We start from the raw sequence: 71,524 nt of genomic DNA, 5'->3' as shown, positions 1-71,524 counted from the left end.
TTTTTGGGTGGGTGAGTGAGAGAGGAGATAGAGAGAGAAGAGGGTAAAAAATCAAAAAATATAAGTAAGGGTATTATGGTATATTCATGTGAGAATTTGGACGATTTTAAGTATTTTTATGGACGATGTTTAACAATGCTCTAAGGTTCTCTACTTTCCACTGAATAAAATTATAAGTAAATTTTCGTTGTGATTGCAGTCAAATTTTGAGCGACTAAAATCATTAGTGCGTGATCTACCAAATATTGCAAGGAATTTGCTTGCTCAAGAATATAGTACTATCCAAATATTATTATTAAATTAGTTTTTAATTGATTTTTTTTATATAAAGGAAAGAAAAATTTAGGAATGACCTCTAATCTGGAGGCCAACCTAAAATATCTTTGCGCATGAGGAGAGAAAAATCAATATCGTAAGGAGGGAAGCAATAAAGAAGGGAGGATACAGAATGACCCCTATAGACCATGAAATCCGCCGCACGATTGGCTTCCCTGAAATAATGCGGCAGCGAAACAAACTTGAACTTCAGCAGCTCCTCACCTACATCACAAATTATCAATTTTCCGAGGGATTTGCCAAATCTTACTAACAACATTGACAACCGCTAAATTGTCTCCCTCAATGACCACATTAGGAAAATTCAAGAACTTAGCCCCCTAATAGCTTCCAAAAGCCCCAAGCTTCCGCTTGAAGGTAGCTAGTATTACAGCCTAAAGAATAGTACCTACAAAAAGGACTTCACCTGACTGGTTTCGAATAACAAAACGAAATAATCTACTACCATTACTAATCTTAGAACCATCAAAGTTGATCTAAACTACATTGTTAGGCAGAGGGCCCAAATAACACTTTGGCCACACCTATTTCTCATAAGACGGCAAGCAATAATATTCTCATCCTCCAAATCCTTAGGGCTACTCCAATTCTTATTAAAGGGGGAAATGGCAAAGCCGACTTTTCTAGAAGAAACTTGCTCATCATTAAAAATAAGCTTATTACGAAAGAACCAAATAGACCATCAACCAGTGGCAAACAACACTATATCCTCCATAGAAGCAATACTCTTAAGGAGAAAAAGAATATCCTTAAGTGAACTGAACGAAGATAAATTAGGAATTCTAGGGAAACAAGGCCAACCAAAACTTGCTAGAAGATGTTGGAAAACATCTAACTTGAAAGGGCATAAGAAGACCAGATGAGAAGTAGTCTCACAATGATTATTACAAAAGACACATTGTTCGAGAAGGAACACATGGCTTTTTTGTAGTCTCTCTTTAGTGGGAATACTGTAATTACATGCTTTCCGCAAAAAGTTTTTGATCTTGGGGGCAGTGTTCAACTTCCAAATCCAACTAAAATTGACTACTTTTGGCGGGGAGGGGACCAAACCTTGGGCCCAAAGCGTACCCAATCTAACGGAGTAAACTCCACCAGCTAATCCCCAAACCAGTTTATCCTCCTGCTCATTAGCCAGGATAAAAAGAGAGCAAATGATATGTGCTATATCTAAAGGGACTAATTCATGTACAAGCAAGAAGTTCCATTGACGATTAGGCATAAAACAATCACTAACTTTAAAGTTTGTTGGATAGTCATGTATGCCTTAGAATTACATCTTTGAGGGGATATTGAAAAACCAAATCATCATGCCAGAAGCTAATTAAAGCACCATCTCCAATTTGCCATCTCGGACATTTTTAAAAAGTATCTCGAAAATCCATTAGATTCTTCCATTGCCAAGAAACCACAAAAGACGACTTATGATCGAACAACAATTTTAGTTATACTTTCAAACAACCAATGGCCAATTTTACATTATTAGCTTACACATGTTGCATTTCCCTCATCTTAAGTTATATGAATTTATCATAACTCAATTAAACTTATTTAAACTTGGTTAACAAGGCGAATTTCTTAAAACTGATAAGAATTATAGAACTTATCGAAATTTATTATATGGTTAAACCTAAAATTTATTTTTTCAGGTGAGAATAATAATCTCTTAGGATGTGTTTTATTCAACCAAATCTTACTTTTGCTTTTGACACATAAAATAAAGCTTATTTGTTCAACCAACGTTTAGTAATAAGAACTTATTGAAACTCATGGGAGCTTATTAAAGCAACAAGAACTTATCAAAACTTTTATGATTGTTGAAACTATCAAAACTTGTTTGAGTTGATTGGAACCTATATATTTCCTCCGTAACAAAATAAATGTTACTTTCTATATATGGTTGTAACAAAATAGATATTACACTCCTTTTTTAGGCTACAATCTCTCTCTATCTCTCTCCTATCACATGGGGTCTTCTTTTTTCTTTTCTCTATCTCGCTCTCTCCTCTTCAAAAAGTTGCCTACAAAAGTGTGTTTTGAAAAGTGTAACATATATTTTGTTATGGAAGAAGTATTAAACATTATTGAAAGTTTTTCGAACATATTTAAATAATTACGCGAATAATAATTAATTAGATGATGAAATAATAATAATTAATAAGGAATTGGCTAAAAATAATACTTAATACATTCCTTATTAATATTCCTACTTGGAATCTTGACAATAATCTTGTAGATATTTTCAAATTATAAGAAAAATCATAATATGTGGGGTTTTATTTGATTTGTATCGATGAATACTTCAATAGTATCAAATTTTTATAATTTTTTGATACGTATTTACATATATTTAATTAACAAGCCAAACCGGGAATATCAATAAAGAACGAATGTAGTATGAACTTTCGCTGATATGTGCAAAATAATAGAAATTGAACTATTGCTAAGAATAATAATATGTAATTTGCTCTTAATGGTGTAAAATGATATAAGTCCTCATCGATAACATTATATTCCGATTATATTACGCCGAAAAACTTTAAATCATCAAAAGTAACAAATAATATAATTTACGCTGGCTATTATAAGAAATAATTCAATATTTATAATAGCATTATTTAAAAGTTATACAACATTAATAGATTACCTATCCACTATCCAAGGTAAGATTGTAATTTTGCATTGGAAAAAAGTTAGACCATGTCATCTATCTTGGAAAAAGTCAGTAGCCCTGTTTGGCAAATAAAATTTAGAGTTTAGCTGTTAGTTGTTAGAATTTAAAATTTGTTGTTAGAGTTTAAATTTTTTGTTCAGTAAATTAGACTACTAATTTGACAACTTTTTTTTATAAATGTGTTTGGTAACAACTAACTGATCGTTAAAAGCTTATTGTCATTTGTTTGAGTGAAATGACATTTATAGACATTTTAATACAATGTTTAGTTGTATTATTAGAGACAAAAAAGTCATTGAACATATTTTTACCTAACCCTCTAAAGAAAAAGCTCCTATTAGGAGCTTTTTCATTTTGAAAGTTTTCGTTTCAAAACTCTCTCTAAAACTCTATTTTACCAGACACCCTTTTTAGAATTTTTGACTAGTCAAAACTCTAAAAGTGGTCCAAAACTCTCTTTTTTCTCCAAAACTCTGATTGCCAAACACTCTCAATAGCATGTTATTCTCTTATCTCTTCTCTCTCATCTCTGAGAGTGAAACAAATATAGATTTATAAATAACCATTGACCGGTGTATTAAAAGCAAATAAGGGTTCTTAATTATAAATTTATAGTTGCACTTTTTTGGGAAAAAAAAGTTGAAGAAACACCATAATCGATGCAACTTTTACTTTTATCAGAGATCACTATTTTACTTTTTGAAAAATAAATAAGATTTTACACACACAAATGGAAATTAATTTATAAATAACAAGTGATTCAAACACGTACGATGGGGTTGATTTATATATAACAAACGTCTTCAATACACAAACAAGAGTTTATAATTTACAAGATTATTCATTTTCCACTTTTCACTTTTTCTATGAGGTTTTCTCTCACATCCATCTGCAGCACAAAAGGATAGACAATCTAGTAATGGTTAGTGATTTATCACTTCTTATACTTCTTCAGTTTCGATTTAAATGCAACAACGGGGTATTATTTATGAAATATAAAATATTCTTTTGTTACATTTAAAGCGAAATGGAGAAATTAGGGCATGTTTTCTTCAGCATAAAACAGTTGAACTGAACTGATTGGAGTTAAACTAAACTAAACTGAATTGAATTAAATTGAATTAAATTAAATTGAATGCAATAAATATATAAATAATATTTAAACAATAATAATATGAATATTAAACAATAATTATAATGATAAGTAATAATAATGAATAATTAATAATAAATAATAATAATATTTTGGATATTTTTAAATGATAGTTATAAATAAATAATATAAATAATCATAAACTAATAATAATAATAATTAATGATAATAATGATAATTAATAATAATTATTTTATATTATTTGTATTAATATATTAATACTTGATGATGATTATATAATAACAATAATATCTAAGAAGTAAATTAATATTACTATTTTGATAATTAGATTTAATAATATAATACTCTCTCCGTCCCAAAGTATAGTTCCCATTTTCTTTTTTTCACAGTAATTTATGCAAATAGAATCTAAGAGGGGTAGTAAAGATTTTTTGTTTATTTAAATAAATGTTATATGAAAAAAGATGATTTTAGGAGAGAGAATGGAGAATAGTTGGTGAAAGAGCATTAACTGTAACATTTTTGTTGAATAAACAAAGGAAAAATAAAATTCAAGAAGCAAATAAATGATGGGACACGATTTTTCTAGACAAATTACGAAAATAATGTGAAACTAAATATGAAAATGGAAACTATATTTTGGGACACCCAAAATGAAAATGAGAACTATATTCTAGGATGGAGGGAGTACTATTTAGTAATAAAAATAATGATTGGGTCGGACCGTGCAAAATTGCATCATAAACCATTTGACGCGATTTGATTGGTTTATGGGGTAAAAAACGTGGGTTTATTTGTGCTTTTGACCTAAGCCATGTTCATCTTAATAATAATACTTCATCCGTTTCATATTACTCACTACACTTCTTAATTCATAAACTCCTAGGCAATTTTTGGAGAAGAGAGAGATAAAGAGTAAAAAGAAAAGAGACCCATGTGAGAGGAGATAGATAGAGATAGTTTATTGCCCAAAAAGAAAGTGTAGCAAGTAATGTAAATTTTCCACAATGGAAAGCGTAGTGGAGTATTATGAAACGGATGAAGTATAATAATGAGTAAAGCTATAATGAACAGAATAATATATAAAAATAATAATAATACTTAATAATAATGATATAAAAATAAATAAATAATAATAATAAGAGTAATTAGTAAAATAAATTAGACCAACATAATAAAAATATTTAACAAAATAGTTATAAAAGAATGGAACTGAGCTAAACTGATTGGAACTGATTGGAGCTGAGTCAAACTAAACTGAAAATAAACTAGGAAGAACAAGCCCGTAATTTATACTCTCCAGTCTCCACAATCACATCCTCTCTCCTAGTTGCATTTCTGAGCGAATTCAGAGCTTGCCTCCTCCAAATGTGGACTCCCCAGAGGACCTCCTGATCCCTGATTTCTGTGATAGTCATGGGTTTTCGTTGGCTAAAGCTTATGATGCACAGTTTAATGCCCCGGTCATTAACTTGAGTTGGATTTGGAAATCGACCATGGAACCTAAACTCAAATTATTCTTCTGGCTCCTCTGGAGGGATAGACTTCCCCACAAAGCCCTCCTGGCTATTCGCAAAATAATCTCGGACGCTTCTTGCCCCCGGTGCGGGCGTTCCCCTGAGACCTCATCTCACATCTTAAAAGACTGTAGTGTTTCTAACCGGGTTTGGGGTGAGTGTCATCCTCATGGGACGGGCTCTAGCGACTTTAGGGAATGGCTAAAAGACAACCTGTTAAGGGAGGAGAAGTTCCGAGGCCTTGTATGGGCGGATCTCTTCCCCTATATATGTCACGAAATTTGGAAGGATCGAAACGAATGTAGCTTTAAAGGTATTGACCCTGTCCCTAGCCATCGGATTATCCTAAAGGCCCAAAGGCTGACACTTGAAAGACTTAGAGCTCTGCAAGAACTAGGATCCTCGACCGAGATAAGTGTGAGCAATCATGTGCAGAGACCAAAACCAAATACAAATACTTTCATTCATGTTGATGCTTCCTTTGTAAGTACTAATGCCCATACGGGAGTGGGGGGAGTGGTGAGAGATACCCGGGGGGAGTGGATCATGGGATTTGGGAAAAACCTTTTCACTTTCGATAGTCTGTTCTCCGAGTTATGGGCCATACATGAGGGTCTTCTCATTGCGTCCATGTATAACTTTGACCAAGCCATCATACTTTCAGATTGCATTAACGCAGTAGATATTATATGTAACTGTGCATCTAACTCTGACAAATATATGAGTGTAATATCTGAATGCAGAAAGCTGTGGAAGACCATTCCGAGAGTGAAGATTGAGCATTGCAACAGGAGGGAGAATCGGGTGGCAGACTCTATAGCTAAACATGGTCGAGGTGGTCTTGGTAGAAGAAATGTAACTAGGATTTTCCCCCAACCCCCTAGTTATTGTATGGATATTCTCATATCGGATTGTAAAACTCTCTTTAATTTCGTAATTTAAGTTGGCTTCGGTTTTCTACCAAAAAAAAAGTAAAAGGAAGATCCTTAACAGGGAGTATAAAATGTAAAGTCAAAATGTTGCCATTAAAAATTCACTAAGGAAGTACTCCTATACTAGCATTTTCTATATTATTTTCCCAACCCTTTAATTATTTTCTTATATTTCAGTTCTTTAAACTTACATTAGGAGGAAAAATTGTCCATATAAATTAATCCCGCTTCTCCATCATGCCCAGCTCTTTAAAGCAGGGAAATTCTCTCCCATAAAATGTAAGTTCAAAGAATTTCTAAATTCACTAGCAAAAAACCATTATTTAAGTAGTTCTCTAGACGGCTAGACCTGGATTTATATGACTGGAATACTAATAGAAACAGGGACCTCCATGTTGGTTGTCAAAACTGGAGGTTGAACAAAGATGTCCTCGTCTTTGGGAGGATGGATGGTAACCAAATCTAGCAATGGAGTAGGAGGACCCTGCTTGGCGCTTTCCCTTCGGATCCCATTCGAGCATGATTTTAACTTTAAGTCCAAGGACACCGTATTTTGCATTTAACCATGAAAACATGTCAGTATATACACACTAATAGTGCTTGAAACTGCTGAGAATAATAAAGATGAAAAAAAAAAAAACTAACCTGTCTAAGGAGAACATGCCTCACAGCTGAGTCGATGTACTCATTGACAGGCTGCCCGGAAGAGATCATGTAACCATCCTCGAACTTCATGGCACGCTGAGCTCGTAGCTTAACACTAACAATAACCTGCAAGATGAGGGAAATTGAGATAATCCACAGAGCGAGTGACAAGGGAGATTATGTTCACTTCAACTGGCAGCCAGGTTTAGACACATACCTCACATCCCTTAGCTCCATTCTCCATAACAAACCTCGCAACACCATAGCATGCCCTGTTTAGATGACAAGAAGACATGGTTTACAAAAGACTGACAGATAAACCATCAACAGTAGACATCCATTATCCCACAAGGCTATGTTACTCAGACTCTTGTACTCTTATCCTACTCGTATAGTAAGTGTACTTCATAAAATAATCCATTATCCACAATTTTGGCCCAAAATGTAGTGCCGAAGTGCCATATCCATGCGAGAGTCTTAAGGATCCAACACAAGTACTTGAATTTAAATAAAGAGTCCAAGTAATTTAGCCACTAGGTATCACATTTTTTTCTCTTGTCCAATTGTGTCACCTGACTGTTTAAATTCAGTAACGTTATCGAGGTGGCAAAATCATAGTTGGATGGGGAAAAAATGTGGACACTATAAGTGTCAATGCTTATAATCAAGATTTCACATCCAAGCTTTTCATTCCAGAAAACACTAAAAAGTCCTCCGGCTCTGATAAGTGGATGGTTTAATCAGCTATAGTCACCCTCAGACACGAGAAAGATACTCAAGTGAGACCAACTCGCTGTAAAGATGACATCACAACAGGAGCAAGCAATTCACAATTCACAATATGAACCATATTATGCACCAAAAACACCATTATATTAGACATGAATACACATTCATCAGATGTACTGAAGGATTGTAATTCAATAGATGCACAAAAAAGCTTAGGAAAAAAATAAAACAGCTTTCCAGGCAGTATAAACAATAACCATATCCAACCCCCAAAAGAAAGAACAAAGACCATTTGATCAGGATGAACTATGAAATTTTAGCACATAGACAACCTAAAAGCACAAGGTAGTTCTTGTACACTCCTCACAGCCAATCCTACAAGTAGCTTGTATCGCAATGATTCGGCCTGAGCAATGGCACAAAGCCCTCTGTTGTTAACTTTTTCAACATAGAGCTCAACACTGTTCTCTGGAAACTTGAACCTCTTCTTCACAAGAGAGGTGAGTTCCCTAATCCTACGACCTTTTTCACCTGAATGATAAACAAAACAAAATACCAGCACAGGCTGCAAGAAAAAGAAACACATACTAGTAAGCTTATTGCTTCAGTCAAGGCACTAGGAAGATCATTTACCACTTGATGGCACACTCCAGATTGACTTTACCCCAATGGAAAAAGAAAATGGTAATATAAAAGAAATAAACTTTCAAAACACAGAAGTGCTGGTTGCTAAAGCTAACACTCATTTCTGGTATTTGTCATCAACTACATTCATGGTTATTTCAATGAGTGGATCTTTCCCTTCACTATAAATCTAAAAACAACATCTCGTCTCACCTTTTCATAAAGGATACTGCTATCTATTTTATATATGCTTCATAATCAGCTTGATGGGATCCTCATTATATTAGCAAATTGTCGTCGATCTGACCGTCCTTTCCATTGTTATTAACTCTATTCATCATTATATTTACTGACTTTGGATCTTCCTGCCCACAAAAACTGTCAGGCATCAGCAATAAGCTAACTTCTAATCTAAAGTATAATGCTACTTCACACACTGTTGAGAAAAAAATCTTTCTACAGATCAGAAAATGCAGACTCTTTTAAATGAAAGGATTTCGTTCCTAAAACACTAATGTGTTCGATTCAACTAATTTCAACTCATGTGAACGTAACTATACATACCCTCAAAAAATTCATCTAGCTTATTGAAGTGGTGAATTGAAGTGCAAACTTATTGGAACTTAAGTGCACTTATTTAAGCTCTTTTAAACACCTAAAACATCTTGTCTACCCCCAACTACATCACCCTCACAAGAGAAGAGAAAGGAACCATTTAATAAATTGTTCAGGTTTAAGTTCGAAGAGAACAAAAGGATGCCACGAACTAACATTGGACTGCAAACAAAAATACCGCAAAGAAGATAATTCCACAACTTATTCCAGCTATAGATTATCTCTCTAAATAGTCTAGCAACATAAAATATAATTGATTCTAATAAAACAACCTTTCATCGATTAATTTTTAATAAGTCAACCTTTCAATTATTCTTGAATAATGCAACCTTTTGGGATATTTGCTTTTAATGGTCTTGACGTGTTGATAATCAGTTTGTTTGATAAGCCACATTTCCCAGCACGTCCCTTTTTCCATTCCCTTGCCTTCACGCCCCTACTTCTATTGTAAAGAGTTAATATTTTAGAAGTTTTTAAGTCATTTTGACTCACTAGAAGTAAATAGGTATAAAGATTGCATTATTCATGAATAATTGAAAGGTTGGTTTATTAAAAATTAATCAGTGAAATGTTGTATTTTTAGAATCAATTATTCCTAAAACGAATTACCACATCACACATTTTACGAATAGCCAACCAAAGGTACAAACGAGCAAACACTAGGCACAAACACAAATTTATCTACTACCTCTGTAAGCAATCATTTCCCACAGCACATATTCAGAATACATAATTAAACCCAGCAACATTAATCAAACCAAAGCTAGAAAAACAGCCAAGAACACCAATTCAAATTAATCCTCCTATAACACTATACCATAAAAACGTATACTTGTTTCGAAATTAGCCTTGCGAAATGCGAACCGAAATGTTCAATTCTTTATCAACAAATGAAGAGTATATCATATTCCACAATCCACTTACACGGTAACACCCGAAAGCAAAGTAAACAAAAATCCTAGGATAAAGCTGAAAGAAAAATGAAGTATACCAAGAACATTCTGAGTGCGAGTAGCACGAATGACGATCTCAGTACGCGTTGGAGTGACACGAACTTCAACGCCAGAGTATCCAATTTTCCGTTGTCAAAACTTCATTCAATTCTGCCGATAACATTCCATCAGGCATCAGCTATTAACTGCACCAAATTGGCAAATTATATCAACCCCACATACAAAAAAAAGATCATAATCAACACAATTTAACTCCAGAAGAGAACATTATTCACATTTCACTCGAAAGTGTATATCATGATGATACTCCCAAAAAAAAAAAAGCATGCATGCAAATTTTAAGAGGCACACAATCAGGAAAACAGATGAACAATATTGAATACGTTTCGTTTCTTGCTCATCTGGATAGCCATGATTGGACACTCTGGTCTGGTGGGTGCGGGAGTAAGGGTTGTGTTCTACATAAAACCCTACTACCCTAGGCGTAAGCGTACCGATTAACGAAAGGAAGAGAATGATGAAGCAAAACTGCAAGAGTGGTTTTCTATAGGAAATTTGGACAGAAATAATCTCACCCAGGGGTGCTTATCGAGCGAGCCGAGCCCGAATAGCACTGGGCTCGGCTCGAGCTCGTTTATAATTTGACAAGCTCGGCTCGGCTCGTGAGCTCGCCGAGCTTGGGAGAGCCGAGCTCGAGCTCGGCTCGTGATGGAAATTTGGGGCTCGAGCTCGGCTCGCGAGCTCGTTTAGGCTCGACTAATGAGCTCGGCTTGGCTCGAAGTAGGTGAGCTTGTTCACTCACCCATCATATGCTTTTATAACTTGATTTCCCTCTTAGCATTGCTAAGATTTCAATGTGGGACTTCATGGTTTGTTAAAGAAAAACAAACTCACTATCCCCATTTCAATGTGGAACTTTATGTTTTGTTTAAGATAAACAAACTCATTCTACATATGCTTATATAACTTGGAATCCCTCTTAGCATTGCTAAAATTTCAATGTGGGACTCCATGTTTTGTTAAGAAAACAACTCATTATACCCTTGTTTTGTTTACATATGCTTTTATAACTTGGAATCCCTCCTAGCATTGTTAAAATTTCAATGTGGGACTCCATGTTTTGCTAAAGAAAAAATTATCAAATATTTTAAGGATTAAATAATCAACTATTTAAAATTATACTTCATTCCCTCTATGAAGAAAATAAAGTATAGTTTTTGTTTCCAACCAAGGAGATACAAAATTAAACTTTAAGTTGAAGTAAGGAATAGTAGCTATTTATAAAGAAAATAAGGTTGATCCTTGTTTTCTTAACCAATGTGGGACTTTAGTGCCTAGTGGAGTAGAGGTGAAGTTGGATCACAAATTAAAATATATAATTTGTAATCTAAATTAAAATATAAATTAGTATTAAATTTTTTTAATATAAAATATTTTTTTAATAAGAATATTTTTTTAATATAAAATAATAAACGAGCTGCTCACGAGCTTTACGAGCCGAGCTTTGCCTAGCTCGGCTCGGCTCGTTTAAGTCTCGAGCCGAGCCCGAGCTCGAGCCGAGCTTCAACGAGCCGAGCTTTGACCGAGCTTTGACCGAGCCGAGCCCGAGCTGCTCGCGAGCTTGTCAGGCTCATTATCACCCCTACTCACCCTTATCCGATCTGTCAAAAATAATTCTATTTTTAGATTATTCTGGAATAATTCTATTTTTAGATTATTCTGGAATAATTCTACTTTTGCTTACTAAATCGATTTTTTGATCGTAGAAACTTGTAATTTGGTAAACCGATAAACCAAGTTAATTTTTAATTCAACCACTCCAATTTATTTGGACTCCGCCCCGGTTATCGGACCCCGCACCAGCCACCAGGCCCCTCCCCAGCCACCAGGCCCCCACCCCCTTTCTCTCCCCGTCGTTGTGTATATGTTGTGGTCGTTGTACGATCTCTCTCTTCAAGTGATGGTTGTGTGTGGTGGTGGTGGTCGTCAACAATGGTGTTGTCGGGAAAGCTCGCAGAGAGGAAAGGAGAGGGGGTAAAAAAATACTAAGGGAAAGGAGAAGGGGAGGAGTGACAGGGTCATGGGGCGAAGGGGAGAAGGGGGGAGGAGTGTCGGTGTTGGCTACACGCGAAAGGTCGAGGGTTTGCAGGGGAGCCGGGTGGGAGGGTGGGGTGGGTTTTGAGTTGGGGCAATAGGGAACTGGGGTAGTGGTGGGGATTAGGTTTTGCAGTGGGCTGGGGTGGGGGTGGGGCGGGGCCAGGTGTGGGGGTGTGGCAGTAGGCAGCAGCAAACTAGGATAGTGGAAGGGGTTAGGTTTTGCAGCGGACTAGGATGGGGGTGGGGGCTGGGTGTGGCAGGATGGCAGCAAGCAACCATGCAGGAGAGATCTACAGGGAAGGGGGTGGCCTGGTAAAAACGAGGTAAATGCAATACCTAACTTGTTGTTACCGATCATTATGTTCCTAGGACCAAATTAAAAAATCAATTTTGTAGGCAAATGTAGAATTATTCGAGAATAATCCAAAGGTGGGATTATTTTTGGCAGATCGGGCAAAGGTGGAATTAAACATGTCCAATTTTCCTTTTCTATACCACTTTGTTTGGTTTTTTTTTTTTAATAAAAGAAGGAAAAAGAAAGGAATGAAAAGGAAAAGAAGAGAAAAGCTAAGAAGGTAGTTGTAGTTTCTAATGTTTGGTATAATTAGTGGATTTGAGAGGATTCACATGTTTGGTTGTCATTAGTAAAGAAAAGGAAGGAAATAAAGAATCGACGCAGATCATCTCTCTGTAATTTGCGTTGAGGCTTGTGGCGTCGGACCCATGTCCGACGCAAATGGGGGCCTCGCATCCGACGCAAGTCGATTCTTTAATGGATCTTGATAGCCCTATGAATAGCAAAAATCTCGGCATGATTGATTTCCATAAATGGAACTTGGCTAGAGAAGAGAGACATGAATTTTCCATTATTATCTCGAAGCACCCCACCAATAGCTGACTTAAGATCACTTATTTTTAGAGATGCATCAACATTCCATTTTATTGTCAAAGGTGGAGGAGGCAACCAGTGGAGCGTGGGCTTAGGAATAAAGCAAGAAGATACGACTGCTTTGTAGGGAACCTACTTGAGACAAGTTTGATTGCGCATGATCTCGTTGGGGCTATAAGAAAATTGGTCTCCCCAGGCCCAGCCCTTGATCCACCAACAAATGCGCAAGATAATGAGATCTCAAAGTTGTGAGATTGAGCAGGAAATCTCCTCGAAGCATCTACTATTTCTTTCCTTCCATATAGTCCACATAATTATGAAGAAGCAAGATGACCAAACTTTCTTGAATAAGGGAGAGCATTTTGAGAAGTGTCATTGAACATAAGCCTCTAGATGGAAAGGACCAATGAGTCCCCATGTGTTCAACCACTAATTCCATAAGCTCTATGAAACTGAGCAGTGAAGAAATGCATGGTTAGAAGATCCCGGAGCCGCTTTGCAAAGCACACACATTGCATTTGAGATCTCCACTAATCCGATACGGATTAATTTGTCTTTGGTGTTGAGTTTTTAGTTGAGAGCCAATTGAAAATTTCAGTTCTATGCAGGACTAAGCCCTTCAAAATACCATGTAATACATCTCGCGGACGCTGAATGTCAGCTTTGGCTAGTTCAAAACTAAATGATTTCACCGATAAATAACCCTTCTTATCGGGGGTCCAAATAAAGGAATTCTTATTTTCCGAGGAGAGTGAATAACATTAGAGAGAAGGTGTTACAACTTGTGAAATTCAACGGTATCTTACGGATGAAGCGTTCTATTCCAAGAGATAGTCCATTGCCATTGCAAACCATCCCAAAACACAATTTGCAGCCACTATTGCATTTTTAGTGGTGCATATTAAGAATAATCTTAGACAAATATATAGATTTAAAGGGGGGAGTCACCCAACCAAAGATCGTGCCAAAAAAGAGTGTTGAGGTCGTTTTCAATTTTCTTAATGATACAGGACATGAGAAAAGCTTTTAATTGAGGATGCGACAAGAGAGAAGAGCATAAGTTTTCCAAGGCCCACCATGAGTAGGAATACACAGATCCCCAATTGAGAATTAAACCCCATATTTTTACTTCTCCATGATAATATGACGCCACAGAGGATGAGATTCGCATAGATAGCGCCATAGCCATTTAGCTAGCTAGGAGAGCTAAATTTTTTAGATGCGGATCGCCAAAGTTCAACCCACTAAGATTTTTCGGGATTGAAGAGTGTGCCAAGCTGCTGAAGCAAGCCTTTTCTTCCCAATCACCCCCCTCCAAAAAATTATCTTTGATACTGATTAATTTTTTCAATCACCCTAATAGGAGTGGGAAAATGGAGATATAGTATAGTGGAAGGCTTGAGAGAGACACCCTTATCTAAGTTTCTCGACCACGAAGAGAAAGAAGAGAGCCTTTCCAAGTTGCAAGTTTATTTCTCAAGCGAACCAAGATTAGTTCCCATAGTTGTATCTGGGACATGTTACCACCAACTGGTAGGCCGACATACGTGAATGGAAAAGACCCAATCTTGCACATCAATGAACTTGCCGCTTGATATAGCCACGATTCCTCAACATTTATTCCCATAATGAAACTTTTATGAAAGTTCACTTAGAGGCTCGAAGATAGTTGCAATGCAATGAGAGCTTTTTTATATTCATCAAAGATTGGGGCTCCGGTGGGCAAAAAACTTTATCGTGTTGTTTGCGTATTGCAAATGTGAGACTTTTAGGCCATTTATACATACTTCAATGCCATCTCGTAATCCCAAAGAAATAGCCTTGTGGGAAATCAAGTTGAGAGGTTCCACCTCTAGATTAAAGAGGAATGGAGAAAGGGGGTCTCCTTGGCGAAGCCCCCTTTGGAGCTTGAAAGATGACGAAGGAGATCCATTAATGAGGATTGATGTTGATGCCGTCATGACACATGAGCTGATCCATCCCCACCATTGAGCAAGAAAGTGCATTTGATCTAACACCCAGTCCAAGTAACTCCAAGATATTGAGTCGAACGCCTTATGAAAGTCTAGTTTCAAGATAGTGGCTGATTTGTTTCTTTTGCATGAATCTATAACCTCACTAGCAATCAAGGCTCCATCAAGAATATGACGGCCTGTGATGAAGGAAGACTACTGTGGGACAATAAGAGACTCCATGACACATTGAAGGCATCTAGTAAGTAATTTGGCAATGATTTCATAAATGCTTCCCATCACACTTATGTGACGGAAGTCCTTGAAGCCACTAGGGTTGTCAATTTTCTGATTAAGAACGACAAATGCCGAGTTACTGCCACGAGGTAACCTGGAAGATTCCCAAAATTCATTAATCAAAGCATAAAGATCATATTTGATTACCTCCCAGGAGCTTTTTATGAACTTAAAATTGAAGCCATCCGGCCCCGGGGCCTTGAAATTGTCACAAGATGCAACCGCTTGATCAATTTCATCAATAGAGAATTCGACAGTGAATTTGACAGCCTGCTCCGAGGTCAAGGTTTTAAAATCAAGGTTGCTAAAGGTTGTCCTTTGGTGATGATCTTCATGAAATATTTTACGGAAGAAGTTTACTGCTTCAGATTTTATGGACGAGGGATCATTAATTTTAGCGTTGTCAATCACAATACTTTCAATAGAATTCCTTCTTTTTCGCATGGTTGCAACCGTGTGAATATATATAGTATTGGATTTTTTGGTTAAAACACCCTTATGTTTGGTCATTTTTAAAACAATCCCCCTTTTGTTTTTTCTTTTGAAATGAACCCCCAAACGTTTTACAAAAATTTTGGTTGCACCCCCAAAACCTAACTTCCGTCAAATCCAGACGTTTGTGGGGACCACCTATGCTATTATATAACAACCACTTCATCCCCAAATCAGGATATTCCCTCTCTCACAACGGTCATTTTCCGACACCCCAAAGTGAAGCTGCTAATCCAAAATTTCGAACGGAAAATTGCAATTCCACTCTCAATTGACAATTCCTGACATCCTTCAAATCAAATAAGTGTTACATTCATTTCTATGCATTAAATTTTGGGTATTTTGCGATTTTAGGGTTTATTTGCTTATTTTAATTTAGGTTAATTGTTCAATTAGGGTTATGGCAACCAAATGCAATTGTCGAATTCTTTCTAAGATTTTGAGGTCAAGGATGCATGACAATCCTGGAAGGAGTCTCTATGCCTGCAAATTCTCAAATGTTCATACCAAGAGAAGGGTGTGGATTCTTTGGATGGGTTGACAAGAATTAGGAGGAGTAGCAGAAGTTGGTCATTAATGAATTGGTGCTGGAGAAGTGGTTGTTGACACATGAAGTAACGTTTCTAAAGAGTGAAATCGCAAAGATTCAAGACACTAAGCCAAAGGTGGAAAATTTGGTGGTGTTGAACAAAAAATCAGGAGCATCAGAAAGGCAAAATGCACCAGTTTCCATGATGACGAGAGAGAGAGTGTTGGATGAGAGAGACTGAAAGAAAAGATGAAAAGGTGTAGATGATGACAAGAGAGAGATGCTGAATTTCTGATTGAAGCAAGTGAGAGAGATGAAATCAGAAATGAAGGAATTGAATGAGAGAGATGAAGAGGTTAGTTGAAGGGTTTTATTACCAAGGATACAAATGGCATTTCATGCAACATTTAGGAGGGAAAATGGAAAAAAGGGCCCCACAAACGTCTGGATTTGACGGAAGTTAGGTTTTGGGGTGCAACCAAAGTTTTTATAAAACGTTTGGGGGTTCATTTCAAAAAAAAAAACAAAAGGGGGATTGTTTTAAAAATCACCAAACGTAAGGGTGTTTTAGCCAAAAAATCCTATAGTATTATATCTCCTTCCTTTATCCATCTTGAGCGAGAAAACTGGGTCCAATAGGATTCCATCCTTTTTAGCCACATACAAAGCTCTGTTTGGGTCGACCTCTTTTCCTCAACCTCAGCTTCACTCAAACTACATTCATTGGCCAGCTGGTTCAAGCCATTAATTTTGTCTTTAAGCGCAACAATTTGTTTGTCAATTGATCCAAAACTATCGGAATTTCATGCTTTGAGATTAGCCTTGACCTATTTTAACTTGTCCATTATTGGTGCGCTGTTGTGTTGAGCTCACGACTCTTTGATGATCTTCAAGCAACTTGGATCAGACAACTAGCAATTAAGGAACCTAAATGGATGAGGCCCCTAATTTTTATCACGTGAAGTGACAAACAATGAGCGTGGTCCAAGACAGATTTCTTGAGCAACGAGACTTTTAAAGACAGGTACAATATGATCCATTCAGGCGAGACAAACAACTGGTTCAATTCTCTCTAAAAGTGGCCATGGAACCAAGAGTATTTTTCGTTAGATGATTGGATTTCAATCATCTACAAATCTTGCAAAAAACCCCTGAAAATCTTGCATTCGATTGTTAGAGAAAAACTGACTACCCCTATCAAGGGGGTCCAAGACTTCACTGAAGTCTCCCATCAATAAGCAAGGCAAAGTGGAGGAAGAAAAGAGGTCAAGTACTTATTAAAGGAGCGGTAGAGAGCAAATTGGACACAATTCGCTCAATTGGAGCAGTAGAAAAGAGGTTGTACGTCTAGAGTGAGATAGGGTGAAAGGAGCGATAGAGAGAGAAACCTCAATCAATGGGTTATGGCAAGTTGGAGGAAGACCAGAGGTGGCACCAATTCTGCTCGAAAAACATGTTTCGTCAATTTCCTATCGATAGACATAAACCATCACAAATTAGCGCAACATTTCTATCTTTATGATGAGATTGAAAATATTTTCATACCACACTAGTTGAAACCTCAATTAAGACATAGGTACGCTTTCGTGAAATTCGTATCTAGTGCTTCTCTTCACGAAAGCGTACCTATGTCTTTATTGAGGTTTCAACTGGGGTGGTATGAAAATATTTTCAATCTCCCCATAATAATGGAAAAATTGTGCTAATTCGTGCTGGCTGATGTCTATAGGCAGGAAATTGACGAAACATTTTTTTCGAGCATAATTGTTATCACCTCTGGTCTTCCTCCGACTTGCCATAACCCATTAATTGTGGTTTCTCTATCTACCGCTACTTTAATCAGTTGTAAAAAAATAAAATTATTTCAACAAATTTGAGACAAATAAAATTATAAATTTTTTTAGATAGAGTCGAAAATAAAAAGGGAAATTTCCTCAGGTACCCCTGAGGTTTGACGTAATTCCTAAATTACCCCTCACATTTGGAGAATTCCTCAGATACCCCCGAGGTTTGTGTTTGTGCTCAAAATACCCTTACTCTTGACGGAACCCTAACGCCGTTAACTTTTTTTTCTCTCTTTCTCTCCTTCCTCTCACCCTCCTCCATGGATGAACCTCCAAGCTTTCTCTCTCCTCCCACCATCCCCTACCATCCTCCAAACTTTCCCCATTTTTCTCACAGCCCCTGCCTCGGCCGCCGCTCGCCGGAGCTTCGCCGGCCACCAGCATCCTCGTACTCTCTCTCCTTCGTCGCACTCTCTCTCTCGCTCCTCTCCTTCCCTTACCTCCCAACAGCCCCACCACACCTCCCCTCCTCCCCTGCCTCCTCACTCAACCACCCACCCTTACCCAGCCCACCACCCAACGCGAGCCACCACCCACCCAACGCGAGCCACCACCTCTCTAACGCGAGCCACCACTGCAGCAGGGAAATCAAAACCCCAATTTCGAGTAGAAATCCAAATTTTCGAGCAACATTTTTGCCATCAAATTCGAATTAAACCTAGATTATTCGAGCAATCAAAACTCTAATTCGAGAAACCCATATTTTGCAATTAAATTGGGGAAATTTCGAATTAAACCCATTCGAATTGAATTGGTGGTGGTATGCGAGAGGGAGGGAGGTGGGTGGTTGGGTGTTTTGCGTGAGTGGTGGCCGTTGGTGGGTGGTTCGCGCAAGTGGGGCAGTGGTGGGCATGCTGGCTGGTTCGCGCAAGTGGGCCCGTGGTGGGTGCTTCGTGGAATTTGATGAGGTCGTCGTGACGAGAGGGAGGTGGGCTTCGTCCACCATTGATGAGGGGTCAGAGGTTTTTAGAGAAGGAGAGGAGCGAGAGAGAGAGAGTGCGACGAAGGAGAGAGAGTACGAGGATGCTGGTGGACGGCGAAGCTCCGGCGAGCGGCGGCCGAGGCAGGGGCTGCGAGAAAGCTTGGAGGTTCATCCATGGAGGAGGATGAGAGGAAGGAGGGAAACTGAAGAAAGAGAGAAAAAAAAGTTAACGGCGTTAGGGTTCCGTTAAGAGTAAGGGTATTTGGAGCACAAACACAAACCTCGGGGGTATCTGAGGAATTCCCCAAATGTGAGGGGTAATTTAGGAATTACGTCAAACCTCAGGGGTACCTGAGGAAATATCCCAAATAAAAATGATAGAACAAAAAGATGCGCAAGTGGGCCCTAGAAAGAGGGGAAAACATGGAGGGAAGAACCACAAAGAGAGAGAGAGAGAGAGTACAGAGGGGCAAAAAAGTAACTTAAAAACGGAACTAGGGTTTTGTAAGTGACATTGGGCTATATTCTGTTATATCTCTTGTTTCACTGCCGAGTTAAACTCCTCTATTCTCCCAGTCCAAACTCTAAACTCAATAACAACGCCGAAACTCTTGTTTGTTTGGTGTTGTTGAGAAAACACAACAATGGAGTCAGCCAGAGGATTATCTCAAAGAGAGCAAGACATCCAAATGATGCTTGCTGCCGATGTTCACCTCGGCACCAAAAATTGCGACTTTCAGATGGAGCGTTACATCCACAAACGCCGCTCTGACGGTCTCTTTCTCTTTCATTCACACTTTTTTTGAGTTTATTCAATTTTTGTAAAATACCCATATTCAATATTAATGGTATGAACTTATAAAAAATCGAGCTTGGCGTTTTATTTATTAGATATACATAAATGTTCATTTATTTTGTGGACTGATTTATTATGTTGGTTTATATATGTATAGGGTAAATAGGGTTATAGATATGGTATTGACGAATTGTTATTTTGCTTTGGCATTCTGTAGTTTGGAATTTTTTGAAGTATGGTTTGTTAGATTTACATAATGATTATAGCTGGGTTGTGATTAGAGGTTATATGTGAGGTTATTTGATATGGGTATGCTGGGTTAAGCCTTGTCTATTATAGTATCTACACTCATGTTGATTTTTTGATAAGCGGGTTGGTGGGGAAATGGATCAGTAATGATGAAATTATCGAGTTTGGCTTTAGAGCATGTTTAGTTCGACATTTTTAGGCTGCAAGAGATGAAATCTTCTTCAGGCTTTACTTTTTTTCAGATTCTTATTTGATTGATAATTGATGGTGCAACTAGTGGCATTTTGATTTTTGACAAGACAAATATCTTTAATTCTAATGCATTATCAGGCTTAGATTTGTATAATTATTCAGCTTATAAGAAGTTTTAGATGTGCCTTGCCTAGTGGATGTGTGCACCATGGCCTCATGCCTAGGCTGTAGGCACTCTTTGTGCCTCGGTGCCCTCTATTATGAGGTGATGCTGGATGCTTTTGATGTTTCTTATCCTGCAACCTGAAATTTGTGCGGGTTTTTGATTGATTTCGCGCATGTTTCCCTAATATATAATGGGTCTGAAAAATATGAAACTGCTACGAGTAATTTACATCTCTTTGTGAGATGCTTGTTTCGAACCTGACAGTATGTACTATCAGGTATATACATCATTAATCTGGGAAAGACTTGGGAGAAACTTCAAATGGCTGCCAGGGTTATTGTAGCTATTGAGGACCCTCGGGACATTATAGTTCAGTCAGCCAGACCATATGGTCAGAGAGCTGTGCTTAAGTTTGCACAGTACACTGGAGCCCAGGCTATTGCAGGAAGGCATACTCCTGGAACCTTCACCAATCAGCTGCAGACTAGTTTCTGTGAACCTCGTCTGCTCATTTTGACTGATCCACGTACAGATCATCAGGTTATTGCCTTTTTTACATGCTCTAATATTCTTCCACATTTCATCTTTGTGATTGTTCACATTGTTGTTGTCTTGTCAATTTTCCTAATTCATGTGTTTCATCTAAATGTATGCAGCCTATCAAAGAAGCTGCACTTGGGAATATTCCTACCATTGCTTTCTGCGATACTGATTCCCCAATGCGTTATGTTGACATTGCCATCCCTGCTAATAACAAAGGAAGGCACAGCATCGGTTGTCTGTATTGGATGCTGGCTAGAATGGTTCTCCAAATGCGTGGAACCATTCGTAGTGGACAGAAATGGGATGTGATGGTGAGTTCTCTTGCACCAACTACTTTGGGTTGTTATTTTTTAGCAGGCCTAGATTCTTTCTGCTTTCTCTTATGGTCTCTGAACTATGCTAACAGCCAAAATTGAGCAAGCACGAAAGTATTAATAATTAAAGACCTGGCTTCATAGAGTTAATTTCTGAAGCATATAAGTAATTTGTTGATAGTCCCTCAGTTTTCACATCCACCCACCCTTTTATCTTGTCAAGATTTAGCAAAAGGCTCATCAGTCATGGTATTGTTATCTCTGAGGTTTGTCGTGTGATAATTTATGAATCAAAGATGCAGTCATGAAGTAAACATCATTCTGTTTTACATTGTAGATGATTTTTCTACTCCTACAAGCTCTTCATTTTTCAAAAATTTGGAAAGACAAGGGAAGTAGCTGTCAATGTATGAGCACTTGAAAAAAACCTATTTAGTTGATCTAATGTTTGCTTCTTGTAGGTGGACTTGTTTTTCTTCAGAGAGCCAGAAGAGCCTAAAGAAACAGATGAAGAAGAAGCTGTTGTTACTGCTGACTATGGAGACTATGGCAGTGTTCCTCTTATTGGCGACCAGTGGGCTGCTGCTCCTCTTCCAGGAGAGACACTTGCTGGTTCAGTTCCTCCAGTTGCTGAAGCTGACTGGACTACTGCTCAAGGTAATTATAGCTCTTTTGTCCCCTAGATGTGCAGAAGTTTCTTGTTTCATTTGTTATTTATGAAAATCACAGGGAATTGTGAGCCTTGCATTGTTATCTAGTCCAATTCCTAATATTTATTTGGATTATTCTATCATTATTAGAAAAATATCCGAACTTTTTTCTATAACAATAATAATATTAGTAGATACATGTTTTGTTCACAAGCCCTTCTAATATGAATATATGCATGCTTGTATGTTTGTAAAAGGTGAAAGAATAGGCTAAACGTAAACTGATGTACTTCTTTCATAAAAGAAAAAATGCAACAATTGGGTATTATGTGTGAGGTATAAAATATTCAATTGTTGCATTTTTTCTGTTGGGAGAAATAAATACGAACTAACAATGCAATTGACATAATGAATCATAAAGAAGATAGTAGAGACTAGAGATTGGGTTTAAATTCTGTAAATAATATGCACAGGTTTGTCTATACATTATACGTATAAAGGCTAATCTATAAGCTATTTGTGTGGAATGGTCGGAAAAAAGTAATTAGAGGCTGGGAACTCATACTCTCGACCATTAAGTGTCTAAACTTTAAAGCGGTTCTTTTTGTTTGTGCAGCTCCACCGGCGGCAGCTCCAGTAGCAGCTGCTGCAGCTACAATATCTGATGGTTGGGAAGAGGTTACTGCTCCACCACCTGCAGGATGGCAATGAGCAATGGTTTAAAAAAGTCAAAATTTTGAACTTCTAGAGCAATCCTGAAATTTTGTTATTGAATTAAAGCTACACTATGATACACTTCAGTTGTAGACCTTTAAGCAACATGATTATGTCTACATACATTTGTCACAGTAAGTTGTAATTCAATCAGATTGTTTTCGTCTTTGTTGGATGTTAGTATTTTTTTTATCAACTACACGGAGTTTTGCAGAAGCTGATAGTTTTCTTTTATCTGCGTCATTCAGTTTATTGTTGATTTATTGCTATTTCCTAAACCAATAGTGAACTTGTTAGTCATGGTAACTTTCAGTTATCAATAATGGATTGTATGACACCTGAGAGCACAATGGAATTTTGTTGGAAGCAGTGTATATACTACCTCTGTTTTTATTTAGTTGCAACACTTTCTACTTTTAGGTGTTTTTTATTAGTTGCAACATTTCCCTTTTTAAGAAAGCTTTTGGGATAATTTGTCTATATTACCCTCTCTCTCTCTCCCCCCCATTTAATTAAAGTACTAGTAGTAGGGGCAAGTGAGTCAATTATACTCTCTTTTCTCATTTCTTAAAGTTTGTGCAAAAAGGTGAATGTTGCAACTAAATAAAAACAGAGGTAGTATATTAGTTTCACCAATGAACCTAGAAATTTCTTCATATGTCTGATATTTGGGTGTATTTTGGTCTGCAGTTAGGTGGTGGTGTCTTGTTGAGACTAATAGGATGGATTATATCTTTTGGCACTCATTAGTGGCATACTACTACATACTATTCCTTTCAAGCTACATACTACTTCCTCCGTTTTCTAAAGATCTTTCTTCTTTCTATTTAAGTGCGTTTCCAAAAGATCTTCCCGCTCTTATTTTATTTCTTACTAGTCTTACATGTACGCAGTGCGTGCGATAACGTGTAATAACAAATGAAGTAGAAAATAAAATTAATTGGGTAGAAAAACTATCTTTATATTTTATTTTCTCAAAAAACTAATGTTCAGTTTAAATGCCTACTTCCCCCTCCTTTTCATTCAAATGAAATAGTTAGTTGTCTTCCATTTTTTTTTTCCTTTTTCTATTTTTTGGTGTCCTCCACGTGTTGCCTTATATAATAGAGATTTGGATTTTTTTTTTCCTTTTTTACCTCTCATGTCCCTATCATATGGTCCACCATTACCTTATTAATTCAACTTTGCTCCCTTTCTCTCTCCTTTTTTAACCCATTTTTATTTGTTTATTTATCTTAATCTTATTTCTCTTCTACTTTACCCACCCCACGCCCCACACAAATGGATCTTTCTTGATCTGTAGGAACAGTAACAAGAAAGATCTTTAGGAAACGGAGGGAGTACTATCTAATAGAGAAAAGATAACAAGTTTTTGATAGGGTCGTGATTCAAGAGCTTGTTTTTGCATTTCCCTGAAAGAAGTTTATTAGTTTTTGGCATGAAATTTAACAAGGGAAAGTTGATACCATAAGTCCCAAGTTTAAAAGGTCTTCCGATATTAATCCCACATTCAATTTATTTTGAGAAATCCTATGTTTTAGGATAGTATTCCCTAATTGGTCCTAGGTCCAATGTTGTTTCAACAGGTAAACTAAGCCACGTCACTTTGTAATTGGTCATCAAATTTTTTTTTACGTAAAAATCATTTTTGTGAAAATCAAAATTCTTCTCGCCTAATCTTTTTTTAATAATATATGGATGTGAGTGGTTATAGATTGCCGCTCCTGATGAGCGTTTTCGCTCCTCGTCTCTCCATAGTAGTTCTACGGTGTGTTGCGTGATTGTGCGGAAATTGATGTTATAGCGGCGCGTACAAATTTGCTCCCAGATTAAAAAAAAAAATCATTCATCTACATATAAGCACATATGAATATAATCTATCCTAAGTCTTCATTAAAAAAAATGTGGTTTTGATCATTCTGTTTTGATTTACTACCATGCCTTGGAACTTAGAAGTATTGAAGTTTGTTGCTTTTGCAGGAGAACTTTGGAGTGAGGGGAGGGCTGTACACAACCTGGCGAGGGCGGAGTAGTCGGTCCTTGTTGGGGAGGATGGCTATGGTGGTGACTTGGTGGAGGTAAGGGGTAGTGGTGGTAGGAATTAGGATGGGTAGCAGCTTAACAGGTGTGGGTCATGGGTGGCACCGTGGCAGTCTTAGCATGGTGTAGTGGGTTAGTTCATGGTGTTTTCTTGGGAGGGGAAGGGAGCAATGACTTTAATCATTAAACAGGTTTCAAGTCATTCGGACCAACAAGGAAAGACTACCTTCAAACTTGGGATTATTTAGATAAATATCAAACTTGGAATTAATATGGGAACACATTGTAAATTTGAGATTTATATTGAGTTAAGAAATTCGAGTGGGAAAAAATAATTATGTGATGCATAAAGAAAACGTAAATTTTTTAGATTAATAAATTCCATTTTGTCAAGAAATCAAAGAGCCAACTTATAAAAAAAGAAAGAAATCAAAGACTAATATGTTTTCTATCCAACCAAACACTATAAATCAAATGAGGAAAAGGACTAAATTTCTATTATTTCCATAATTATTGGGCATATGCAGACATCTAATTCATGCATGATGTATCCCAACAGAATACACAGCAGTTTACAACAGTGAATTGTACAATAGGTCTTAAACTCTTAACTCCGAAAGATAGATAAACCAAGAATTATCCCTCTTTTTCATCCATATGACACAAACGGAGAAAATGCTACTTGCGTTTGTTTTCCCCCCTTTGCCCAAATATTTAGAATGACCTTTGGTCATTGGTTGGGTGCTCTAGAAATCAGAGTGATATAAACAAACTAAACTTGAATGCGTCAATGGTGTGCGACAAAGAGGGCATTCAGGCTTTTCATTGCACCACTCCATGATGCAGTTCCTATAAAAAACATTAGAAATGCATGCATCAACTACATAAGATACAAAAGAGTAGAACAGGTCTAATCAAGCACAGTTTCGCAATGGAAAGAGGCAATACCAACAAAATACATGGCCACAAGGTGTAGCTGTGGGATGCTCACGATTACCGAGGCAAAGAGTGCATTTAGTCGCTCCTTTAGCCTGGGTAGACAGAGAATCATTAAACTATGCAGTCTTCAGAGGGAAATAATCAAGAAAGCAAAAGAATTTTCAATGTGGTATTCGATATTAATCAATTAATAACATTTGCATCCTGCCTATTTAGGCAATATGGTAGTCAAGCTTGCTTCGGTCTAGTACTTGTCCTCACGACTTCAAAGTTAAGGGTTCAAGTCCCACCATGGCGGATTTTGGGGTGGCCCTTACCCTCCCTGCACCCTCAAGGTGCTCGGAAATAATTGGGCTGGGAGTACCCTGACCGTATGGCCCTAGCCCAAATGGCTAAGAATGACCATATACCATTCACCCCAAGATTGTCCAAAATCGAAGTATTCACAAGAAGTTTGTAAAAAGAGTATGTTTATGAAGTGCTATTGTGCAAATGCTAAAACTCATGCCATGAGCCCATGACAAAGGTCCTAAAGCACCGAATGCAGGGTGCGCCTTGCATCATTTCAAGCTACCAGTAGTGCCCCAACATACAACTATCTTTAGACATTATCATTGAGAAAGTTTATGCAGCTCATAAAATTATTAGTGACTCACTCACTTCAACTCTGTAATAAAGCAATTTATTGCAATAGCACAAGAAGTTAGCGCATACCTCTGCAGACGTTGACTCAGATAGAAAGCTGACTTTCTCAGAGTCCGAAGTGATCAGATCCCCTTCCTCATTCAGAACAGGTAGTCCTGCTCCTGCAGAGCAACAATATGAATTTTCAGTTCAACCAACCTAAATTTGTCACCAACCTACAATTAGCATTTAGATGCTCTACACCCTAACAAGCTATATAGATTGAAGATAACCTCATCAGGCTTCATCCTAGGATACCCTAGGCTATTGGATAGAAAACCATCATATTAACAGTGAGATAAGCAAAGAGGGTAGTATATCTTACATACTATATAAACTCTTATCAAACTGGCTAGAATTTTGATTTGTGAAACAAATTTAAAATATAGAAATGGCTTAAGGTTGTAAGAACCTGCTGAGTGTTGATAGGTCCCTAAAGATGCCAGACGAGTTGAACTTCCAAGGGTGGATAGATTGGTGCGACGTAATGCTTCAGCAGCAATAACACACAACTGAATTAAAAGAAAAACTCCAAGTATTTGATATCTGCAGCAGACCACATTGAAGAGGATTAGAGATTAAGCCAACACTAGCAAATGTCCTTTGAAATCCCAATCAAATAACAAAACACTATAGTTCCCACAATCTCTACTAAAACACATTGAAAAGAAAAGAAGCATGAAGTTGCAACAAAAATTCATCTCAATAAGATTGGAGCAGAAAGAGAAGAATGAGATATAACACTGAAAAAAAAAAACACATGCTAAATTCCTAGATGATGAAGCAAACCTCGAACACAATTCCAGAATATATTGTCATAAGTTTAATGTGTTTTAGTTCCCAACTTATTTGCTCAGTGTTTACCTTGGTCTTTGATTTGACGGTTTGCCAATAAACATGTAACGTATTCCAGATGTTCTTTTTGAGATATGATAATAGAGGCCTGCAGTTGAGGAGCAATAGGAATATTAACGTCTCTAAACACCTGCAGTGAGAAGATGCATAATTAATCCTCAGATCTCAGATTTGAGTAAGCACCTTCAAAGTAGAAAAGCATAAGATTTGTTCGAAGAATCAGCTGCAAAACCTCACGTGCTACTGGGAGCACCTGAACACCACAGTAATCATGACATTAGCACAATTGCACAATTGCACAAAGGCACTAGAATTGATCTATTCCAACTAAAAATTGCGCTTGGCTCATTATCACAAAAACTGAGCATCACTAAACGGAAGCTGTTTCCATACAGTTGGCCATTGGTGTATTATGTACATCCGCAATCTTCTAAATCGTCCTTTTAATCGAGCAAGAGATGAAGTTGAGATTTGGGATGTAGAGGATGATGGGGTTCCACTACCAAGTTGACTATTCCGTGGAATACTGCTATCACCGAATTCATCAGAATGTGATTCTGCAAGGAACATGCCACGGGAAGCAATTCTGGAGCTGCATAAGACCAATGATTGAGTTACTTAAATCAAACCAATTAAAAGCATCGACACACTGGAATAAGAAAAAAGTGTTCTACATGATCTAATGCAAGGAACGTTGGCAAAACCTCATTCTTTCTGCAATGTAGGGAACTGCTGTCTGATAAAGAATATATAAGGCTCGTCTTGCAGGAGTTGGAGGAAGTCCATAAGATCCAGCGATCTGCAACAACATCAATAAGGTCATCCCAAAGTATATAATCCATAAAATATTTTCAAATGGCTCAAGGGATCACATGTAAAAATTGTAATTTTTTTGGGGAATTTTTATCGTGTATCCCCAACTATTAAAAGTGCACCACATACTAATAGTGACAAATGGAGAGTAATATTTGAACTAACACAAACTAGTCTAGGAAACATCCTAGTAATGGAAAAGAGAGTAATTTTGTTCACAGGTTTAATGCAATGCTTTAGTTTTAATGAGGGGTTTTAACATTTTTTTAGGGAGTGTTCAATTCACGAAACTACTATCAATTAGTCATTAATAAATATTTTTGCAAACCTTAGGGTTACACGTCGCATTTTTAATGGTTTAGGCTAGCAAGGTGCATTTTTTGTACACGACAAATATACCATATTTCTATTGACTTATTCCAATATTATATGTATAAACAAGCAAAAAGGTTATGGTTAGTATAGTCAATCCAACTCTAAACGTCGTTTATGACCAATACAACTTAGTGATGCCAATAATGAAATAGGCAACATTAATTTGCTTGGAACAAGATTTTGCTTCTGCTTAAGAAATAAGAATCACTTGATAGAGCTAACTCATTTACTCTCACATGTTTCTCTCAAACAAATGCATATCACACCAGAATGAGTTGTTTTAAAGGGCGGAAAGTGGGGGTCGAGGGATTGTCAATTGCACTATTAGATATCTCAAGAGTACAGAAAGAAACATTACAGAAGCTTTTCTGCCATAAAAGAATAGAACTTGCCAGACCGAAAAAAGGATGATCCAAAGCAACAATACCTGAACTATATCACAGTATTCTTCTCCCAAGGTTTGCTGACCTGCACCTGTTGTAAGAATATAATAGAGCATCTGGCCTAGAAGCTTTGTCTGCACAAAAATAACATCCCATGGAATAGGTCTCAGTTCTTATACAATATACATTATGAAGCATTCTTGCCGAAACAGCATGTATCAAGTGCTTGTTTGATTGACATATAAAAAACATGAGAACTAAAAATTCCTACCAAGTGGGAAAATGTGGATATGTTGGATTGACAAAAACATAAGAATTTATGATAGAGATAATATTTACAATAGAAAATATTACTGTAAATATTATCTCTATCAATTTGCACTTTCAACGAAACACTATTCCTACAGAATTATTTTTCCCGTGTAGTTGCATTTCCTACGAAAATATGACTTCTTATGTTCAAGCAAACGACCATTTGTCAAAAATGATTGGTATCTCAGTCGCCCCAGTTTGAACAACACCGCAGGCAAGATCCACGAAGATTAATATGTACAGGCCTTAAGCCTGACAAGTAAAGAACCTTATTTTCAAATACCAAGCATTTCCATAAAAAAGAGAACAATGACTTACTATAATTCTAGTCGAATGGCAAAGTTGGCCATTACTCAAATGATTGGTTTTTCAGTGGCCCCAGTACAATAATATGTACATCAAACATTCATCTGAAATCAATCATAAACGGAGTATATAAACAATGCAACTATAACTACTCCTATTGTGAATCTCAATTCCTGTTACAAGTTGTACAATAGTTGCTCAATTAGACGAATAAACCAATCTCAATTCATTAATTTCTTAATTCTGCACCCTTTTCCCAAGTAATATAAACGTTTCCTACAAACAATTCTGACAATAATACACAAAAATTGAAATAATTAACAGAGAATGGAAGTAAAAAAAAAAAAAAAGGATAAACCTGACTATGGTAAGCAACAGTAAGTCTAGCACCTGCAATACAATCCCATAAAAATAACATTATCTTTCAGTTGAAATCTCTTATAAGGAAAGAAGTTACAAAGTGAAAATAAAAAAGGAGAGAGAAAGAGAACCGAAGAGATGGCGGAAAGCATCGCGGCAGGCGTCGGAGACAAAGGAAGCGTAGTGGTCGTCTTTCTCGGCGGCTCTCATTATCTCCGGTTGTGCTGCCGCCGGGAAGCCGCGCACACCTTCAGCTTGCCTGCTGCTAGAGGTAGAGGTAGAGGTAGAGGTAGAGGTAGATGTAGATGTAGATGTAGATGTGAGTCCCATTTCTTCCGACATGACCATTTTTCTCTTTGGAATTGAAGATGTTTGCTGCAATTCTTTGGTAATGATTGGTGAACTGGTGATTTGGGTCTTGGGATATCATAAACTGGTTTTTGTAGTTTGATTATCCTTTGTACTTCAGTCTAAAATAAATGGTAAATCGGGCTTTTGTTCACTCCACATCGGCATTCGGATACTTACAAATTATTTATGACTGAATTTGTTTTGCAGGAGTGGCTGTTGCGGACTTGCGGTAGCGGTTTAGTGAAGGTGTTAGTTGTTGACGTGTTGTATTACTCTTTCGGTCCGTTTGGTTAGCTTTAAGTAATTTATGAAAAAAAGGAAATTCTACGTGATGGTTCTTGATTTTGGAAAATTCTACATGGTGAATTCTTGAAATCTGGATTACACAACGTGACTTATAATTTTGTTTTACAAAGAAAAGTGACATTAATTACTTTTTCCATCCATTTTCAGGTTAATTAATTTTTAATATCCTTGATTCAAATTAAAACTTTTAAAAAATCTAAACTACCCAACCGCTATCCCCACCTCCTCCCATGTTCCCATCCCAGCCCTACCCCCTCCCACTACTCCCACAACTTAAACCACCCACTTTCCTCTCCTCCCCCACCCTCGAAATCACCTCCACAGCTGAAACCACCCTTCCCCTCCCCATCCCCACCCACGAAATCGCCTCATTTTCTTTCTTTCTTTTTCTCTCTCTCTCTCTCTCTCTCTCTCTCACACACACACACACACATATTAAAAGCAACATGGAATATCTAGGGGTGGGGGAAAGAGAGGGGAGAGGGGAAAGGGTGGCAGTGGCTCGGGGTTGGTTTCGAGGTTCGAGATGGAGAGGGGAGGGGAGGGGGTGGTTTCGGTGGTCGGGGGAAGGAAAGGGGTGGCAGGGTTGGTTGGTTGGTTTCAGTTGTTGGGGAGGGCGGTTGTTGGGGAGGGAAGGGAATGGGTGGCAGCAAGGGAGGGGGTGGTTGCAGTAGCTACCAAGGAAAGGAGGGAGGCAGGGATAGGGTGGCAGCAGGGGAGTGGGTTGGGTGCGGTTGGGTTGGGTGCGGTTGGGTTGTGTGGTAAATTAGGTTTTTTTAATAAAAGTTAACTATGTATTTATTAATTAGATTTAAGGGTTTTAGAAATTAATTAACTACTCCCTCCGTCCCATAATATAAGTCCTGTTTCCTTATAAGGTGTCCCAAAATATAAGTCTTATTTCTATTTTCAATCAATAATTATTCCCAAAATACCCTCATGAAAATAGTTTAATTCCCAAAATGTCATCATAATTTCAGCTTCCAATGCACCATTATTAATGACAAAATGAAAACTTTTACCCCATTGAACTCCTATACACATTAAACCATGCAACATTAAATGACAGTTTTTATTTTTGTTAAAAAGAAAAAAACAATGCAAGTGTTTCTCAATAAAAATTTTTTTTTTTTATTCAAATAAAACAAGATTCCATTTAACCTTAATTTCCGCGTAAAAACAGAATTAGGACTTGTATTATGGGACGGAGGGAGTATAAAATTAGATGAAAAAAGTCATTAATGTCACGTTTCTTTGTAAAACAATACCATGGGGTCACGTTGTGTAATCCGGATTTCAAGAATTCACCATGTAGAATTTTCCAAAAAAATGTCACTATATAAAAAAATAGATATAAAAGATGAGTAGATATAGATTGTAAAGTTTGATTATGTTGAAAAAATGTTACTAGGTTACAAAGTGAAAATTTTATCATGATAAACTAATGTAAGAAAGAGTAACTATATTTAAAAAAAAAAAAGGTTCACTATGGTAGATTGTAACTGTATAGTGTAACTTATGATTTTAAAAGGTTACTATATGAAAAAAGGTTACTAGTCAAAAACTCTAAAAAAGAGTGTTTGGTAAAATAGAGTTTTAGAAGGAGTTTTGGAATAAAAACACTCAAAATGAAAAAGCTCATGGAGTTTTTTCTTTAGAGGATTAGGTAAAAATATATTCAAAATGACTTTTTTTTCTTCTTATAGTTATAATACTACACACATGTATTAAAATGTCTATAAATATCATTTCACACGACAAAAGGCAATAAAATTTTAGCAATCAGTTGATGGTTACTAAACACATTATAAAAAAAAGTTATCAAATCAACAATCAAATCTGTTGAACAAAAAGTTAAAACTCTAACAATAAACTCTAACCTCTAACAGCTAAACTCTATTTGCGAAACAGGATATTGTCATTACCATGGATGTTGACATTGAAATGTCTTCACAAACTTACACTAGAAATCATTACCATTACTACAATTTAGTACCACTAACCAAACATGCAGTGTATGTCTTTTTGTAATCGCTATATTGTGTGTGAACACTATAAACATGACAACTTTGACCTTATTTAGTTTTGTATATGTAAAGAAAAACACAGTCATGCGGGATCTTGTTTTATTCATCTTAATGTGTATAGTCCAAATATATAATTTTTATAATTTTGTCTTCTACAAAACTTAAGATATTAAGGTTTGAAGTTGTGCCTGAAAAACTGTAAAAAAAAAAAACAGAATTTATCAACTAGCAATTAAAAAGAGACAGATACTCCCTTCATTTCTTTTTAGTTTACTCATTTCACTTTGGAGGAGAACCAAGTAGGAAGTCCAAAAGTACGAGAGAGAATAAAAAAATTAGAGAGAACCGAAAAGTGTGAGAGAGAAACTAAAATTGGGTTAAAATATAGGAAAAATTGATAAAAACAGTCCCAACTATGGGACATCTTCTATATCAGTCCCAACTATTAATTAATTAATATTAGTCCTAACTTTAACACATGTTTGAAACTAACAGACCTTTGGAAGGGTTAACCTGCTGTAGCAGGTAAGAGAAACTACGTGACTCTCACGTGATTTTTAATGAACCCCCCCACCCCCCTTTCTTCTTTCCTCCTTCTTCCTTCTTCCTTCTTCTTTCTTCTTTCAGTTTGTTTTTGCGAAAATCCCCCTTCCAGTTTGTTTAAGCGAAAATGTCGGGTGCTTCATCCACCACTTCAAGGAAGCTCTCTAACGGAAGAAGAGATTATACAGTTAAGTGCCACCACAATTTGGCTGTGAAATTGAGGACTGCAAGGAGTGAGAAGAATCAAGGGAAATAATTTTATGGGTGCTCCTTGTGGCCAGTAAGTAAACCTAATTTATGCAATATTTTGATTTCGCACACTTATTGGGGGTTTTAGGGGAAACTGAAATTTTCTATTATTGTAGAACAATGAAGAACGCCATTTTTTTCGATGGAAGGATGATGTTGATGGTGAAGATAACATATGCATCGAATGTGTAGCTTTTGAAAGAAAATTAGAAGATGTGAAGATGAGGTTGGACAAGACCAAATTAAAGAAAATGAACCTGAAGGATGCAAATGAAGAACTGAAGAATGTAATTTTACTACTGAATGTTGAGAAGTCAAAACATGGGAAAGGGGAAAAATTTGCAACTACTGCATTAGTGTTGTCATGGGTAGTTTTCATCATTGTTTTCTTGTTGATTTTTTAGAAGTTGTAGTTATGCACTGATTTGGAACATGTTGTAACCATTGCAATGAAGAAATGAAATGAAGTCCTTGATTAGCTTTTACTTGCTTGCAATGAAATATTAGTTATCAATCAATACATTCAAGTGTTCCCAAAAAAAAGGTGTTCCTCAATTGCACTACAAGTTGTTAAACATATCTAACTAGGAAGCTGTTGATGCTTGACTTCCAATTGGACATCCATCAGCCAAGGTGGTTGAGCTTTGTGTGATCTCAATTGGACCTCCTTGTTGAGTGGGGGCCTACAAAACAGAATAATTAGTAAAGCATAAGGGGGTACTTAACAAAAAAAAAAAAACAAGAAGATGCATTGTTTACTTACATTCAAGAATGAACTGCCATCATGTGCAATAAACAATCCAACCCCAGATGGTATCTGTTGACAAGAAAACAAGCAAGGGGTGAATTTCCTAAATCCAAGCAAAGTGAAGTAAATGAAGAGGATGATTGAGTCATACCTGTTGAGATGCACTCCTTCCTCTTCCTCTTCCTCCCCTAGTTCCAGTCCTGCCACCCCTGCTGCCCCTTCCTCCACCACCCTTGCTGCCCCTTCCTCCACCACCCCTGCTTCCCATTCCTCCTCTAATGACCCTTTCATTTATTCCAGTCCTTGTTGGTTCAGCAGTAACATTCAAATGAGAGGAAGGTTGGGGCTGTTCATTGTTAACTCTCTGCCTTTTATTAGGTGGTTCCACAGCCCTGTCCTTATTGGGACATCTCCTCTTGTTATGGGTATTTTTCCTTGCATATACTACAACTCATTTGGACCCCATGCTTTGTTAGTCTCCCTGGTTTTTTAGGATTCTCATAGGGGTCCTTCCTTCTATTTCTCCTGGGCCTGCCTGGACCTATCTTTATGGGAGGTGGAGTTAATGGTAGGTGGACCCTAGGCCAATGCCTCTCACCAACACAAGGGGGGATACTACCAACATATGACTTCAAATATGTATCCTTGTGATACCATTCAGACACAAAGTCCTCAGCATCTTTATGAAGAAAAAAAATACAAGAAATAGCATGGGCACAGGGGATCCCAGTCAAGTCCCAATACCTACATGTGCAAGTTCTAGCACCTAAATCAACCTCCAACACATCCATGTAGTAGCTAACTTGAAAAACAGTAACTGTTGAAGGGACCACAGTGCATTGGTGTAATACTCCGTATTTTTAGTAGTAATTTCGTATTAATTAAGAAAGTATAAAGAATTAATAAAAAGGTATTTTAGTTTATTTACAAATTAATAGGAATAAATTATTGTTAATATGAATTGGTTTGGAAATTTTCGGAGTTTTTAAAAGAGTAACCTGATCTTTACTTGACCTAGGGTTACTACTTTTTGAAGGGAGTATAAAAAGAAAAGGAGAGGGAATTTCAGAAAACCCTAAACCCTTTCTTCTCCCTCTCCTCAGCCGACTTTTCTCTTCCTCTCTCTCTCCTCAGCCGATCTCTCTCTCTTTCTTTCTCTCCCAGAATTTTCTTTCTCTCTCTCTCGAATCTCTCTCTCCCTCAGATTTTTCCCTCTCTCTCGCTGTTCTCCTCATTTTCTTTGTCTCCCTTGCCGTGTTCTTTCTCGGAAATCGTCGAGGGGTGCGAAGGGGGTTGTGGTTCGAGCGCGCGGAGGGTGCGCAGGCGAGGAGGGTCGAGAGATTGGTGCGAATTCGTCGAGGGTTTGGTCGAGTTTTTGTGCGAGTTTGTCGAGGGTTTTGCTAGAGGTTTTGTGTGCGAAGAGTGTCGTGGTTCGTGCGAGTGTTGCGCGAAGAGGTTCGAGGGTCGTGCGAGGGTTGTGCGAAGGACGTTCGAGGGTGTCGTGCGAGACCGTGCTGCGACGAGGGTCGCGTGGTGTCGTGTGTGTGCGTTGTTGTGCGAGCAAGCGAAGTAGTGCGTCGCTGCTGTGCGCGCCTGCGAACCGAAGAGGGTCTCGAGTGTGGCTGTGTGGCGAGCGAAGGCCACCGGAGCTTCATTGCCGGAGTTTGACGTCGGCGAGTCAGTGGTATAAACCTATTATGCACTTGACCTGTTATATCAGTTTTATTATTTATATTTACAGTTTTCGTAATTACGTAAGGTTTGTAATTAATAATTAGTAATTAGAGTGTTTAGTAAATTATTAGATTGTTTAACTAGTTAAGTTATTATTCTGTTTTTAAGTTAAAATTCTGGTTAGGTTTGTAATTGGAATAAGTTGAAAGTAAGAAAAGTGTGTTCTATTATTAGTTAAAGTTATTATCGTTTCATGAGTGACCTGTTTCATGGAACCTGACTTACCTTTTTGGACATGGAACTTACCTTTTGGACATGGAACTTATCCTTTGGACATATGACTTACTTTTAGACACATGACTTACTTTTGGACATATGACTTAACTTCTGGACATAAGACAGGTTGGACTTATGACCCTTTTTGGATTGGTAAAATAGTGGACTAAGGTTACTAACTAACTTAGTTACTCACTAACTCTGACTTCTAAAAGACGTTAAATCCACTAGATTAGAATTATAACGAAAGTTCTGGAATAAGGTTTTAACTATCGCTTAATTCGAATCGTTAGATCGTTATGGTCTTAGTACGTAGTAGTTGTTAGTGTTATCAAGGACGTAACACTAAAGCTTTGTTTTAACGATTTAGGTCCCAATTTCATAAGCGGCTCGTTCAATTAAGTCAACGAAAATTCTCCGCTACAAGGTACGTACGCGTACCAGTTTACTTTCAAGTTTAGTATCATGATTAGGTTGCAGTTCATTTTATTGGAACCTAGTACCATGATAGGGAACATCTGATTGTGATTGTTTGGTTAGACGTTTATAACGTGAAATCAATATGATGCATTGAAATATGTTGCATTGAAATGCGAAGTTTATCGTAGTGTAACATCAGCATTATTAATCTGATCTATAGAGTAACGAGAGTGTTACCAGAGATAAGATTGAGTTTGGTAATTAAGAGAGCATATAAATGACTCCTTAAAGTTATAAAAAGAATAGTTAATAGTAAAAGAAGATTATGGCAATAGCTTGTAGTTGGATTTCCTACAAGTATAGAACAATGGGGGGAGTGTGGGACTTGTTCTACACTCCTACACAGGCCTACTGTGACGACAGTAGTGTCCTTATATTTTGATAACTCAAGTAGGCGGAAGGTTCCGTTCGATCTTGGGGGTATGCATACTAAGGTGATGGGTGTGAGACGGAACAAAACCGTATTTGCATTTCATCTAATAGACCAAGTTGTCTATTAAGGATTCAGTAGCCCGTATGATTCTAGTAAGATGACGGTGCCCGTTCGATGCCAAATAATGAAAGAATAAAGAATGTGAGATGATGTGGTTTCTTATAGCAGTTTGTAAGGTGTGCATCATTTATGTTCATTTAGTTTCAATGGTTCATTACGTACTCAGCATAGCTGACTTTGTGTGTTATTATGTGTTTGTTGACCTGTGATGAACCATTGACACTTCAATGGGGAGCAGACTAGGTGAGCTGGTGCTGCTGCATGATATCAAGCATAAGGGGGCTAGTCTGTAGTTTGAAGTTAAACTTTTGGTTCAAGTATTACTGAACTTTATAGAACATTGTTAAATGGTTTGAGATTGAATAAAGAGGGGTCATCTATGATTCCCGAGTTGTATTTACATTTTCTATTCCGCTGCAATTTGGTTTTGAGACAATGAGTTTGAGTTACCGTATTTCTAATTATGCCTTGCGTTCCATCGCGGCGGTAACACTCCCAAAGTCGATGCGACGTAGCGTTAGACGTGTATGGATTTTGGGGGTGTTACAATTGGGCTGCTAGTTCTTTGTTTTTTTCTAGCTTGGTTTGTATCCTAGGACACAACTTTCCAGTCACTCTCTTCATTTCTTGCTTCTTCACAGCAAGCCTTTGCATTAGTGATGTCCTAATTTCTTCTAACATGTAAATTATGTGTTTTGTTCTGGCATTTATAATGTAACAATTGAATGTCACTAGTAGAATAAAGGCTACTTGCTGCGGTTAAAAAGTGCCCTATTGCTGCGTTTTGGGGCGCGCAGCAATTAAGGGCGCAGCAATAGGTATTAATAATATTGCTGCGGTTTTAAACCGCAACAATATATACCAATATTGTTGCGGTTTTTTAGGCCAAACCGCAGCAATATATGAATTTTTTGGCGAAAAGTAAGGTGACTGAGAGATAATATCGTTGCGGTTTTTAGCCCAAAATCGCAGCAATAGGGTCCTACAAGAAATTTTTTTTTTTTTTTTTTTTTTGCATTTTGCCATAAGATTTGAAAAATAAAACCCGAAAACAAATCCATCTACAAATGAGCATTATATCATTTAATAGAAACCAAAATCAAAATGAAACCCACATCACTTCTCATTCACAATAGATAAAACTAACAATAAGAACCAGAAAATTATATTATGCAGTAAAATCTAAATAAAAAACTGTACCAAATTATAATTGTACCAACTTACAAAGAAAATAAAGATAATGAAAACAATCAGATCTAAGAAACAAAGATAATGAAAACAATCAAATCTAGCCGTATGTTCTTTCCCGGAGATTCATCTAAGAAGGAACTTCGAAAATTCAGATCTGAAATGGACAAAACTTCGAACAAAACCCATCCACAACTTCGAAAATTCAGATCTGAAAGGGACGAAATTCATCTAAATAATGTAAAAAAACAAAAATAAAACAAAAACGAAAAAAAACCCGAAGAAGGAAGTCGTCCGCTTCGTCGGCTTCGTGGAAATTTATCGCGTCCGCTTCGTCGGCTTCGTCGCGTCGTCCACTTCGTCGGCTTCGTCGCGTCGTCCGCTTCGTCGGCTTCGTGGAAATTCATCCACAAATTCATCGCGTCGTCGCCGGAAATTCATCCACAAATTCATCGCGTCCGCTTCGTCGGCTTCGTCACTTCGTCGCTTCGTCGGCTACGTGAAGTCGCCGGCTATGTGAAGTCGCCGGCTTCGTGAAGTCGCCGGCTTCGTGAAGTGAGGGTTGAGAGAGATGAGAGAGAAGAGGGGGTTGAGAGGATGAGAGAGAGAAGAGAGACTGAGGGTGAGAGGAGAAAATGTTCAAAAAAAACCTAAGTTTTGAGCGCTGAAAGAACCTTTTTTTTATGGGTAATTGACAGCTAATATTGCTGCGGTTTTCTAGTAGGACCGCAGCAATATATTAAAAAAATATTTTTTTTAATATATTGCTGCGGTCCTACTAGGAAACCGCAGCAATATTAGCAGTAAGGGGCCCCACATGTTTTTAAAATGGTAACCGTTAGACAATATTGCTGCGGTTTTGGGTGGGAACCGCAACAATATTGTCAATTTTTATTTTTTATTTATTTTTGCGTGTTATATTGCTGCGTATAGGTAAAACCGCAGCAATATCACCGCAGCAAATAGCATTTATTCTACTAGTGTGTTTCAACTAAATTATTCAATGTGACATCAACCTTAGTTTGTGTTTTCATGAAAGGTCTTAGGATCATAGCTCTTAAATCCAATGACTGCATCAGGATTTACCTTTTCCATCTCATCCAATGCATCATGGTAATCAGCCATGTTGTAGGCCTTCACTGCCCTCCAAAGCAGTACTTTCATCTCATCCCCTTCAAATGATCTATGCCAGTGTGAGAAAATGTGCCTTGAACAATGGCGGTGTTCAGCATTTGGTAGCACCTTCTTCACTGAGCTCAAGATAGACTACACAAGAAAATGTATTAGGTGTTAGTGTTAGTAAAAGTGTTAGTTAAATTAATTAAGTACAAGTACAAAACTACAAGTGTCAGTTTACTTACAATGTGTTCATCTGAGATGATTGCAAGTCCTGTACCATTGCGTAGTTGTAGCATGAACCAATCCCAAGAATCATTATTCTCCCCCTCAACCACTGCCCAAGCCACAGGGAACATCTGATCATTCCCATCCCTTCCCACTGCAGCCATTAGTTGACCTCCAAGAAAAGTCTTTAAAAAACAAGCACCAATACATAAAACTTTTCTACAACCCTCTATCCACCCCTTCTTCAAACCCTCAAAGCACACAAACAACCTCTTAAACACAGGGGGTTTCTTACTGTCATCAGTCACTAGTGCAATGTGGTTCCCCTGGTTGCATTCTCTCAAAACCTCAACATATCTTGCTACTTTGTTGTAATGTTCTTGCATACTACCATATAACATCCTGTGGGCATAATACTTAACCTTATATGCCACATCCTTTTTGATTAAGACCCTATATGCCCTTTTCACAGTGTCCATTATTTCTTTTGCAGGCCAATGAGGCATGGCCTTGAAAATTTCAATGAACCGTGCAGCAAGCCATGTGGATTTAAGCTGCTTGTTCTTTTCCATATTCTTGTTGCAAATGTGGCCTGAATCTACAGACTTAACTATGAAACTCTCTTTGTTATTGTCCCAAGAAGCATACAATCTGAACTTGCACCCAGCCAAGCACCTCACCTCCAATCTTTGTTGCCTATTCTTGTTGCTTGTGACAAAACTCAAGCTCCTACCCTGAATGATTGCAAACTTTGCTACTGCCTTCTTAAATGACTCTCTATTGGCAAATCTGTAACCAACTTTCCACTCAAATGATGTGAAATCAGTGGTCTCACTCACAATGACTGTAACACCCCGATAATTCTCTCTTTCTAGAAAATACTTTTACCACAAATCTAGAGAATTACCCAGGCATTATCGCCCGTGTGAAAACGTTTCGGCTTACTCAGAATTTTGCAGCGGAAAACTTACTAAAACAAAACCAACTTTATTAAACTCATGAAATAAGAGTCAAACAATGTTTGAACTGAAACACACCAACTCAAAGCTAAAGTCTGAAAATATAAACTTCTAGAAACAACTCAAATACTACTATCACTACAGCCTCTCCATTCCAGATTCCCCAATGGTATGCATCTTCGAACCTGTAATGTCAATGCTTTCTTGACTCTGCTCCCCCGAAGGATCACCACAGGATCAATAGGCAAAGCCATGATCACAAACACAGACAAGCACGTAATCAGCAAAGCTGAGTACTACATATCAGACAATAACAATCCTAAACATGATACTACAACACAACTTGTAGAATAAAATAATAATAACATAACAACTACAGATGACTCTTACTGAACTAGACTCTAACTTTTATTTCTTCTTTAAATGGAATAGTTATTGGGACGAGTTGACTTTTCTGAAATAGGAATACGGTCATGACTCCGCAAACCAGAATGACCTACGATATCGAGGAACCTTTAGACTAAAGAGGAATGGTGATCAATCCAACCTCGAGAATACATATCACAGCGGACTATGTACTCCAACCCTTAGTGTCCAACTCTAGACGTGCACCAGTCTAAAGTCTATAACCTATTCTCGTTTCACTTTACGTTGAATTCATTTTATACTTGTGTTGACACCAACCAAGCACATAATACTCACAACTACTAATCACATAACATCACAAAACTCCTTTTTAATCTTAGAATTAATAAGTGTTCACAACTTAGCATCCAAGACTCTTTTAACTTCTTTTATTCTTTACTAACTTGCCTGTTGAACCTAGCCAACAGTAACTGTACCTTTATATAGGTATAACTCAAAATTACCAAATAAGATCCTCGGTTCTTATAAGATAAATTAATAAACTCAAAGAATCCATGATTCCAACTTACTCAAATTAATCCACCTACGAATTAATACCAAATGAAATTATTGTTTGCATCAAACTTCCATACAAACAAGTCATACTTAAACATATTCTTAGTTTACATGTAGCATACAAGCAAATAACATGTAAAGCCATCTCAGTAAATCATATATATGAACTACAAGGTCCTATACATGATACTACATATTAAAAACATCCCTAAAGCATGTTTCTAATCATTTAGCACGTAGACTATGTACGTACCTCGTATAAACGTAACGGTAGGCCACTTTTAAGCACTAAAAGTCCCCTACAGTGAATTCTCCGCCTAAAACAACCAAGAAATCGAGTAAATACTTGTACTAAAAAAAATACAACAACTTTAAAACGTCCCAAACCCTTCTAAACTTCTTTAAAAATCGTTTTTATAATTTAAACTCTCATTAATTTTTAATCCCTAGTATAGATAAACTATTCTAGTGACTAAAAACCATTAAAAACCTTAAAATATTAACTTTCTGAATTTCCAGCAACTATAAAATTTTCTAAACCTTCTGAAAATATTTTAAATGAATATAAAAATCGTATTCCAATCAAAAATCATATTCATACTCTAAATATGCGATTTCTAGTGATTTAAAACCCTAAAAATCACATCTTTCATGATTATAACTAAAAATAATAAATCTGAAAATTTTCTTTTATACATATGATCCGAAAAATACATATTTCATAATAAAAATAATAACTCAAATCATCATGCAATAAAATAAAATAACAATAAAAATTAGAACTTTAATGGAATCTTAAAGGAGAAGAAAACAACCAAAATAAGAGGAGTAAGGAGGGCGCCGGACTGAGGACAGCAGCAAGGAACCGGCGGCAGCACTGTTTTCGGCTTCAAGAAAAGGTTTGTGACGTTTCTTGTTCGACAAGAAACGTTACTTAGCGAAGAAGAAACGATTTTTGAGAGAAAAGATGGAAGTCACGCTCAAGAGGAAGAGGAGAGAGAAAATGTCGAGTGAGGGGAGAGAAAACTCAAAGTCACGTGCAAGTGAGGAGAGAGAAAATAAGTGTAGGGCAAAAATTCGGGTTTTAGGATATTTAAATAGGCTAATCCTATTGGGCTTAGGAAAAAGAAAGAATTCAATAATTAAAACAATAGGCTAATCCTATTGGGCTTAGGAAAAGGAATTCAATAATTAAACTTTGATGACTAACAAGATGGGCTTGTTAGGACTTTAGTCATCAAATTATCCTTTCCCTTTTTATTTCTTTTGGGCTTTCGATTCCATTAAGTTTCTTTTCAAATATACTTTTAATAATTAAACTCTTATTTAAAACATGCTTAATTAAAATATTACAAACTTTATTAAGCTTAGAAAAATATTTTTAGTTGACTTTTAAAATAGTCAACCCTTTTTAAAAGTCAAATCATTTTCCAAACTCATTTGGATTTAATATAATTACATAAATAACTTAATATATTTATGAAAATCCTTTAAAAATGTGGGGGATTACAGTCTACCCCCCTTAAAAGAAGTTTCGTCCCGAAACTTAACACAAAACCCTCTTGTTTTCGAAAGTCTGAACTCATCATTTCGAAAATCTTTGAAGAAAAGATAGTGCCTCGGTGCACTTTCCCATTTTTAAACACTTGTGTCACTTATGAACACTTTTCTTATGCGGAGACTCTACTTCTTTTGCACTAACATGTGCAAATTGCCCAACATAGGCATACATATACATGAAAATGTCATAAAATAGACAAAAAAAACGCGAAATTTATCGCATTCTACCCCCTTAAAGAAAACGAGTTACGCCCTCGTAACTCACCTCAAGGAATAGGTCTGGATACTTTTTCTTCATATCCTCTTCGGCTTCCCACGTTGCCTCTTCTGACTCGTGGTTAGACCAAAGAACTTTGACAATGTAGGAGTTAAGGCTTGGAAAAGCCTTGGCTCATTTTCTTGTTTGTCCCACATTGCTTGTGGGAGGGAGTTTTCTCATGTTTATATACTTCCTCCCTCCTTCCATCTATTGAGTTGTGACTAGAGATGCTTTTGTGGTTGGATGATATGTTGGGTTTGGGCTTGCTATCACACGCGCGCGCCGCCCGCCCGGACCGGGCCAGGGCCATGGGCCATGGGCCATGGGCCATGGGCCATGGGCCATGGGCCTTGGGCTTTGGGCTTTGGGGAATAAACTTAACTTAACTAAAGTTTTGGACCCGGGAGCTACGCGTATGTGGCCGTTGGAATTCTGTAACGTTTTACCGTTACAGTATTCATGGCAATCCCTAATTATCCGCCCATTGATTTCTGTCTTGATTACTATCCGTTTTTGGCTTGATTCTTCCCTATAAAATCAGAGCCATTCTGTTCAGTCAGAGATACAAAAAAAACAACAAACACTCTTCTCTCTTCTTCTCTCTCTTCCTGGGTTTTCGTGCTATTCTCTAAAGCTTAGTTTGCTAGTGGTGGCATTCTGAGCTACTGTGTTAACCTTGGGGAGCATTCCGGCCAAGATCGATAACCACCAGTGTCGGGCCGTAATCGCTTTCAAGTCAGTGATCTCCTATCACGGCACAGTATTTGAAAGCTTATTTTTGCCTTTGCGAACCGATTATTCCAACAATTTGAAAGCGATTACGAATATTTGCAATGGCAGAAAGTTCAACCAAATCAATGGCTCACCTGTCCAAACTTGAGTCCCTTGATGGAAATAACTACAAACGCTGGGCTCAAAAACTTCTTATGTTTTTCGAGCAACTGGATATTGACTATGTCTTGTTCAGTGACTGTCCCACTGCCATTACGGCTACTGCTGATTCAAATTCTCCTTCTGCTGCTGTCATTAAACAGAATGAGGATAAAATTCTGAAATATGAAAAAGATAATAAAACAGTTCGTTTCCATCTCCTTAATCTGATGACTAATAATTTGTTTGATTTGTTCATGGTTCATAAGTCATCCAAACTGATTTGGGAGGCCCTTGAGAAAAAATATGGGGCTGATGATGCTGGGAAACAGAAATACGTTGTAGGAAAGTGGCTGGCTTTCCAAATGGTTGATGACAAACCTGTCATGGACCAAGTTCATGTCTATGAGAATCTGTGTGCTGATGTTTTAAATGAGGACATGAAAATTTGTGAGGTTTTTCAGGCCAATGTTCTGCTGGAAAAGTTTCCTCCCTCCTGGAGGGAGTTCCGTAACAATCTGAAACATAGGAAAGAGTTCCTGTCTCTTCAGGATCTAATCAGTCACATGAGGATCGAAGAGGCCAACCGAATCAAGGATAATCAGGACTCGGTTCTTGTCAATGTTACCAAAGCCAATCTGGTGGAATCTGCTGCTGCGCCAGGTTCTGACAAGTTCAAGGGTAAGGGTAAGAAGGTGTTCAACAAGGGTAAGAAGCAAGGAAAAGTGAACAAACCAAGTGGTAAGATTCAAAAGAAGACTTTTGTATGCTATGTGTGTGGAAAGCCTGATCATAAGGCTTACCAATGCCCTCAACGCCAAGGTTCTGTCCAAAAAGAACCTCCTCAAGCTAACCTTGCGGTTTCGGATGAAGTTATTGCTGCTGTGGTTGTTGAAGCAAATCTGGTCGAAAATCGTTCTGACTGGATTTTGGACACCGGGGCTTCAAGGCATTTCTGTTCGAACAAGGAGCTGCTCCATGACTTCCAGGATGCAACAGGAGGTGAGTGCGTCTACATGGGGAACGCAGCAACTGCTGGAGTGCTTGGACATGGAAAGGTCACTCTAAAACTTACCTCTGGAAAAACCCTCTCCCTTTCAAATGTCTTGTATGTTCCTACTATGCGTCGTAACCTAGTGTCTGGTGCCTTGTTAAACAAAGCTGGTTTGAAAATTGTTTTTGAGGCTGACAAGGTTGTAATGACTCGTGGTGGGGAATTTGTGGGGAAAGGGTATCTGAGTGGGGGTTTGTTTATTTTAAATGTTGCTTCTTCTGTATCTGCTATTAATAAAACTGTTTGTGGTTCTGCTTATATTGCTGAGTCTTTAAATTTATGGCACGGTAGATTAGGACATGTGAATGTTGCTTCTATTAAGAGACTAAGAACCTTAGAATTGATTCCTAATCTGTCCTCAACCGAGTTCTCTAAGTGTCCTATTTGTGTTGAAGCAAAATTTACCAAGAAACCTTGCAAAACTGTGACTCAAAGGACCACCCAACTTCTAGAATTGGTTCATACAGACTTAGCTGACTTTCAGAACACTAGAAGTAGAGGAGGAAAATTCTGGTATATTTCCTTTGTTGATGATTACTCGAGGTTCACTAAGTTATACCTTCTGAAGACCAAAAGTGAGGCAGGGGAAGCTTTTTTGAAGTATAAAGCCGAGGTAGAAAACCAACTTGATAGGAAAATCAAGAGGGTTAGGTCTGATAGGGGTAGAGAATATGAGAACTTCTCTTGGAATGACCATTGTGAGAAATTGGGAATCATTCATGAACTTAGTGCTCCTTATGTACCCCAACAAAAGGTATAGCTGAAAGAAAAAATAGGTCCTTGAAAATATGATGAATGCTATGCTTGTAAGTTCTGGGTTGCCTGATGAAATGTGGGGGGAAGCTGTTCTTTCAGCCTGTCATGTTCTTAACCGAGTTCCTCACAAAAGATTAGATAAGACCCCTTATGAACTATGGAAGGGTTATCCTCCAAACTTGAGTTTTCTAAGAGTGTGGGGGTGTCTAGCCAAAGTTGGGCTTCCTGACTATAAAAAGTCAAACATAGGACCTAAGACTTTTGATGCTGTATTCATTGGTTATGCTCATGCTGCATATAGATTCATGTCTTTGAGTGATAGGTCTATCTGTGAGTACAGAGATGCTGAATTTTTTGAACATGTGTTTCCTTTGAAAAAAGGTGATGTTGCATCTGTGCCTTCTTGTTCTTCTCCTGCTGTTGATTTATCTACTTGTTCTACGCATGATGTTCTACCTACTTGTGATACTCCTGCTGATTTGACTTTGAGTAGTAGTTCAGTTGACATGCATGCTAGTAGTTCCTCTGTCGTAGATGAGCCTAGGAGAAGTAAGAGACCTAGAGTAGCAAAAGACTTTGGTTCTGATTTTGTTACTGCTTTTCTATCTGAAAGTTCTTGTGTTGACTTGTTGAGTGATGAACTAGTTTATGCTTTCATGATAGAAGAGGACCCAAAGACCTTTGATGAGGCAATGAGATCTGTGGATGCCAGTTTTTGGAAAGAGGCCATTAAGAGCGAGTTAGATTCCATAGTGTCTAACTCTACTTGGGAGTTGACTGACTTACCTAAGGGATCAAAGACCATAGATAGTAAGTGGATCTTTAAAAAGAAATTGAGACCTGATGGAACTATCGAGAGGTTTAAAGCTAGGCTTGTCATCAGGGGCTTCACTCAGAGGAAAGGACTAGACTACTTTGACACTTATTCTCCTGTGACTAAGATAGCCACTATTAGGACCCTGCTTGCTCTTGCTGCTATTCATGACTTAGTTATACATCAGATGGATGTTAAGACTGCTTTCCTGAATGGTGACTTAGAGGAGGAGATTTACATGTCTCAACCTGAGGGTTTCGTGGTGTTAGGTCAAGAAGATAAAGTGTGCAAATTGAGGAAGTCCTTATATGGTCTCAAACAAGCACCAAAACAATGGTATGAAAAATTTGATAGTACTGTGGTGTCAAATGGTTTCATTGTAAACAATTCTGATTCTTGTGTTTATTCAAAATTGATAGGATCAGATTGTGTGATTATATGTCTTTATGTGGATGACATGCTGATTTTTGGTAACAACTTAAAGGTGGTTAATGATACTAAACTTTTCTTGTCTTCAAAATTTGAGATGAAAGATTTGGGGGAAGCTGATGTGATTTTAGGAGTCAGACTTAAGAGAGTCTCCGGTCGCATTTCCCTTAGCCAGTCTCATTATGTGGAAAAGGTGCTTAAAAGGTTTAATTCCTTTGATGTTGTTCCAGTGAGTTCTCCCTATGATTCTAGTATTCATTTGACCAAGAACTTAGGTGAAAGTGTCTCTCAAAGTGAATATGCGAAAATCATAGGTAGTTTGATGTACCTCATGAACTGTACTCGACCTGACATAGCTTATGCAGTGAGTAGACTTAGTAGATATACACATAACCCTAGTAATGAACACTGGAGTGCCCTTCATCGTCTTCTCAGATACCTAAAAGGAACTGTTGATTTTTGTTTGCACTATTCTAAATTTCCTGCTGTTCTTGAAGGATTTTGTGATGCAAACTGGGTATCTGGTAATGATGAGATCAGTTCAACTAGTGGCTATGTGTTTACCCTTGGTGGTGGTGCTATATCGTGGAAGTCTTCGAAACAGACTTGTATAGCACGTTCCACCATGGAGTCTGAGTTCATTGCCCTCGAGTTGGCAGGGCAAGAAGCTGAATGGTTGAGAAACTTGTTGTTGATGTTCCATTAGGGGTGGACAGAGTTCACCTGTCTCTCTTCATTGTGATTCTCAAGCAGCCATTGGTGTTGCTAAGAACAGTATCTACAATGGTAAGAAGAGACACATACGGATCAGACATGGAGTCGTCAAACAACTCCTGAAAAATGGGGTGATTTCTTTGGACTATGTGAGGTCCGAAAGAAATCTTGCAGACCCCTTTACTAAGGGGTTATCTAGGAGAGTTGTCCTAGAGTCGTCGAGGGGATGGGGCTAAAGCCCATTAGTTGAGATCTTATGGTGGATACCCGTTTGTGGTCAAACGAAGCCATGAAATCTTAACTTGCACTACATTTCCATCCCTATGACACATGGTAGTGCTTTTATCCATAGCCTATTGGTGGTGCTTCTGAGACGCACTTGATGGATATACATTGAGAGGTTGAGCATTTTGCTCTTAATAGTTCCATATCCCTTCGGGGTGGTGTTATTGAGAAACACTTGATGGACTACCTACGTAAGTGTGGAGGTTAAGCCGCCTTCTATGAAAGACTGGGCTGTCTTTCTAGAGCACTTATTAGACCCAAGGAATGCGCATGGCTATAAAGCGCTTGTGATGTATCGCGGAGATTGCACGATCTTAAGGTAGGTATGTGTTGTGGGGGTCTCAACGGAACTCTGGTGAGTTCAAGAGTAATTCACTCACTAGATAGTAAGTTGTTGCCTCATTTCACTATGCATCAATTCAAATCGAAAGATATTGGTGCTTAAGTACTTTCCTTTCCTTACCCAGGAATTTCTTTTGCTTTTCTGATCCTTTGTGGGGGATTGTAGGAGTTAAGGCTTGGAAAAGCCTTGGCTCATTTTCTTGTTTGTCCCACATTGCTTGTGGGAGGGAGTTTTCTCATGTTTATATACTTCCTCCCTCCTTCCATCTATTGAGTTGTGACTAGAGATGCTTTTGTGGTTGGATGATATGTTGGGTTTGGGCTTGCTATCACACACGCGCGCGCCGCCCGCCCGGACCGGCAGGGCCATGGGCCATGGGCCATGGGCCATGGGCCATGGGCCATGGGCCTTGGGCTTTGGCTTTGGGAATAAACTTAACTTAACTAAAGTTTTGGACCCGGGAGCTACGCGTATGTGGCCGTTGGAATTCTGTAACGTTTTACCGTTACAGTATTCATGGCAATCCCTAATTATCCGCCCATTGATTTCTGTCTTGATTACTATCCGTTTTTGGCTTGATTCTTCCCTATAAAATCAGAGCCATTCTGTTCAGTCAGAGATACAAAAAAAACAACAAACACTCTTCTCTCTTCTCTTCTCTCTTCCTGGGTTTTCGTGCTATTCTCTAAAGCTTAGTTTGCTAGTGGTGGCATTCTGAGCTACTGTGTTAACCTTGGGGAGCATTCCGGCCAAGATCGATAACCACCAGTGTCGGGCCGTAATCGCTTTCAAGTCAGTGATCTCCTATCACGGCACAGTATTTGAAAGCTTATTTTCTGCCTTTGCGAACCGATTATTCCAACAGACAATATGCACATCCTTGTTACGCGTACTACGCACTTTCCTGTCGAGAATCTTGACAGGTCTTTCCTCATAAGTGAGGCTACTATCTATCTGCACTCGTTCAGGCTCTAACACATGGCGCTCATCAGGGATATAGCGCTTCAATTGGGATATGTGAAACACATCGTGCATCTTTTCAAACTCCATTGGCAATGCCAATCTATAAGCTACTTTCCCAATGCGCTCCAAAATTTCATATGGGCCTACATATTTAGCACTCAGCTTGCCCTTTTTCCCAAATCGCATAAGCCTTTGGTGGGTGATACTTTCAGGAATACTTTATCACCTACAGCGAACTCATCTTCGCGCCGCTTTAAGTCTGCGTAACTCTTCTGCCTATCTTGCGCAGCTTGAATTCTAGCCTGAATCAATCTAACGTTCTTGACGGTCTCCTCAATGAATTCTGTCCCCAAAACTACATTCTCACTATAGTCGTTCCAGCAAATGGGACTTCTACACTTCCGACCATATAACGCCTCAAAAGGTGCCATCTTGATACTCGCATGGTAACTATTATTGTAAGAGAACTCAATCAAATCTAATTGGTCCTCCCAACTTCCTTGAAAATCTATAGCACAAGCTCGCAACATTCTTCCATAGTTTGGTTAGTCCGCTCAGTCTGACCATCGGTCGCAGGGTGAAAGGCGGTACTCATCTTTAATGTTGTCCCAAGGTTTGCTTGACCTTCTTCCAAAACTTAGATAGAAATCTAGAGTCACGGTCTGAAATAATGTCCTTTGGGACTCCGTGCAATCTCACTACATGCTTGATATAGGTTGTAGCGAGTTGCTTCTTCTTCCATGTCTCCTTAATAGGTATGAAACAGCGGACTTGGTCAGTCTATCCACTATAACCCAAATGGTATCATTTCCACTCCTCGACTTGGGTAAGGCAGTCACAAAGTCCATAGAAATCGAATCCCACTTCCATCCAGGAACCTCTAGTGGTTGGACTGTCCCCATGGGCCTCTTATGGTCTATCTTCACTTTCTGACAGGTTAGACACTTAGACACATACTCGGCTACCTCTCGTTTCATGTTCGGCCACCAGTATCACCTTAAGATCCTTATACAATTTGTCACCCCCAGGGTGCACAGAATACGGAGTATTATGTCCCTCATCCATAAGACGTCTTTTAGGTCGTCACACTTCTGTGGTACACACCACCGTCCCTTAAACCTTAGACTCCCATCCTCATGAATCTTGAAGTCTACTCTTACCTTGCTTCATTTTCTCTTTTATCTTATCTAGATGCTCATCCCCAACTTGACCCTCAATGATCTCATCGAAAATTGACACTCCCAAAGAAAGATTACTGAGTCTGCCTCACTTTCCCCAGGATTTAAAATTTCTAGGTTCAACCTTTGCATATCTCTACACAACTCCTCAGGAACTATCAAAGTACTCAGCTATGACTCGATTTCCTACTCAAGGCGTCAGCCACCACATTGGCTTTCCCTTCATGATACTGGATGTCTAGATCGTAATCCTTAATCAACTCTAGCCATCTCCTTTGTCTCATATTCAAGTCTTTTTGGGTAAATATGTATTTCAAGCTCTTATGGTCTGTGAATATCTTGCAGGTTGCCCCATAAAGATAATGTCTCCAAATCTTCAATGCAAATTATGGCAGCTAACTCTAGATCATGGGTAGGGTAATTAGCCTCATAAGGTTTCAGTTGACGCGATGCATAAGCTATTACCTTCCCATTCTGTTGCAATACACAACCCAAACCATTCTTCGAAGCATCACTATAGACCTCAAATCCCTCATTCCATCAGGTAGGGTTAAGACAGGTGCAGTGGTTAAACGATCTTTCAAGATCTGGAAGGCTTCCTCACACTTCTCATTCCACTCAAACTTGGTCTCCTTTTTCATTAAATTCGTCATAGGTCTCGCTATCTTGAGAAATCCCTCACAAATCTCCTATAATAGCCAGCTAAACCCAAGAAACTTCTAATGTCAGTCACACTCTTTGGAGTTGGCCACTCACTCACAGCTTGAATCTTAGCAGGATCTACAGAGACTCCTTCCTTAGACACAAAATGACCCAAGAATGCTACTTTCTCCAAACGAAACTCACACTTAGAGAACTTGGCATATAATTGGTTCTTCCTCAAGGTTTCTAAGATAATCCTCAAATGTTCATCGTGTTCGGTTTCATTCCTCGAATAAATCAAAATGTCATCGATGAAAACCACTACGAACTTATCTAAAAACTCATGAAAGATTCTATTCATCAAATCCATAAATATAGCAGGAGCATTGTTAACCCAAATGGCATTACAGTGAACTCGTAGTGACCATAACGCGTTCTAAAAGCAGTCTTAGGTACATCCTTATCAGCTACCCTCAACTGGTGATATCCTGAACGTAAGTCAATCTTCGAGAACACACTAGCTCCGTTTAGTTGATCGAATAGGTCATCTATTCTAGGCAAAGGGTACTTGTTCTTGATGGTAACATTATTCAACTCCCTATAGTCTATACATAATCTCATACTCCCATCCTTTTTCTTCACGAACAAAACAGGAGCTCCCCAAGGCGATGCACTAGGTCTGATATAACCCTTATCCAAAAGTTCTTGCAATTGCGTCTTTAACTCACTCATCTCAGGAGGTGCCATTCTATAAGGTGCCTTAGATATAGGTGCAGTTCCAGGAACTAAGTCTATGGTAAACTCGACAGCTCTTGCAGGCGGCATCCTGAAATTTCACTCGGAAATACGTCCATAAACTCATTCACTATTGGAACATCCTCAAGTTTTAACTCAGCTTCTTTACTCACATCTTGCACACTACAGAAAAACAGTTCACACCCCTTTCTCATCAACTTCTGCACTTGTAGAGCAGAGATCACTCCAAAGTTTTTAGGTTTCCCAAATCGTCTATATGAGGTAAATTTTCCCGAAGGGTTTCTCAACACTACTTTCTGGACTTCACAATCGATCCTGGCCTTGTAATGACTCAACCAGTTCATCCCAAGAATCACATCTAAATCTCCTAAGTTAAACTCGATCAAATCGGATGGAAAAACACTCCCTCCTATCTTCAAAGGTAAGTTCTTAAATAACTTAGTACACTTAACGACTTCCCCAGTAGGAATACTAACAGACAAGTCAATTGACTCATACTCCACCAATCCCAGACTCTTTAAAACAGAAGGCGAAATAAAAGAATAAGTAGCCCCCGAATCGAATAACGTTTTAACGAAAACTGAGTTGATAGAGAAATTACCAGTTACCACATCCGCAGATCTCTCTGCCTCGTTATGACTCATCACGAACACTTTTCCTGCAGGTTTGTTCTGGGTAGAATTATCATTAGCAGCAGGCCTACTATGGTTCCCTTGGTTATTTTGACCTCCAGGCTTAGGACCCTGGTTCCCTATTTGATTAGACCCTGGTCTAGCCTGATTACCGTTTCCCTGAATTCTCAAACCTTTTCCGTGCTTAGGTAGCACTCATACTCTCTGTGACCCTTCTTCTGGCAGTAATGACAGGTCACTACTCTCCTTTACAGTCTTTCCCAGGATGGTTTTTGTCACAGAACTTACAATGTGAACCCTCTCAGGTCTACCCTGACTACGATTATCCTGGTTGTTCCTTCCTTGAAAGTTCCCATTCCCATTCCGGTTTTTCTTAAAGTTATTTGGTTTCCTCCAGTACTAACCTCCTTTCTCTCTCACCAACTATTCCAGCCTTCTTATCTCTTCTCGATTGCAACCCATAAATATGAGAAGCTCTCCCATACACTACATCTAAGGATGTAAAGGTCTCACCCCCTAATCCCAGCTGGATCTCATCAGTCAACCCTGTTCGAACCTCTGAGCCTTAAGCTCTCAGTAGCTACAACCTCAGGTGCAAACCTAGACAAGGCTATGAACTTACTATAGTATTCAGAAATGGTCATACTACCCATTCTAAGGTTGATGAACTCTTGGGCTTTCTGCTTCCTCATGAAGGCAGGGTAAAACTTTCCTCTCAGCACAATCACAAAGGCTTCCCAATTGAATCCCTCAGCAGCACTCAATCTAGCCCCATTTTCTCTCCACCACAAGTCAGCCTCATCTTTAGGTATAAAACAGCTTGTCCTACTCTCATGTCAGCAGGGCAATTCACTACCTCAAACAACTTTTCAAATTCCCTAATCCAGTTTTCTAGGAAAGTAGGGTCAGCTTGTCCCTTAAAGTAAGGTGGTTTCACTTTGGACAGTCTTTCAAACATTTCTCCAGCAGTCTCTGGACGTTCAACCTTGTCCTGGTTCAGTTTCTCCGCCAAGAGGCGAATAGCGTCAGCTAGTTCAGTGTTGTTAGCCATTCTACTTCGGGACCTGAAAGTAATATAACTCTACTCAGGCTCCAGAAAACTAGTATAGACATCTAAGCAAGACAATACTTGATTTGATCACTAAAGATCGCATCACATACAATTTCACTAAGTTTCAACATGGAATGTTCACTAATATTCATACAGTTGTTCACGTAAGTAAATTCATAGTCACATGAATTTAGGCAAGAAAATTTGAAATCACATAATGAAAATAAAAAAAAAATATTCCCCATTACGTGTCCAAAATAAATTTTTACTCCTTGACTAAACAAACTAATTTATTCTTCCATAGAAGGGAAAAGAAAAAAAAAATGTGAAATAAAATAACACACTAGTTATATATATATTTCCTAAAATGCTAATCCTATAAAACACCTTTGTCTGTTGGCATATACCCAACCTTATTCTTTTAACTAAAACCTTATATACCTCTATATATATATATATATATAAAAAAAATATCTATAGTTTATAACTTATGGCACTACACTGCCATCCTTGTCCTTATCTTCCTTATATTGTTGAGGTACAAAGTCTTCATCACTAACTTCGTCCTCTTCGTCAGTCTCATAGTAGTCAACGAATTTCCTCTTGATCTTAGACTGCCTAGTAGGTATGGTGTCCAATCTTCCTCAGGTTCAGATTCCACCCTCATACATGCATCATATATGTCTTCCCTGGTAGTTCCTCTAGCATGATCCATTTCTATGATGACTTCATCATCCCTAGCATAGTGTCTCCTCAAGATGCGACGCATTATCCAATGCAGTTCTTCATATTCCTATGGTCAATGGGTGGATGATGGTCGTCGTCTTCATCGTCAGTCAGGACGATAGGGTTAAAGTAGTTTCCTAAATTTGCAGCCATAATAGTAGAGCTACATCACAATAACCCAAAAGGTTTAGCACTCTTCCTTAACGTATTCCCACCAAGAATCAAAGAATAAGAAAACAAAAGCATGTAAAATATAACACTTTAATAGGCAAAAGGATATAACAATTAGCAGGAAAGAAAACATTCATGCATCGTTAGTAGGGAAGAAAAATAATAATGCACTTATTTGCAGGGAAGAAAATTTATAATGATGCTGAACTAAATTTTCAATGCAGGCATATAATATTTTTCCTATATGCCCTTCCTATACTACCCATTCTCACAATGTCATGTTGTAAACCTCTAAAGGTATGAAAATAATGCAGGCACTTTTTTTAATAACATTACTTTTGTGCCTAAATAAATTTTCTAAAAAAAAATTTCGAACTCAAGACATTCGAAAAAAATTTTTTTTTTTTTTTTTTTTTTTTTTTTATTCGGCTCCGAAAAAAAATTTTCCGAAAAAACGAAAACGAAACGAAAAATTTCGAACTCCTCGATTTCGGAAAACGAATTTCGAACCATAATTTCCGAAAAATTTCGGTTTCTAAAAAAAAATTTGATCCTCAAAATATTTGTGTTCATCTTTCGAAATGAAACGTAGGAGCAATACTAAGGTTTCCTTCAAATAACAATAAGCTAGGTAACTTAAGAAGCTAAAGTCACTTAATAAGCTAGTTAGTTAGGCGCCTATAAGTCTTAAACTAACCTAAAGCTCGATACCACTTTGTAACACCCCGATAATTCTCTCTTTCTAGAAAATACTTTTAAAAAAAATCTAGAGAATTACCCAGGCATTATCGCCCGTGTGAAAACGTTTCGGCTTACTCAGAATTTTGCAGCGGAAAACTTACTAAAACAAAACCAACTTTATTAAACTTATGAAATAAGAGTCAAACAATGTTTGAACTGAAACACACCAACTCAAAGCTAAAGTCTGAAAATATAAATTCCTAGAAACAACTTAAATACTACTATCAACAAAGCCTCTCCATTCCAGATTCCCCAATGGTATGCATCTTCGAACCTGTAATGTCAATGCTTTCTTGACTCTGCTCCCCCGAAGGATCACCACAGGATCAATAGGCAAAGCCATGATCACAAACACAGACAAGCACGTAATCAGCAAAGCTGAGTACTACATATCAGACATAAAATCCTAAACATGATACTACAACACAACTTGTAGAATAAAATAATAATAACATAAACAACTCAGATGACTCTTACTGAACTAGACTCTAACTTTTATTTCTTCTTTAAATGGAATAGTTATTGGACGAGTTGACTTTCTGAAATAGGAATACGGTCATGACTCCGCAAACCAGAATGACCTACGATATCGAGGAACCTTTAACTAAAGAGGAATGGTGATCAATCCAACCTCGAGAATACATATCACGGCGGACTATGTACCAACCCTTAGTGTCCAACTCTAGACGTGCACCAGTCTAAAGTCTATAACCTATTCTCGTTTCACTTTACGTTGCATTCATTTTATACTTGTGTTGACACACACACCAAGCACATAATACTACAACTACTAATCACATAAATCACAAAACTCCTTTTTAATCTTAGAATTAATAAGTGTTCACAACTTAGATCAAGACTCTTTTAACTTCTTTTATTCTTTACTAACTGCCTGTTGAACCTAGCCAACAGTAAACTGTACCTTTATATAGGTATAACTCAAATTACCAAATAAGATCCTCGGTTCTTATAAGATAAATTAATAAACTCAAAGAATCCATGATTCCAATTACTTCAAATTAATCCACTACGAATTAATACCAAAACTAAATTATTGTTGCATCAAACTTCCATACAAACAAGTCATACTTAAACATATTCTTAGTTTACATGTAGCATACAAGCAAATAACATGTAAAGCCATCTCAGTAAATCATATATATGAACTACAAGGTCCTATACATGATACTACAAATTAAAAACATCCCTAAGCATGTTTCTAACCATTTAGCACGTAGACTATGTACGTACCTCGTATAAACGTAACGGTAGGCCACTTTTAAGCACTAAAAGTCCCCTACAGTGAATTCTCCGCCTAAAACAACCAAGAAATCGAGTAAATACTTGTACTAAAAAAATACAGCAACTTTAAAACGTCCCAAACCCTTCTAAACTTCTTTAAAAATCGTTTTTAAATTTAAACTCTCATTATTTTTAATCCCTAGTATAGATAAACTATTCTAGTGATTAAAAACCATTAAAAACCTTAAAATATTAACTTTCTGAATTTCCAGCAACTATAAAATTTTCTAAACCTTCTGAAAATATTTTAAATGAATATAAAAATCGTATTCCAATCAAAATCATATTCATACTCTAAATATGCGATTTCTAGTGATTTAAAACCCTAAAAATCACATCTTTCATGATTAAAATAAAAATAATAAATCTGAAATTTTTCTTTTATACATATGATCCGAAAAATACATATTTCATAATAAAAATAATAACTCAAATCGAAATCATGCAAATAATAATAAATAACAATAAAAATTAGAACTTTAATGGAATCTTAAAGGAGAAGTAAAGAAAACAACCAAAATAAGAGGAGAAGGAGGGCGCCGGACTGAGACAGCAGCAAGGACCGGCGGCAGCACTGTTTTCGGCTTCAAGAAAAGGTTTGTGACGTTTCTTGTTCACAAGAAACGTTACTTAGCGAAGAAGAAACGATTTTTGAGAGAAAAGATGGAAGTCACGCTCAAGAGGAAGAGGAGAGAGAAAATGTCGAGTGAGGGGAGAGAAACTCAAAGTCACGTGCAAGTGAGGAGAGAGAAAATAAGTGTAGGGCAAAAATTCGGGTTTTAGGATATTTAAATAGGCTAATCCTATTGGGCTTAGGAAAAGAAAGAATTCAATAATTAAAACAATAGGCTAATCCTATTGGGCTTAGGAAAAGGAATTCAATAATTAAAACTTTGATGACTAACAAGATGGGCTTGTTAGGACTTTAGTCATCAAATTATCCTTTCCCTTTTTATTTCTTTTGGGCTTTCGATTCCATTAAGTTTCTTTTCAAATATACTTTTAATAATTAAACTCTTATTTAAACAGCTTAATTAAAATATTACAAACTTTATTAAGCTTAGAAAAATATTTTTAGTTGACTTTTAAAATAGTCAACCCTTTTTAAAAGTCAAATCATTTTCCAAACTCATTTGGATTTAATATAATTACATAAATAACTTAATATATTTATGAAAATCCTTTAAAAATGTGGGGGATTACAATGACTCTCCTGGCTCTTCTTTGTTTACTACCTAACACATCTTCATCACTCTCATCGGGTGTTAGTATCTCATCATCACTATTCTCATACTCACTGAAATACCCCTCATGGACTTCTCTTTGAACATTCCCTCCCTCATTAACTGCTTCACCTCCAGTTTTTGCTAAAGCAGCTTCTCTTTGCAACTGTTCAGCTATTGCCAACAACTTCTGTATGCAAACCCTCTCATTTTCTCTTGCATCTATCAACTCATCATCACTACCATCCAGATCATGATCATACATAGGGATGTCTTCAAGTGCTTCTCTTTGAAGTTCATCTAAATTGAACTCCTCCTCTAATTCAAGATCTGTTTCTTCACCCTCTTCACTGTCCCTATCCACTAACTCAGGCTCATATTGTGGATCCTTTACATTTTCAGAGTCACCACTGTAGCCAACAAGTTCATCCCATGGTATTGGACTTTCGGGTCTATTGTCATACCAGTCCCAATAGTCATAAGGGATCTGTGAAGGGCTAGGAGGATCAAATGAACAGGAGGGTTAGCCTTTTGTGAGTTATGGCTGTTGAGGAGATGTACTGGGAGGGTTGTTTGTTTGTGAGGGATGCTGAGGAGATGAAATGGGAGGGTCAGTAGTGAGTTCTGGATGTTGAGGAGATGAAATGGGAGGGTCAGTACTGAGTTCTGTCTGTTGAGGAGATGTAATGGGAGGGTCAGTAGTGAGTTCTGGCTGTTGAGGAGATGTAATGGGAGGGTTGTTTGTTTGTGAGGGCTGCTGAGGAGATGAAATAGGAAGGTCAAATGTTTTTTCTATGTTAGGGTTTGGAGCAGGACATGCTTTTGATTTTAATGGCTGGGAAAAGTTAGGGATAGATTTTGGGCCCTCCTGGGAAGATGCTTTCCTAGGACTTCTTCTTAGATTTGACCCTTCCAAGGACTTTGGGGTAGTTTTAGGTGGGGCCCTCCTAAAAGGTAACCTTTTCTGTGGGACCACTTTTTGGGGTTGTGTTTCAGTTATGGTTAGGGCACTAAATGCGTTTGGTTGCTCCTCACTGTACCCAAGCTGAAGTGGTACTAACTGAGGTTCATCAACACCATGTGCTACATAGAGGTCAATGAATTTATGTGTATGGCTAAAACCTCTTTGTCAGCATACACTCTCCTCAATCCATCTTTCAAACTCATACCAGGGATTAAGTAATAAATCTCATCTATTTTTGTGTATGAACCACAATTTCTTGCAAGTTCCTCAAGAAACCACTAACATAATTCATCACTGTCAACAGGAAAGGTCCTCCCTTGCCCCCCCACATATTGCACTCCCTTCTCACTGTGTTTAAAACTTCCACCATGCCAAAATCTAAGGGTTACAATACTATCCATAATTCATAGACCAATCACAAAATTCACACCTGTATTCATACAAATAATCCAACAAGAACAAATTTCAATTAACTAATTCCTTCCATTTACACAGTGCAAGCATGATGAAAAATTGAAGAAATAAACCTTCAAATTTTGAATTACATTACCAGAACCAACCCATTAATAAACCAGAAACAAAATTATGAAGCACAACAAAGAAATTGCAAACCAAAAATTTCCACTTATTTCCCCAAACAACAAACAACAATACAATTAAAAAAAAAAATTAAAGAAATAAAATCTTCAGTGTTCGTACCTTTAATGTCGCCCAAAAAAATCGCTCCTTTCCTCTAGAGAAGATGAATTGCAGAGGCAAAGTTATGGCGTCTGACAGGTAGGTAGGAAGAGTTATGGAGGAAATGAAAGGTTAGGCAGGAATTTTCGCAAAAGAAAGAAGAAGGAAGAAGGAAGAAAGAAGAAAGGGGGGGGGGGGTTCATTAAAAATCACATGAGAGTCACGTGGTTTCTTTTACCTGCTACAGCAGGTTAAGCCTTCCAAAGGTCTGTTAGTTTCAAACATGTGTTAAAGTTAGGACTAATATTAATTAATTAATAGTTGGGACTGATTATAGAAGATGTCCCATAATAGTTGGGACTGTTTTTATCAATTTTTCCTAAAATAGAAAAAAAGGGGATGACATGAGTGGAAAAAGAGAAAAAAGTAGATGAGACATGTTACCAATAATAGAAAAAACAACAATGTATAGATTAGAAATAACTTGAACAAAAAGGAAAGTGTGTACTCCCTCTGCTTTCATTTAGTTGCTACATTTTCCATATTTGCTTTTTTTATTTGCTATGTTGTTTCAACTTTCCTTCTTTGATCTATTTTGCCCACCAAAAAGTATATAATCTTTTACTTTGCCTAATCATTAGGGATTTATATAGCAGACATTTAACTAGTTATTAGGGCTGGGCTATGCCCCGCGTAAGAAAAAATTTCATTTATTAATATAACACTTTATGATAATAACACTAAATACAACTTAGCCTAGTGGTTAGTACTTTAGTATATGTACTTGAGGTCTTGGGATCAAACCCTATACTACGCAATTTCTAAATTTTTTATTATACATGGATTACATGAACTAAAACTCCCTAGGGAGAGCGCCACGTGGCACATTTTCTTGTTTATGCACGCCTTTTAATATATTTGTATAGATAGATAGATTACTCCCCCTTCACCTAACTATATTCATTTCCCAATAAGAAACCTCTCTCTCCACCAACCAACCATTAATGAAGTTGCTCGATCCATCCCTAACATTTACTCCCGTTGTTAACCCTTCATACTATTTTCACTTTCATCATCTCTCTGTCTCTTTCTCTCTCGATCTTTCTCATGTCTTTGCACCATTAATTTTCTCAACTTTCTCTTTCTTTTCGCTCTCACCACAAATTTCAGCTTAGTGAATTTTTTTTAAAGAAGATCAACTTATGGTACACTCCAGATCAAAATCCCTCTAGTACTCAGTTGGAAAATCCGGATCTGGTTGTCCTAGAAACTCCTTACCAACTGGATCTAGGGTTTGATTTGTCGAATGAAGAAGATCTGGCCATGGGAGTGTTCGTCGTAGAGGAGTGGGTTTTCCGAAACAAATCAAGAAGATCTGAATTTTGGAGACCCAAGCCACGATTTTTTGGTGGAAATTTTGGGGCTTTTGGAGTGTAGATTGCGAGATGGAATTTCTTTGGACTTGTATCTAGATTTTCCAATCGGGATTCCTGATATGTTCTCCAGCTCTTGAAAATCTATGTTCCTCGCGTCTTCTAAAACCGAGTTGGCTTTCGTGAATAAAGGAAGTATTATTACTCTAAAAACCTATTTTTTTATTTTTATGTTTTTTTTTCTATATAATTGTTGGATATGTAGTGATGATGTTAATTTATGGTTGTTAATTAGAAGTTTTTTAAGGGTTTGATTTTTGCTTGTTGATTTCCCTTTGAATTTGGTTGGATGATTAGGATTTGTTGTTTGTTAAAGTTGCCACTTTTCTGAAGGCTTTTGGGTGATCTGATGAAGCAATTTGTTTTTGCTTTTATAATTCTCTGTATTTTGAATTTTGTGGAGCCATTCCTATTGGTTTTGGATGAACTTTAATCTACTTTTGCTAGTTCTATTTATGTTTCTTGAAATGGTTAAGAATATTGAATGTTCTGTAGTTGGTTATGCGCATCCTTTATATTTTGATGTAATTACTGAGTTTTAGTGTCATGATTAGTTAATTTTGTGTTACAATTTGATGTGTTTTTATAATTATACAATCTCCAATCGTATTGCATTGGTTATCTTCAATGAGATTAAAAAAAAATATTTTTACGCAAGAACCATTACCCTCAATTTTTATGGCATTGGTTGTCTTAAGATTACATTGAGATGTGGTTTTATTCTTGTTAGTTGAGGAATGTAAAAGTTAGTAAAGTTCAATGTTTAGTGAAAACTTATGCCTCTCCAACATTTTTGCTTCTGAAAATGTTGATGGTTGAGGTAATTTTATCAGTTAAACATTCATTTTCTTTGGGGTGTTTTATGATGAAATAAAAAAGTTGATAGTTACAAATATTTTTATGCCACTCCAACACTTTTCCATTATGAAAGTGTTGATGTTTGAGGCATTGAGTGATTTGTAACCCATTTTAGTTTGTTTTCAGGCCACTCCAATACTTTCCTAGTGGAAGTGTTGATGTTTGAGGCATTTCCTAATAGTCATAAATAACTGTATGCCACTCCAACTTTCATAGTAAATGTATTAATGTTTGAGGCATTTAAGTAATTTATGTCCCAACTATTGATGTTTTTAGTTTGCACATTGTGGTCAATAAAAATCATTTCACTATTCTTTCAATGACATCTAATAATATTTTATTGCTTTACAAAATGTGATTAACCGTATTTTCTTAAAAAAAAAAAAAGGACAAATTAGATTCCTATAAGCTTCCCTTTAACTAAAAAAATAAAACAAAGGTAGTACCCGATGTCATTTGTAAGCATTATGTCTGCTTGAACTAGAATGTGCAGTGAAGGATGAGAAAAATTGGCTCCAGATTAATATAATTATTGAACATATGCTTTTTAATTTGAATTTGGAGGGAAGTGGAAATTTTCAAAATTTCCCTTCCAAAGTTGATCCAAAAAAGGGCTCATTTAACCTTGTGGCCCTTTAAAAATATCCCCCACCCCCTTTAATTGACTAATGTTAACCCTATTCATTTAATGCAAAAGGAGTAAAAAAAGTACACTGAAAAGTTTGAAAGGGACATCTCCTAAATTCTTGTGTAAACAACAATGTAGAATTTAGCTAGCGGTGTTTAAATGTAAAAAATTTAGTTCAAAGAGGAAACTGATATTATAATTTACAATGTAGCTAGCGGTGTTTAAATGTAAACACTAATTAAGGGCATTAATAAAAAATTTAGTAGAGTGAGTAAATCAAAAGAAAACGAATGGAGCATTAACTAGCAGTGTTTAAATGTAAAAAACTTATATTATAATTAGTGTTTGGTAAACGTAGTTGTTAGTTTGCATATGTATCAATCTTCAAAAGCTATTTTAAAAAATTACCTCTATACCCATTAGCTAACATTTATAGTTTATCCACTCTACTAGTTCAAACAGCACGCACAAACTACTTCAAAAAAAAAGTACTTTTCACCATTATTTGAGTTTTGACTTAGTCGAAACATTAAAAACTAATTCAAACTCTATTGCGGAACAAGCAAAATATATTGCTAATGAAAGTACCACAAAAAATTGTTATAGATCCTTAGGTGCTCCCACATGTATTTTGTAGCATATTCTTCTATACATTGTTTTTTATATATATTTTGCTCAAATAAGCATAATGTAAAATGTGCAAAATAAATGTAAAATATGTAAAGGAATGTGGGTGAAGCAGCTGGTGCTCCAAGAAAAACTATGGAGGTTTTGAAAGTTTGTATTGAACAAAACATATTCAAATGAGTGGACATTCTAATCTTACCTTAAAAAAAAAAATAAGAATCCTGTAAAATAAAAAAACGCCGTTGCCGGGGATCGAACCCGGGTCACCCGCGTGACAGGCGGGAATACTTACCACTATACTACAACGACCTTGTTGATAAATGTTTGTTGCTTTACGTATTTGTACCAGACAACGAGTCGATCCGCAGATTGAATGGACGAAATTATTCGTTTGAAGATAAACCATTACTACAATTTGTCACTTTCCCCCTCTTCCTTCACTTACCAACACCGCATCAAAGAAGATAACAGCACACTCATTCTTTCAAATTAATCCAACATTAACAAAACAAAAAATGGCAGTGTCATCAACAACGGCATGCATGCCTCACAGGGAATTAATGCCATCATTAGTAAAACCTACAAATACTACTATCCTTTTTAATAACTTGAAAAATACTAATAACACTAGTAACATTATTAGCACCAACAACTATGTTACTCTTACAAGAAAGGTAACATGTTGGAGGTTTGTAGCAAAGAGCTCCGAGGATGCTTCGGAGACGACGGCGACAACGACAACGACAACAACAACAACGGATGAGTCATGGGAAGGAGATGGTGAAAGTAGTCCAATGGAAATGCCCAAAGGACCTCCATCTCTTATCTCTGCCCTCAATGTTGAGAAGGCTCTTCGTGGCATTGGTATTTCATTCTTTCTGAATTTCTAGTACTCCCTCCATACCAAAATATAGTTCCCATTTCCCTTTTTTTATGGTAATTTATGCAAGTAGAAGATAAGAGGGATAGTAAAGATTGATTTTTTGTTTATTTAAATAAATATTGTATGGGAAAAGATGATTTTATGAGAGAGTGGAAAATAATTGATGAAAGAGCATTAATTGTAACATGCATTTTGGTTGAATAAACAAAGGAAAAAACAAAATTCAAGAAACAAATAAATGACGGGATACAGTTTTTCTAGACAAATTACGAAAAAATATAGAAATAAATGGAAATGAGAATTATATTTTGGAATACCCAAAATGGAAATGGGAACTATATTTTGGGACGGAGGGAGTAATAGTATGCTCTGTGCGGCTGTTCCCTTTATTTTTTGGTTATCTTCAGTAATGGGAGTAGTTGAAAAATGAAAATGTTAGTGAAAAGTTTGATGTGAAATCATATATCTGTGTAAGCTATTATTTAGTTGGATTGAACGGAAAATTGTTCATAACCTGGGATGAAATCATCATGTGAAAAGTTTGTGCTTGAAAATTCATGCGTTGATTCATCCATGTGTTCCAACAATATAAATATGGCTGATAAAACCTTGTTTTAGAGTGTTGCAGCAATTACTGATGTAGACCATTATGCAAGAATGGGACTCCGAAGAGGATGCAGTTATGATCAGGTAAACAATTTAGAAAGAATACGGTCACTCAACTAGTATATCAAATTAAGTATTTGATATGTTTTTTTAGTTGCAACATTTTGACTTTAACGAAAGGTAACATTGGCTATCTGCGGTTAGTGTTCCATTAGCTGGCCCATGTTGTTGTCCAGTGGGGTATGGACACGGTGGAGAGGCCCAGCCCATTGGAGGGACATGCCAGTTGGAGTACAGGGGAGCGGTATGGTGGGCCAGTGAAGGAGAATACTACTGGGCCCCATAACTGGTCACGTGTGGGTGCAGTTGGTTATTCTTGTTACCTCTCCTGTTATTTTTCCCTTTGGCTTTCCAAGCCCCTCTCCCTTTTCCTTTGCCCCCCTTATTTCCACCACGAGAAGTGGAATCTGCCGGAGAAGAGACGGCGGCGGCAGGTTGGCTAATCACGAGGGCTTGATGAGAGTGATTCTCTTGACGAGATCTATGGGTTTCTTCTAAAATCAATTGGGACCGAGCCTTATTGAACGAAGGTAAGGGATCCGATTGTTGAATTAGAGTAGCAATTGTGTCGTATTCACCTTTGGTTAAACCAGAGACAAGTTGTAAAACCATTTTTTGATCGGAAACAAGGTTGCCAACATTGGAGAGTTGGTCAGAGAGGACTTTCAATTGCTTACAATAATCTGACATATTCGAAAAATTCTCAAGACGGAGGTTAGAGAATTGTTCCTCAAGGTACACGACACGGGTATGTTTATTGTCGTGAAATATTTCCTCCAAACGTTTCCACAACTCAAGAGCGGTGGCTCTGGGCTTCATGATAGTGTAGATTAAATCTTCATGAATTGTGCCGTAAATCCATTGCTTGACGGATGCATCAAGACGTTTCCAGGTAGTAGCATCAATATCCGTAGGACGAGGGATACTAGAGTCAACATGGTCGAGTACGTTATAGGCACACGCATGAGTGTGGAAAAACTCGACCCAGGTAGCATACTGACCCGATTCCTGATCAAGGATGGTAGGAATGAAATTCTTGATATTTGTGACATGAAAGGCAGGGTGAGGAGAATGAGAAGTGGGAGGAGGAGGGAGGAGGAGGATTAGGGGAGTCCTCTAAAGCAGTGGCAGGCATGGCGGAAGCGGGGGAGATCGTGCCCTAGGCGCCGGCCAAAGAGAAGGAGGTAGAGAGAAGATAGGCCTAGGGTAAATCTGATACCATGTGAGATAATGATAATCTCCTTAATTGGAGTCATTTCATTAATTAAGTATATATATGATTACAAACTAATCAAGTAAATCTTTACATAAGATAATATTTACTCAACACTAATATCTACAAGATATTAAGAGAATATTGACATATTCTCTATTAGTTGAAAACTTGAAACTAATCAATCAACAAATTACATTTTTTTGGGCCCCTTTCGAGAACCGTGGTAAGATAAATTTTCTCTGAACTGCTTGCACAATGCCACTTACCTAGAGGTCCAACAAGTCCCAAATCCCCTTTAGCGAAATATAACATTGGCTATTCGCTGTTAGTGTTTCATTAGTAAAAATTATATAGATTTAGATTAAGAAAATGTATGTTGAAAACTTGAAACTAATCAATCAACATATTACTTTTTTTTTTGGCCCCTTTCGGAAACCGTCGTAAGATGAATTTCTCCTAAGCTACCCTCGCACAAGGTCATTGATATAATTTAATGCCTCTATCTCAAAATATAATTCGACTTCTTAATTCTTATGATGATTTTTAGTATTGATAGAGTTATCTTATGTGTGTTATACAAAATTCATATTGAGTAGGTTGGACCTGCTTACCAGATTAAGGTCCAGGAATTATCAAGCCAAGGATTAGACGAGGAGGAACTCAACAAAGAGCGTGAGCTTTTAAAGGTGACAATAAAATACTGTTGATTTTGTTGTAATGAAGATTTGTGCTAGATATATATGACATAAAAACTAAAGACAGTAACTCACATTGTTGTTAACAGGAATCCTACAATATATTGTCTTCTGAAGTAGAAAGGAGATTATACGATTGGAGCCTAGCAAGGAGTGGGGCACCCGACAGATATGCATGGCCTTTTGAGGCTGACATAACACAAACCCCTACAGGCATTCCTCCTCCGCGGGTAAATATTAATTCCAACTTTCTTAAATTATTATCCAAATATCAATAACCTATTAGGGCCCGTTCGATATTACAGTGATTTTCTATTTTTTGGTTTTTTGATTTTTAAAGTCATATGATATATGTTTTATAATGAATAAAAAATTAATTAAATTTATTGGGAACGTGATGATTTTGAAAACTGACAACTAAAAAGGGAAAACCATTTTTTCTGGTTTCTTGTTTTTGGTTTTTAGTTTCCAAAAAAAACTGAAAATTGAAAACAAAAAACAATAACGAACGGACCCTAATATTTTTGTTTACTATATTTCATGATAAAAAAAATATCTAAGAAATATGATTTCAAATACGTGCTAAAAATTATCTTGTAGACACAGCAAGTATATTTTTTATAGCATTATTGCTTACCTTATAATCCAATATGAAAACCTCTAATTTACCGTATAAACATATATTAAATCCTCAATCTATATCTAATTTGATAAAAGGGAGAGGAGAGAGATGAGTATATATGGACTGAAAACACAAATATGCTGACAATAGTATTTAATTAATGTAAATTAGTTGCAAACAGACAAAAATTGCTAATTTAGTAGGAAAACTATGATAATGTTGCCACAAACTAAAAATTTTTAAATTAAAAACTATTAAAGAGTTGATTTATGTAGTCAATTTGTCACTATTTATGGTTATTTATTACAGTTTTTCAGCTAGAATGAAAAACTTAAAATAAGAATATGAGAAAGTCAATCATAACTAAAAAACAGGAAGATTTTAGAACATGTTAAAAGCTATATAGTGACCTATTTATAATTAACTTTCTCATAACATTTTAATATTCTGCAAAAATTATTAAAAGAGACGGTAAAAATTAGACCTAGTCATTAAATTAATTAAACTAGTCATTGAAAGAAATTAACCTAATCACTGTTGGGCTAGTTCTTTTTTTTTTTAAAATATTGGACTTACCATTGCCTAATTTTAATTTAAAAATAGCCGATCTCTTACAAGACAAACTCTATATTCTGTTGACGTAGAAATTATTTACAATAAGTTATACTAATCTTATCCCTAACCAATGTTGTCAAAATCGAGATTCTAGTTTGAACCGAAAACAACCTTTAGAATCGAATCGTAAAATTGAATCGTAGAATCGTAAGATTCTACAAACATTTATAATCCAGATATTGCACTCAATCTTCATTGAATATGCTAAAATTATAAGTTAAAAGACCTAAAAATTGGAAAAAATAGTTGTTTACCCACTATATTGGCAATAACTAATAATATATATCTCTTATTTTTTTTGTTAGCATGATTTAAACTTGCGAGGTTTCTGCTAGTCAACAGAAATGTATAGAATCGCGAATCGAATCGTCTACCATATTTTGAATCGTAAAATCGTAAGATTTTAAGATTTGAATCGCGATTTTAATAACTTTGTCCCTAACTATCTTTTTCAACAAATTATCAAATGGTCATGCATAGGATCTTATACTTCCTTTTTCTATCTCTTGTCAAATTCTTATAAATTATCTTTGGTGGATAGACGTATCATGTTTCTTTTTGCTCTTAATCGACTCGGACTTAAGATTTAGATCATAAGGAGAAAAATATAAGCTGGATTTGTGTTTTAATATTTTTTATTATTTCTATAAATTATATTTTAAGGTAAAATTTATAGTCAAAGTCATGGTCCTATGATAGCATCTTCAACAATGGACCTCAAAAGTAGAGGACCTTAAATCTTCTATATAGCTCAATTGAAAAAGCAAAACCAATTACTTCTTATAACTCATTCCACAAGATCTGCTTAGTGCTCATTAAACCTTTTAATTGACGGTATTAATTAACTTGAATATATTGTAGAATACATATATCTTTTTTCCAAATTGTATAATTTCTCATCTATTAAGTCTAACTATTTACATTAGTCCATAACCTCAAATTTCTTTGGAACGCTCCTAATAATCAAAGCTCAACCTTAACTGAAAAACAAAGATGACAAATATATAAACTCATCAATATTCACATATTTGTAGCTCATTAGTAGTAGTATCACACAGTATATTGTCTTGTGAGTTGTGAATTCTCTCATTCCATATTCGGCATGAATAATCCATTTTATCAAGTCCACTTCTTTTCCCAAGCTATTAAACTCAACTTGATTCTTACAGGAACCTGAAGACGTAGGACCTACAATAGCAGTGGGATACTTCTTCTTAGGCTGGTTGGTATTAGCTTTCACGTTATCCATCGCCCTCAACCTGTAGAGCACCATTGCTGTGTGTTGCACTCACATATGCCACCCATTCCAATGGAAAATAATATAGTGCTTGCATTCCTTTTTGGGTGTCCTCCGAATATGGAATAATATAGTACTTGCATTCCTTTCTGGATGTCCTCCGAATGTGGAATAATATAGTGCTTGCATTCCTTTTTGGGTGTCCTCCGAATATGGAATAATATAGTGTTGCACTGGCTGTGTGTTGCACTATTTTATGTTCAACTCTATATATTTCTCTATCTGTAGAGTACATTAAATGTATAGAAACAGCTCTAACAGAGTTTTTGTTATTCGTATTAACAACTACTCTAGGAGCATTGTAAATACTGCTACTTCATATCTTCAAGAACACTTAAATATACCGAGTATATATTTCTGTCACACATTTCCAATAGTAAAAAAATGGTCGATTAATATATACTCTGGCTTCATCTTGTTTACATGTGAAAAAGAAAAACTAACTATTTTTTCTAAATTTATCTGCACTTAAAAAACTATTAAAAACTTATCTGAATTTATAATAAAAGAACTTATATGAACTTATAATAAAAGAACTTGTCTAAACTTTATTGATGAATTTTTTTCTAAATTAGAAAAAACACCACCTTATTGCACACTACAATATCAACCCTCTCCTCTGTAGTCTGTTCCCCGTATAATCATTTTCATCTTTTCATCTTTCTTCTACCCCTTCATGATTCATCTCCGTATAATCATTTTTATTGACATTTCATAACTATTGTTAGCACAATAGAACTCACACTCAAGCAGCCAAGCAGGCCATGAGATTCATTTTGGGAGAAATAGAGAAATATTTCAAACTAGAATTTTGCTCGATAACTCAAACTAGCTACGTTAAACCTTGATTTCAACTCTTCAACACGTTAATTTACCAACCCCAAACAAAATAATAAAATAAGGAAACTCATAGCCAGAAAAAGGAACATCATGAGTTTACTTATGAGTTATGACAATGGTCGTGATACTACTGAAAATGTTCAATGCAGGCTTGATAGAGCTCTTGTGACGACTAATTGGTTGAATGTTTTTCGGATGCCCATGTTTGAAATCTTGATAGAGAGTGGTCGGACCACGCTCCGATTAAGCTTACGTGTTGGAAGAATGACCTAGGATCAAGATTAGGTGAGAAGCCGTTTCGTTTTGAGCAGTTTTGGGCGACCGAAGATGAGTGTGAGGAGGTTATTAGAGGTGCTTGGCTTCATGGTACGAATTTGGAAATGAACTTGGAGGAGTGTGCTTCTACGCTAAAGAAATTGGGGGGGGGGGGGGGACAAATTTGGGTCAATTTTCCGAGAGTTGAGGGAAAAACGGAAAAAATTAAAGAAGTTGAATGGTGCAAATCTCTCGGATAGTCAGATTGTGAGGAGGAGGTGTTTGCTACGTGAGATACAAGATTTGGTTCAGCATGAAGAAGTCTACTGGAAGCAAAGGTCGAGAGCTTTGTGGCTAGTGGAGGGAGATCACAATACAAAGTTTTTCCACCAGCGAGCCTCGGCTAGGAAGCGGAAAAATAGCATCAATCTTCTTAAGGATGACTCAGGCCTAGAACACGTGGGTAATGAGGAGGTGGGAAGGCATGCAGTGCAATATTTTCGTAACAAACCCTTCTTTAATTTCGCGGGCTTTAGAGGGGTTCCATGCTCGTGTTTCGGAAGAGATGAATGCGATTTTGAGGGCCGAGTATAGGGAGGAGGAGGTGAGTTTGGCGCTAAGCCAGATGCATCAAGTCAAAGCCCCGGGGCCTGATGGGATGTGTCCAATGTTTTTTCAGACATATTGGCATATTGTTGGTAAGTCTGTTACTGATACCGTGATTGGCATTCTGAGAGGGGCTCAAATCCTTAGCTTCTTGAACAAGACTTTTATCGTGCTTATTCCCAAAAAGAGTAAAGTTGATCGTATGTCTGATTTTCGTCCTATTTCTCTCTGTAATGTTATTTATAAGTTGGTGTCAAAGGTGCTGGATAATAGACTTAAGAGTTTCCTTGATAAGATTATTGCTGTTAATCAGAGTGTGTTTACTCCAGGGCGGCTGATTACAGATAATATTCTTGTAGCTTTTGAGTTATTTCATTATATGAAAAATTTGCAAAATGTAGAGGGGAGTATGGCGTTGAAGTTAGACATGTCAAAAGCTTATGGCCGGGTTGAATGGGATTTCTTAAAAGCTGTATCGGACAAATTTGGCTTTGATGTGGGGTGGAGTAGCCGAGTGATGTGTTGTGTTCGTTCTGTTTCTTTCTCCGTTTTCATTAATGGCAGGCCTACTGAAATTTTCTCTCCTAATAGAGGTATCCGGCAAGGTGATCCTATTTTGCCTTACTTGTTCATTCTATGTGCTGAGGTGTTTTCTCATTCGTTGAGGAGAGCAGAAGAGAATAATCTGATTAGAGGTATCAAGGTGGCCCCCACCGCTCCTTCTGTGAACCATTTACTTTTTGCGGATGATTGTGTGATTT

The 71,524-nt window shown here is 37.2% G+C and overlaps 5 protein-coding genes and 1 non-coding gene across 7 annotated transcripts; 2 read left to right on the top strand and 4 right to left on the bottom strand.

Annotated features, from left to right (window-relative positions):
• Window positions 1-6,616: 6,616 nt before the first annotated feature.
• On the bottom strand, window positions 6,617-10,635 carry LOC104886650 (40S ribosomal protein S3-3). 2 transcript variants are annotated; one of them, XM_057393102.1, is made up of 5 exons: window positions 10,523-10,635; window positions 10,178-10,324; window positions 7,436-7,490; window positions 7,219-7,344; window positions 6,617-7,102 (listed from the first exon to the last, which is right to left on the bottom strand). In XM_057393102.1, exons 3-5 carry the CDS (start codon window positions 7,460-7,462, stop codon window positions 6,929-6,931), a joined length of 327 nt encoding a protein of 108 aa, XP_057249085.1. In that variant the 5' UTR covers window positions 7,463-7,490; window positions 10,178-10,324; window positions 10,523-10,635; the 3' UTR covers window positions 6,617-6,928. The 2 variants fall into 2 exon arrangements, with proteins under 2 accessions (XP_057249085.1, XP_048495833.2); XM_048639876.2 differs by lacking the exons at window positions 10,178-10,324; window positions 10,523-10,635 and having other exon boundaries at window positions 7,436-7,614.
• Window positions 10,636-15,293: 4,658 nt separating this feature from the next.
• On the bottom strand, window positions 15,294-15,818 carry LOC125494871 (uncharacterized). Its single transcript, XM_048638729.1, has one exon. It carries the CDS (start codon window positions 15,816-15,818, stop codon window positions 15,294-15,296), a length of 525 nt encoding a protein of 174 aa, XP_048494686.1.
• Window positions 15,819-19,681: 3,863 nt separating this feature from the next.
• Window positions 19,682-23,001, top strand: LOC104886574 (40S ribosomal protein Sa-2). The gene is made up of 5 exons (XM_010671028.3): window positions 19,682-19,935; window positions 20,842-21,104; window positions 21,221-21,418; window positions 21,883-22,078; window positions 22,688-23,001. The coding sequence occupies exons 1-5, from the start codon at window positions 19,806-19,808 to the stop codon at window positions 22,780-22,782; spliced, it is 882 nt and encodes a 293-aa protein (XP_010669330.1). The 5' UTR covers window positions 19,682-19,805; the 3' UTR covers window positions 22,783-23,001.
• A 2,299-nt stretch (window positions 23,002-25,300) lies between these two features.
• On the bottom strand, window positions 25,301-30,460 carry LOC104886573 (peroxisome biogenesis factor 10). The gene is made up of 11 exons (XM_010671027.4): window positions 29,984-30,460; window positions 29,851-29,882; window positions 28,919-29,008; window positions 28,008-28,102; window positions 27,697-27,895; window positions 27,487-27,556; window positions 27,313-27,391; window positions 26,861-26,994; window positions 26,479-26,570; window positions 25,774-25,856; window positions 25,301-25,674 (listed from the first exon to the last, which is right to left on the bottom strand). Exons 1-11 carry the CDS (start codon window positions 30,198-30,200, stop codon window positions 25,572-25,574), a joined length of 1,194 nt encoding a protein of 397 aa, XP_010669329.2. The 5' UTR covers window positions 30,201-30,460; the 3' UTR covers window positions 25,301-25,571.
• A 32,845-nt stretch (window positions 30,461-63,305) lies between these two features.
• TRNAD-GUC (transfer RNA aspartic acid (anticodon GUC)) lies at window positions 63,306-63,377 on the bottom strand. Its single transcript has one exon. It is a non-coding gene; the product is annotated as a tRNA-Asp (tRNA).
• A 159-nt stretch (window positions 63,378-63,536) lies between these two features.
• Window positions 63,537-69,425, top strand: LOC104886572 (hypothetical protein). The gene is made up of 5 exons (XM_010671025.4): window positions 63,537-63,932; window positions 64,580-64,641; window positions 66,430-66,519; window positions 66,618-66,758; window positions 68,935-69,425. The coding sequence occupies exons 1-5, from the start codon at window positions 63,584-63,586 to the stop codon at window positions 69,028-69,030; spliced, it is 738 nt and encodes a 245-aa protein (XP_010669327.2). The 5' UTR covers window positions 63,537-63,583; the 3' UTR covers window positions 69,031-69,425.
• The last annotated feature ends 2,099 nt before the right edge of the window (window positions 69,426-71,524 follow it).

The sequence above is a fragment of the Beta vulgaris genome, chromosome 2, assembly GCF_026745355.1.
Source record: "Beta vulgaris subsp. vulgaris cultivar EL10 chromosome 2, EL10.2, whole genome shotgun sequence".
NCBI classification, from domain to species: domain Eukaryota; kingdom Viridiplantae; phylum Streptophyta; class Magnoliopsida; order Caryophyllales; family Amaranthaceae; genus Beta; species Beta vulgaris.
Note: the sequence above shows the minus strand (reverse complement) of the source record. Positions and strands in the feature narration are given on the sequence as shown.

Coding starts and splice junctions, on each gene's coding strand:
- LOC104886650 (XM_048639876.2), bottom strand. CDS start 7,513: ATGTCTTCTTGTCATCTAAACAGGGCATGCTATGGTGTTGCGAGGTTT. Junction 7,345..7,435: donor ATGGAGCTAAGGGATGTGAG/GTATGTGTCTAA, acceptor CTCATCTTGCAG/GTTATTGTTAGTGTTAAGCT. Junction 7,103..7,218: donor GGCATGTTCTCCTTAGACAG/GTTAGTTTTTTT, acceptor TTGGACTTAAAG/TTAAAATCATGCTCGAATGG.
- LOC125494871 (XM_048638729.1), bottom strand. CDS start 15,818: ATGCGAAAAAGAAGGAATTCTATTGAAAGTATTGTGATTGACAACGCT.
- LOC104886574 (XM_010671028.3), top strand. CDS start 19,806: ATGGAGTCAGCCAGAGGATTATCTCAAAGAGAGCAAGACATCCAAATG. Junction 21,105..21,220: donor ATCCACGTACAGATCATCAG/GTTATTGCCTTT, acceptor AAATGTATGCAG/CCTATCAAAGAAGCTGCACT. Junction 21,419..21,882: donor GACAGAAATGGGATGTGATG/GTGAGTTCTCTT, acceptor TGCTTCTTGTAG/GTGGACTTGTTTTTCTTCAG.
- LOC104886573 (XM_010671027.4), bottom strand. CDS start 30,200: ATGGTCATGTCGGAAGAAATGGGACTCACATCTACATCTACATCTACA. Junction 29,009..29,850: donor CTGTTGCTTACCATAGTCAG/GTTTATCCTTTT, acceptor ATTTTTGTGCAG/ACAAAGCTTCTAGGCCAGAT. Junction 28,103..28,918: donor AATACTGTGATATAGTTCAG/GTATTGTTGCTT, acceptor ATGTTGTTGCAG/ATCGCTGGATCTTATGGACT.
- LOC104886572 (XM_010671025.4), top strand. CDS start 63,584: ATGGCAGTGTCATCAACAACGGCATGCATGCCTCACAGGGAATTAATG. Junction 63,933..64,579: donor GAAGGCTCTTCGTGGCATTG/GTATTTCATTCT, acceptor AGAGTGTTGCAG/CAATTACTGATGTAGACCAT. Junction 66,520..66,617: donor AAGAGCGTGAGCTTTTAAAG/GTGACAATAAAA, acceptor TGTTGTTAACAG/GAATCCTACAATATATTGTC.